This window comes from Pygocentrus nattereri, chromosome 28 (assembly GCF_015220715.1).
Source record: "Pygocentrus nattereri isolate fPygNat1 chromosome 28, fPygNat1.pri, whole genome shotgun sequence".
NCBI classification, from domain to species: domain Eukaryota; kingdom Metazoa; phylum Chordata; class Actinopteri; order Characiformes; family Serrasalmidae; genus Pygocentrus; species Pygocentrus nattereri.
In genome coordinates this window covers 8,074,518-8,141,051 of record NC_051238.1, presented here as the reverse complement: position 1 = coordinate 8,141,051, position 66,534 = coordinate 8,074,518, and the positions used below count along the sequence as shown (strand labels likewise).

Sequence of the window (66,534 nt, the reverse complement as noted above, 5' to 3'; positions counted from 1 at the left end):
GAACTAAAGCTGACACTTTTGACACTTTTGGTGTAAAATAACATGTTGAAGCCTTTGCATGGCCACGCCTCCCATGCTCCCACAGCAGTGCAGCCAATGGCGCGACACCACAATACTAAAACTCCAAAGTGAGAGGAATGAGCGGCAGCAAAGCAGTGCAGAAGCAAATGAACCAACAAAACAGAGTGAAGGCAAACGCAAAAAAAGGGAGAATTACACTGTATTTCCAAAGTATTCACTCACCCATCCAAATCATTGAATTCAGGTGTTCCAATCACTTCCATGGCCACAGGTGTATAAAGCCGAGCCCCTAGGCCTGCAGACTGCTTCTACAAACATTAGTGAAAGAATGGGTCGCTCTCAGAAGCTCAGTGAATTCCAGCATGGTACCGTGATCGGACGCCACCTGTGGACCAAGTCAAGTCGTGAAATTTCCTCACTACTAAATATTCCACAGTCAACTGTCAGTGGAATTGGGAACGACAGCAACTCAGCCACAAAGTGGTCATCCAAGTAAAATGACAGAGCGGGGTCAGCGGATGCTGAGGAGCATAGTGCGGTCACCAACTTTCTGCAGAGTCAATTATTACAGACCTCCAAACTTCATGTGGCCTTCAGATCAGCTCAAGAACAGCACAGGGAGCTTCATGGAATAGGTTTCCATGGCTGAGCAGCTGCACCCAAGCCTTACATCACCAACCACAATGCAAAGCACTGAATGCAGTGGTGTAGAGTAGCACACCTTTGGGATGAGTAAGAGCGGGGACTGCGAGCCAGGCCTTCTAGTCCAACATTTGTGTCTGACCTCACAAATGTGCTTCTGGAAGAACGGTCAAAACTTCCCATAAACACACTTCTAAACCTTATGGAAAGCCTTCCCAGAAGAGTTGAAGCTGTTATAGCTGCAAAGGGTGGGCCAACAACATATTAAACCCTATGGATTAAGAATGGGATGTCACTCAAGTTCATATGTGTGTGAAGACAGACAAGCAATGCTGGAGCCTATCACAGCAGTCATCGGGTGGAAGGCAGGATACACCAGTCCATGACAGGGCACAATTGTAATACAAATGCATCAAGTTCCCATATCCTACATTTGTCTTGTATTAAGGTCCACTTATATCATTGAATGGATTCATATACGGAAAATAGTCCTAATTCAATTTATTTCACAGTTTTCAAAGCTTTCTTTATCTAATAGAATTAAAGAGGTTGTTTTTGTTACTGATATTTGAAAATGAGCTTGTTTTGATCAGCTGCTCTGTTCTGATTGGCTGCCCTCTATTGTGCCTCATTGAAACTGCAGCCTGGGCTGAAACACTCTTTATAACTTTGGTGTAAATGGGCAGGGATAAACCTCTAAAGGCTGAATAGATGACTATATCATCATCATCATTGTTAACCACTAATCCAGATAGGGTCACGGTAGCAGTTGAGACAGCAGAGAATCCCAGACAACCCTGTCCCCCACAACTTCCTCCAGCTCATTCGGGGGGACCCCAAGCTGCTCCCAGGCCAACTTGGAGATATAATCCCTCCAGCGGGTTCTAGGACGACCCCGGGGTCTTGTCCCGGTAGACCATGCCTGGTACACCCCCAACGGGAGGCGTCCAGGGGGCATCCAGATCAGATGCCCGAATCACCTCAGTTGGCTCCTCTCAATGCGGAGCCGTGTCGTGGCGGCAGGTCTTGTGTGGTCTAGGGATCTTCAGAGCTAAGTCGTCAGGAGCAATATGCTCCTGGTAGGGTTTCCCAGGGTGAACAGGTCTGGAGTGAAGACCCAGACTAACGCGATCTAAAACCCCACCATGCACAACAGACACAGAATATTGTGTACCCTGCCAGGGAGAGGGTCACCAGGACCTACGCCTGGAGCCAGGCCTGGGGGTAGCTTTCCTCGCGAGCGCCTGGTGGCCAGGCAGCCCACGTAACCTGGCTGGGCTCAGCCCAAAGAGGCAACGTGGGGAGACCATGTGGGCCCAACACCCGCAAGGTCCAGCATGGTGGAGCGGTGCAGTGCCATATAGGCAGTGGGGATTGCAGGGAGGCCCTTGGTGGCCTAGGCCCCTGTGGTAGAAACTGGCTAGGTGAATATATGTGAATTCAAAATGGGCTGTTTCTGCAGTTTATAGTCTGGTTGCTCTGGGGACTGAAAGTACGTTTTAAAACTCCAACCATGTTTAAAAACTACATAAAGTCTTTCATATAAAAAAGTGAGAGAAATTCAGTCACCCATGAAACAGGCCCCTTAAGAACATGTAACCAAGTGAATGTTTTAAGTTACGTTAGTGCTACAAGGCCAACATGTACAACCTGTATCTGCAGTAACTGGAGGACATTCTAACAGTTTGTTTTTCCTGTGATTTTATTTGGTCTCATTACTCTGATATGAAAACCCTGAAATGCATTGCCAATAGAAAGGGAGGCTCTGGAGCAGCCCCACATGAGCCCGTGTCCAGTGACAAGCGTCATTTAGAGGGGAGTCAAGCCCCCCAGCAATGTGGAGCAGTGAAACTGTGTTCTCTGGAGTGATGGCGCTCCTCCCATTACCCTTTGGGATGAGCTGGAGAGATTCAGAACTAACCATCCAACAGTAGTACCTGACCTCACTAATACTCAATCAAATCCTCACAGCAATGCTCCAACAGCCTACCCAGAGGCTGTTACTGCAGCAAAGAGAGACAAAATCGCTATTAATATGCCTGATTTCAGAAGAAACGCTTGAAGAGTGGGGGTGTACAAACCTTTGGGAACATATAGAAGTTCAGTCATCTCTCCATTTGTGCCAGACATGATTAATAGTTCCTTTCCAAAATCCTCCGGTCTAAAATATAGAATAATAATATCTCTACCATGAGGAAAATAAGACTACAACTACGGCGTCTGCTCAGTGCTGAAGTCTGGATTCCCATTTCCAAGAGTATCTCCGACAAAGCTACTAATGAATTCATACAATAAAGGTAATCCATAGGACACTTCCCTGGATTAATGATGATTAATGATTAATGAAATTTGGGATTTATGGAAAATTCGATGCCATTTTTGTACTAAACACTTCATAATGTGACTTGGATGATTATAACATCTGTTCGGCAACTAATGTAACTAAAAAAAAACAGAAGACTTTTAACAGCACCAATTATCACTGAACTTAATCAATGAACATCTCAATAAAGTCTTCTATAAAATCCAAATGCTGAATTTCAGTGACATAAAATCTGAGACCACAGAATTATAGGATCATTCATAATGAATGGACTGTGCACATCATCTTACGACTCCAACTCCACCTGTTACAGCTGCTCTTTAGCCACCTTATTCATGACTCTGTGAAAGATGCCCCCTCGCAGTCCAAGGCCTCCTGTAAAGGCCCTTCTCAACCCAGATTCCCCCACAACAACCACAGAGAGGGCAACCACAGCAGGGCTTTCAGAGTGAGAAACTCTTCTCATCCAGCTGCACAGGCAGTGTTTCAGAGAGATTCTCAGTGGGTGCTGGGGGTAAGCGTCTCTGTGGAAATATTTACTTGTATAGACACAGTACTGTGCAAAATTCAGAGCACCCTTCATTTATTTAACTTCCAAGTATGAGTTAATTCTTTTTTAGACTCAGGAAATGAGAAGACAGTAACTTTGGTAGAAAACTACACAGAACCATCAACACAGAACAACTATCCATCCCTCCATCTTCTAGGCAGCTTATCCTTCCAGGTCACGGAGGGTGCTGGAGCCTATCCCAGAGTTCACAGGGCACAAGGCAGGAAACACCTTTCCTTTATTACACCTTTCATTCTTTTCAGGAGACTCAGTTTCACTTCCTCAACGTTTCTCCAAAGCTCATTTTAGAAGCTGCATTTTTGTAAATAATCCCCACTATAATTTTAGTCTCATCAGTCCATAAAACTTCAGTCCACATCTCAGATGTCCAGGTTCAGTGTTCTGGTGCAAGGTTTTTTCTTTTTTGTCTACTTCCTTTTCTCAGTGAGGTTCTTCTTGACAGCTACACATCCTTTCAGACCCACGGCGCTGAGTGGTCTTCTCACAGTGGAAGGATGGACAGAAACACCTGTGGATGTTTTCAGATCTGAAGCAGCTTGATCTTCTCCTCTCAGAGATGAAAGCTTTAAGTTTTTATCTAGCCTACCCCATTTTCTTTCATAAACGCTTCAGTTTATCCGTTTCCTTTTATGTCGTGTATGTATCATTCTTAGTTGTCCTCACTTTAATAAACAAAGAAGAAGAAGAAAAAAAAGACAAAGGTTGTCAAGTGCATTATCAAGGTGTTCACAGCGAGTTGGTTGAAGCAGAAACGGTGTCTACATGATTAAAGTGTTTTTCTCATCAACACGAGGAAATATGAAACCCAGAAAAAAAAACCCAGTCAAACCAAACCAGACAATCGAGACAAAAACCAAACCAGAGATAAAAACAAAAGGAAGTTTGAGCTGCTCAGAGCCAATAAAAAATGCAAAACACAGCTTTCTATGTAACACAAGTGGGGCAGTTGAGATGAGTGGTGAAATGCAAATAGTAAGAAAGGCAGCAATCATGGGGCGAGATAGAGGTCGGTCGCATCCACGCAGAACACACAGAACACTGGCTGTGTGGAGGTCATTTGTTAATCAAAGCGTACCGTTCCACTTTCCTTTGTTCATTCAGTTTTCAGGGAAATGAGAGAAAGGAGGAATAGCCGAAGCAGAACTGTCCCAGCAGCAGCCTCTGTTAGCCAGCCAGCCCGAAATAGCTACACCTGAGGGGCCGAACGCAGCAACTTCAACATCAGCTGCTCGCTGCCTTTCCTGAATGAAGAATAATACACAGAGCTGACATGCATAGACACTGATCTACCCATGTACTTGTATTAACATCTCATTACAATGAACACTTACACTGTACACTCACAAAATAGTGAACCACACACACACACTGAAAAAAGTGGCAAGATTTCTTTGATTCTAATGAGACCCAAATCATAAAATAGATTTCATCAACACTATTATTGCAAAACCCGCGACCCTGACGAAGAAGCGGCTTAGAAATGGATGGATGGATATTATGGCAAAAGTACATGACCTGAAAGACAAGATTATGCAGATGTAATACATTTTATTCATGTGGACATGAATAAGTCGTATGCGCATGTTTGAACAGCACTGGTCAAATTAAAGTTTAAATAAGTTAACAAATCATCTATAGGAAACAAACTTAAGCATGGCATTGTTCTACTAATTTGAGCGCAGTGTCTACTTATTTGCTTTTACTCATTTACATATTGAAAAACCACAAAGCATGAATGTATTCATGAATAAATATTACTTACTGCTAGCATAGACCACACTGTGCTCTACGATAAATTCCTCAAATCAACTGTAGCTGTGATTCGTGCAGTGTTCTCTTTACAGGATGTGACCTTCATACAGAAAATCAACACCCACGTCATTTGACGAGGGGGTCTAAACTTCTGAATACGACTGGACACACGATTATATGCTATAAACGGCTCAAAAAGGACAGACGGGACTACTAGGAGTTGCAAGGCAGTCGCAGGTGAAATCAAAACAACGATAAAACAAAGACAAAGATTATGACACCCTAAACATAGTAACTGGAGCAACCAAATTGGTCACATTTTGCATGTGTGCAGATAACAGGGGGCTGTTTCCTCCAAGGCTTTTGAACAATGTAACGTTTGGGAAGAGAATTTTTTTTCCAGTGTTCATGACGAAACCTCAACGAGATCAGTTCATGGTCCAGGCTTGTCATACTGGGCTGCAGGGAGGTTGCTCGAGTGTCCTTGTTAGATTGGTTATAGTACAGGCCAATACACAATGAACGTTTCGGTAGTAAATATTACACTAACAAGCCTACAATTTGGTGAGTCTTTAGGTGCTTCAAGTACATTGCATGTGAAGGACATAATGGCCCTGTCTAGGACGTCTGCTGTACTTTGTGTACAGTTAAAATGCGCACTGCAATGCAGCAGCCCATGTTTGCATTTAGCGTGTAAGGAAATATGAACCCCAAACTCGAATCTGTTTCTATCCTTAATATCCTAATTGAATATAAAATACAAAAACAGAATTACACTACACGGACAAAAGTATTTTAAAGGGACACCTACACATTACATCCACAGGACATCCCACTCTAAATCCATAGACATTAATATGGACTTGGTTCCCCTTTGCAACTGTAACAGCTTCCACTCTTCTTTCTACAAGATTCTGTAGACTGACTGTGAGAACTTTTGTCCATCCATCCAGAAAAACATTTGTGAGGTCAGACCCTGATGTTGGACGCGAGGCCCTGACTCACAATCTCTGTTCTAGTTCATCCCAAAGGTGTTTGATGGGGTTGAGGTCAGGGCTCTGTGTGGGCCAGTCAGGTTCACCCTGCCTTTATGGACGTTGCGTTGTACACTGGGGCTCAGTCATGCTGGAACAGGAAAGGTTCTTCCTGAAACTATTCCCACAAAGTTAGAAGCATTAAATTGTCCAAAATGTCTTGGTATGATGAAGCATTAAGATTTCCCTTCACTGGAACTAAGGGGTCTAGGCCAACCCCTGAAAAACAACAGCATAGCATCCTCCCTCCTTCATCAAACTTTACAGCTGGCACAGTGCAGTCAGGCAGGTAACAATGTCCTGGCATTCACCAAATCCAGACTCGTCCATCAGACTGACAGATAGAGAAGTGAGATTCGTCACTCCACAGAATACATTTTCACTGCTCCAGAGTCTGGTGCTGGCGCTTTACACAACTCCACCTGATGCTTGACATTGTGCTTGGTGATGTAAGGCTTGGATGCAGCTGGGCAAACCCACGCCATGAAGCTCCTGGTGTAGTTTTTGTGCTGATGTTGATGCCAGAGGAGGTTTGGAACTCTGCAGTTAATGAGTCAGCACAGCGTTGGTGACTTTTATGCACTGTGTGCCTCAGCATTCTGCAACCCTGTAATTTTACGTGGTCTGTTGCTTTGCTTTGGTTCCTAAAAGCTTCCACTTTTCAGTAATATGACTTGTGGAATATCTAGGAGGGGAGAAATTTTGCAAACTGACATTGCAATGGTGGCATCCTACCAACCAATCCGGGTTCAAACCAGCCCACTCTACTGAAACTGCACTCATCGCAGTTTCAGAGAAACTCCATGCAGCAAGGTCAGCTGGACTGTCATCAGTTCTGATTCTTCTCGACCTCTCTACAGCCTTTGACACTGTTAATCACAAGATTCTTCTGTCTATCCTTTCTGGCCTTGGCATTTCAGGAACAGCATGGAAGTGGTTTGAGTCCTACCTAGAGGGGCGCAACATCCACTCCATGCAACCTCTCCACTGGTGTTCCTCAAGGTTCAGTTCTGGGTCCTCTCCTATTTTCTCTCTATACCCGCTCACTCGGACATGTTATTTCTTCTCATGGCTTTTCATATCACTGCTATGCTGATGACACACAACTCATCCTTTCTTTTCCTCCTAATGACACACAGGTCTCGACTCGGATCGCAGCATGTTTGGCAGACGTTGCATCGTGGATGACAACCCACCACCTCAAGCTGAACCCAAGCAAGATGGAGATGCTTTACATCCCGGGATCTTCTGGTATTCGGTGTGATCTCTCAATTCCCTTTGAGAACACCCTGATTACTCCATCTACAGAAGCTCGTAGTCTTGGGGTAGTTGTAGATGACCAGCTCTCTTTCACGGCTCATGTTGCTAACCTGACTCGGTCATGCAGATTTCTCCTTTACAACATCCGGAGAATCCGTCCTTTTCTCTCTAGAGAGGCCACACAGGTACTCGTTCAGTCTTTAGTCATCTCTAGACTAGATTACTGTAACTCCCTTCTGGCTGGTCTTCCAATGCGTACCATCAGGCCCCTGCAACTGATCCAGAATGCCGCAGCTCGACTTGTCTTCAACCTTCCTAAATTCAGCCATGTCACTCCACTGCTGCGTTCCCTTCATTGGCTTCCTGTAGCAGCTCGCATCAGATATAAAACCCTGATGTTGGCCTACAAAGCCAAAAATGGTCCAGCTCCTTCCTACTTGAGATCAATGGTGAAAGCTAGATCCGTACCCAGAGACCTTCGTGCTTCAAGTACGGCTCGACTTGACCCACCATCTTGCAGATCACAAGGAAAACATGCCTCCAGACTGTTCTCTGTCCTGGCACCAAGGTGGTGGAATGAACTTCCCCTAAGTGTCCGAACAGCAGAATCACTTGCTGTCTTTAAACGACGTCTGAAGACCCATCTCTTTTCACTACACTTATCTAATCACTAACGCTGTCTATTAAAGATCTTCACCTCTTTTTGTTCACTGTATTTTATTACAAACTTTTTTTCAGCAGGTTTAGTGTTGTGTAGACTCTGTGTTGAGTTGTAGGTCTTTTTCTACTTGTTGTATTTGTTTTAGGTCTCAATGCATAGATAACTTCAGGTAGCAATTTAGAGCAAAGCTCTTTAAAATTATGTCGACCTTTATTAACATGAGTTATTCTGAAGTAATGACAAGCAGTTTTGTAAGTCGCTCTGGATAAGAGCGTCTGCTAAATGCCATAAATGTAAATGTACCATGCCTGAATTCAGGGAGCTCTTTAGGACAACCCATGGCTAGGTGCTTGATTTTATACACTTGTGGCAATGGGACTGAACGAAACAACTGAAGTCAGTGATTAAGAGGTGTGTCCCAAAGCTTTTGCTCATATAGTGTATTTAAAAGAAGCTGATTTTATACAAGACATTGTATATAGAAGATCACAGCATTAAAACAGAGTTCCACTGATTTTTCCAAATTTATGCACAATTCAATGGTTGAGATGTCGTTCAGAGACTTTTTTTTTTTTTTAACTTGGTGACGATATATTTATGTTGAAATGAAAAATTTATTTCATTCACTATACGAAATGATCAGTAAGCCTTTCTGTCTTGTGGGTTTTCACATGTAATGTTGATAATGGTGAAGTCTGGCAAAAAAAAAGCACTTTCTCTGCGGAGAAATCTGTCTTGCCTTACAACACGTACCTCTCTTCCATGAACAGATGTGAAAGGCCAAAAGTAACTTCTACAAAACAATATCTCAAAATGCCCATTTTAAGTTATATTTATCTGTGAGGAAGCTTTTTATAAGCTTCAGACATCTGGTCTGCCATCAACATCATGCTGAACAATTCTGACTAAGTTCCTCTAGAATGCAGCATTTCACATCAAACCACTCTGAATGACTCACAATGGCTCACATCTTAACCATTTAATTATTCAGACATTTTAAATGCAAAGACTTTGAGGAAATCAAAACATTCGAGCACTCCCAAAGCATTTAAAAACCGTGTTCTAGCAATGTGTGCCAGAAACTTTTGATTAAATCCAGGATAAAAGCATAAACCAGCTTTTTGATAAAAAGCTCAGAAGCATTTGCTGAAATTGTTCAGCATTTTGTTGTTTAAACCAAACCACACAGCATAGTCTTTGCCCAGCAGCTGGGAAACTCAGAAATGGACAGTTCTTAGGTACAGCCCCAAGCTTGACCACTTAAAAGTTTCATTCATAAACATACATCGTGGTTGGAGAAAACAAAACGCTGTATTTCAACACTTCATTTTAACTGTGAAGCATGGTGGTGGAAGTGTAACACTGTGATGGCTTGCAACCTGATGAAACAACACACTCCAAGTTTTACAAGAATATTCGGTCAAGGTCAGTAAAGGAGGTACTGGCAGTTCATAAACATTTTCCATCAAATACTTCAACTTCGAACAATTTCATAAGGATGCAGCAATTTGTTTATGATTTAGGCAAGGATCAGATTGCATTTAACAAGCCAGTTTTGCAGAAACCCATAACTGCTGTTGGCATCACTCCAGTTCTGTTCTTGGTCTTCGCCCAAGCATCAAAAAGAAAATAACTGTTAAAGCCCACAAGTCACAGCTTCATGTGAGTCCTGCCCACGCACAAGTGAATTTCACTTCCAGTGAAACTAATGAACTGATCCCATGTTTTACCATCAACAAGTTAAGCATATCAAACCCAATTCAAATGAGCATTTCTGAAACACCATGCCCTATTAAAAGTTGTTTAAAAATACGAGTGTCAAGTTTAAAGCCAAGATTCAGGACGGGCCTGGACTAAATAACTCTGTATATGCTGAACCTTGATTGAAAAAAGAAAGCGGATATCCCCACTCCAGAATATTAGATCTGGCAGAAATAGGAGAAATACCTTTAGATATCACTCAACTGCAGTTACATTCATATTAAAATTTTAAACAGCGAATTCGAAAGGCTGTGACATAAAATGAGTGTCAGAAAACATAGTTCCAGTTCTAATACCTGCAAATCTAAAAATGAGCCTATATAGTTCGACAGTTACAGACTCTAGTCCATCCGTTTCTCTCCACACTATGTTAGCCCCCACACATCAGTGTGACTGCAGTGCTGAGAGTGACCCACCACCTGAATAATACCTGCTCTAGGGTGGTCCTGTAGGGGCCCTGACCACTGAAGAACAGGGTGAAAGGGGCTATGAAAGTCTGCAGAGAAACAGATGGACCACAATCTGTAATCATAGAACTACAAAGTGCACCTATATAGTAAATGTAGCTGATATAATGGATAAGTACAGAAACAAGGAGGTGTACTGGATTAAGTGGCCAGTCAGTGTTACATCAAACACATCAAATTCAATATTGATACACCAAGTTACTAAAATTTATTTCACTGTTCATAGAAGAATTTTTGACTGTAATGCTGCTTAGCAACCACAGTCTTCTGTCAAGAAACTACACTGCTTAGTGCAAAAACTGTTTAGAATAATTATTATGCTAAAATCTGCTCCGCATAGAATCTGTAATATTTATGGATGCATGATGGAACTGGCCAAGATCGAAATCGGCATGCTTGTCTTTACTTTTTTGCAATTTTATGGCATAAGGAGTAACACGAGGCAGTTAAGTTCACTGTATTTGAATGCTGCGGCTACACCTGCACCAGCTGTTGTATAATTCATTGTGCTAAATAGTCTGAGGCGCCATGGGTAGCGCTGGGCCTGGGTTCAATTCCCCTTCCAGGCGACCAGGGTCCTCTCTGTGTGGAGTCTTCATTTTCTACCCATGTCTGCGTGGGTTTCCTCCGGGTCCTCCGGTTTCCTCCCACGGTCCAAAGACATGCAGTCAGGCCAATTGGACATGCTAAATTGCCCCTAAGTGTGAGTGAATGTGTCTGTCTGTCTGCCTGCCCTGTGATGGACTGGCGACCTGTCCAGGGTGTATCCTGCCTTCCGCCCAATGAACGCTGGGATAGGCTCCAGCACCCCCCTGCAACCTAGAGGGTAGCAGCTTAGAAAATGTGTATGTGTAAATAGCCTGGTCGCGCTTACTTTCTATGTAGCACTTTGAGTTCATATTTAAATGGACAAAAAATCTGAAATGTTTATACACTGCTCAAAAAAATAAAGGGAACACTCAAATAACAGATCTGGATCTGAATTAATGAAATGTTCTCATTGAATACTTTGTTTTGTACAAAGTAGAATGTGCTGACAACAAAATCACACAAAAATCATCAATGGAAATCAAATTTATTAACCAGTGGAGGCCTGGATTTGGAGTCACACACAAAATTAAAGTGGAAACACACACGACAGGCTGATCCAACTTACTGATGTAATGTCCTTAAAACAAGTCAAAATGAGGCTCAGTATTTGTGGCCTCCACGTGCCTGTGTGACCTCCCTACAACGCCTGGGCATGATCATGATGAGGTGGCGGATGGTCTCCTGAGGGATCTCCTCCCAGACCTGGACTAAAGCATCCGCCAACTCCTGGACAGTCTGTGGTGCAACGTGGCGTTGATGGATGGAGCGAGACATGATGTCCCAGATCTGCTCAATTGGATTCAGGTCTGGGGAACGCGCGGGCCAGTCCATACCCTCATACCATCCTCATGGAGTTGGTTTCTAACCGTTTGTGCAGACACATGCACATTTGTGGCCTGCTGGAGGTCATTTTGCAGGGCTCTGGCAGTGCTCCTCCTGTTCCTCCTTGCACAAAGGCGGAGGTAGCGGTCCTGCTGCTGGGTTGTTGCCCTCCTACGGCCTCCTCCACATCTCCTGGTGTACTGGCCTGTCTCCTGGTAGCGCCTCCAGCCTCTGGACACTACGCTGACAGACCCAGCAAACCTTCTTGCCACAGCTCGCATTGATGTGCCATCCTGGATGAGCTGCACTACCTGAGCCACTTGTGTGGGTTGTAGAGTCCGTCTCCTGCTACCACGAGTGTGAAAGCACCACCAACATTCAGAAGTGACCAAAACATCAGCCAGAAAGCAGAAAGGTACTGAGAAGTGGTCTGTGGTCCCACCTGCAGAACCACTCCTTTATTGAGTGTGTCTTGCTAATTGCCAGTAATTTCCACCTGTTGTCTATTCCATTTGCACAACAGCTGTGAAATTAATTGTCAATCAGTGTTGCTTCCTAAGTGGACAGTTTGATTTCACACAAGTTTGATATACTTGGAGTTATATTGTGTTGTTTAAGTGTTCCCTTTATTTTTTTGAGCAGTGTATATTGTAACTTTGACTTATATAACACACTGGATATGTGCTGAAAATGTGATCTTCATGTTTTAAAAAGAAGCCAATTCAAAATCAATTTGACTATAAAAGAAATTGGAATTAGTCATTAAGTTAATCATTGGTGTATCTGTAGAATTATTATTTATAAAATGTTCATTTTTTGAGCACTGGTGTATTTAATCATTTTGTAAATCAGTAAGCCACCCTGGGCCTTTTTCATTACATCAACTGTGAAATCTAACAGTTTCTTATGGTCCATTGATTTCTGAAGCTCCTTCTGCCACCTGCCACTGCGCAAGAAAGCCACTTCCTAAGTGCTGTTCAATGAACCAACCAGCCTTACAAACACCCCCATGCATGCCTTTGGATCAGGCTTGGGTCCACCAGGCTCTCATGTAAAGGTCGATCCACTGAAAACTCAAAGGGGGGCTGCAATCGCTGGCGGGAATGTTTCCCCCCACGCTGAGGGATGGGCAGCTCTGAGTGATGGGCTGGGAGAGGGTCTGTAAAGAAGTATGGATGGAGTAAAGCCTGAAGAAAGAGAGAGAAAGAAAAACAGAAATTAAAAAAAAAGAAAAAGAAGTTGGTGTACTACAGTTGCAATGAGGGTCATAATACAGGATAATGCTGGCTAATCTCTGTGGTTAAGACACAAATGTTTTTACACACACTGAAGTGAGCCACGTGGTTAAGATTTGCCTGAGCAGACCTGTCTGGCACTAAGCCTCTGCTTGGAGGGATACACGAGAAATTTCTTCAGCAAGTCAACGGCCTGAGGTGACGTGTCAGGCACAATCTCCTCCAGAGGAATGGGTGGGTTTTCTTTAAAGGTGATCTTATTGTAATCTGGCAATTCTGTGATCTCCTGTAGGGGACAGACTGGTTAGATGGTCCACAATCAAGCGAAATTCATTTTTTGCATTTATAAAAATGTAATTCTTGTGGTGAACCTTGAGTGGTAACAGAGATAGGTGTAATTACTACTTATGCTGCTCCAGCATTTTCAACAAAAGAAAAGTCATTATAAATGATCTTTTTAAATAAAATGTAACAAGAATCGAGTTGAATATTGACCAAAAACCCAATTCTTTCATATTTTTTTAATATATGCTTATTTTTAATTGAAGTGATGCTAGTGACATGTTTCAAACCGTTTCGGATGGGGCAACAAAAAACAGGCAAATACTGCAACAATTTAAGAAAAATTGTTCTCCACTTTGGGATTTTATTATCTATGATACCAAATATTGTTAAAAGATTCAGAGAATCCAGAGAATTCACTGTATGCAGGGGACAAGGTTGAAAACAAATATTAGCTGGCCGTGACCCTCAGGTGACACTGCAAAAACAGACACGATTCTGTAGTGGAAATCACTGCATGAGCTCAGTAACACTTCATAAAACCACAGTCTTTGAACACAGTTGATCACTGCATCCACAATCCAGAAACGCCACTGCCTTCTCTGGGCCCAAGCTGATTTAAAATGGACTGAGGTGAAGTGGAAAAGTGTCCTGTGGTCCGATGAATAAAAATTTGAAATTCTTTTTGGAAATCATGGACACTATGTCTTCCGGGCTAAAGAGGAGAGGGACCATCTGGCTTGTTATTAGCACACAGTTCAAAAGCCTGTGGTTGGTATAGTATAGAGGGTAACATCTCTACCTTCTACACTGTAGACTGGGGTTCAATCACCCTACACTATACCAATAAGAGTCCTTGGGCAAGACCCCCAACACTACCTTCGCCTACCTGTGTAGACATGATGAAATTGTAAGTCGCTCTAGATAAGAGCATCTGCCAAATATAAAAGCCAGCATCCGTTATGGTATGCAGGTACATTAGCGCACATTAATTAGGTGATATGCACATCTACAATAACACCATTAATGCTGAATGATATATACAGGTTTTGGAGCAACCAAGCTGCCATCCAGATGACATCTTTTTCAGGGAAGGCCTTCAATTAACAACAAGACAATACCAAACTTCATTCTGCACATTTGAAGCATGGCTTCACAATAAAAGAGCCCAGGTGCTAATATCCAGACCCACTGAAAACATTTGGCGCATTATGAAATGAAAAATACAGCAAAGGAGACCCTGAACTGTTGAGCAGCTGAAGTCCTATAACAAGCAAGCATGGGAAAACATTTCACTTTCAAATCTACAGCAACTGGTCTCCTCAATTCTCAAACGCTTACAGAATGTTGTTAAAAGAAGAGGTGATGAAACACAGTGGTAAATGTGCTCCTGTCCCAATTTTTGTGCAACAAAATGTGTTGCTGGTATCAAATTCAAAATGTGCATATATTTTTAAAATGTCTTAGTTTCAGTACATGTGGTCATTTAACCATGATTTGCATGTTATTGCATTTTTTTATTTTTACATTTTGTACAGCATCCCAATGTTTTTGGAAATGGGGCTATATTTATAAGGCCTCTGTTCATCTCGCATTAACCTACATCCTAGGTGATCTGTTCAAAAGTGGCACTAGGTACAGGTGTGAAATGGGGTCCAAAGAGTCTCAGAGACACACTGTGATCTGATTACTCAAACCACCTTTGGATGTCTTTTTGAAATGTGAAAGCTAAAGATTCTTGACCGTGTCTGATGTGATCAGTGGACAATGAAATCCAATCACTAACACTAACAATATTTTATTGTTTATGTGAAACAACAAGTAAATATTATTGTAGTACTTTTACATTTGGCACAGCCCATTTGCAACATATCTGTCTGCTCCAACTAAATATTGCGGTGCATATTGTGAAAAAAATTTTATGATTTTTTTTTGCCATATTGTCCGCTCCTACTGATCACAAGTGCAAAAAATGCCAGGTGTATACAACTGTGTGTCTCGCTGTCCATTTCTGATCCGATCATTCAAGACAGATGTTAATCGAAGTGTGAATAGGGCCTAAACGTTTTACTCTGTAGGTAACAATACTAAACAAAGTTAAACCAAGTTAATACTCAGGTTAAAAACAAACATCATTTCATGAGTGGTTGTATCTGATGTAACAAAAGGTTGAACCCACACCTGCTCTTTGTGGACAAAATCACAGTGTACTGCAAATCTATAAATGGTTCCCAGTTCGGTATTAGGGTCCTACGAGAGTGGGACCAAGACTGGATTTTAGTAGTGACTGCATAGCTCACCGGCCACACTTTCTGGTTGGGAGTTCCCAGGACCCGGAGCACACAGCACAGCTGCTCGATGTCATTCTCTCCAGGAAACAGAGGAGAGTTATTCAACAGCTCTCCGAAAATACAGCCCACTGCCCTGCAATAACCAACCACCAAATGTTAGATACGCAGTTAACGACAAACAGGACCTCATCACTAACCCGCTAACATCAACCGCATTCAACTAACAGATTGCTCAACAGCTAAAACTGCTGCCATCTAGTGTGGACTTTTGAGAAGACAGGATGACAAAATCAACCAAATACAGAGCATCTGTCAGGTTCCACACTTCACCTGTAATCTGCTAAAACTGGACTTCTGTAATAAATCTACATAATTTTAAACTATCTGCTTATCTGGTGGACAGAATAATGAAATGTGAAGTTCTTATGTAGCATACCAGAGATCCACGCCTTCATCATATTTCCGAGCACCATACAGAAGCTCTGGAGCTCTATACCATCTGAAAAACAGGATTGGGGCTTGAATTTCTTTCTAGTGACATTTAAACATTAGATAAGCATTGACATTTACCAACATAGTAGCGTTTAATCACTTAAATGGCAAGGACCTGATGGTGGGGCCGGTTATTACTAGTATTATGTATTACTTCTATAACTTAAGAATAACTCCACAATTTGCACTGTAGTTGATGTAGTGATGGAAAAGGAATAAGCCTGCTCAAAAAGGAATAAGCCTGAAATTAAAAGGGGTTAAAATGTTCAGTGTCAATATTGCTCATCAATTTGTTTGTTTTTATCTTCTTACTGATTTTTAAGTTAACATCTTAAACTTTAACACCCATTATGATGTATTTTAATATGGTTTTACTAATGCTCAGACTGTGAGATAGCTCTACAAACATGACAATTTGTTTGGAAAAGGAAAACACATGAATTCCTGTGTGACTCCAGACCATTTGAAATCAACAGAAAGTATTCGGTTTAGGGTTAAAAACCTTGTCACCTTGTTGCTACCTGGTGACTGTAAAGCCTCTCTCCTTCATTGGAAAAAAGCCTGGCCAGGCCAAAGTCGGCAATCTTCAAGTGACCTGTAGAGCTGATTAGAAGGTTTGCAGGCTTGAGATCCTTTGAAAGAAAATCAGAATGATAAACGGACAAACCGTGAAAAAAATACAGTGATAAATCCAAAAATGTTTTTTCTAGGTAATATTTGCACTACAACGATCTACACGTACCTTTCTGTCCTGAATGCATATTTAAAGATACATTCTAGGCCAAAAGCTGATCTTAAACTGATCATAAAACACGGGGCTTCATGCACCAACCGTTGCTGAGAGGAAACTTCTTCTTAAGACACACAGTTTTCACAAAGATTCTGATATTCACCAATGTTTTCTTATATGTGATTTGTTCTTAGGTAAGAATAGAATCTACGTATTGTTTGTTTATTATATTTAGATTTTATTCTTGATTATCTTTTCTTCCTTTGTTGTTTTTACTTTGTACTGTGAAGCACTTTGAGCTGCATTTTTAATGTATGAAAGGTGGTATATAAATAAACATTGTTGTTTTAAAAATTATCTTTTTTTTTTTTAATTAGGAAGATATCAGTGAACAAGGCCCAAGGTCTCAGGCATCAGGCAGCATCACAATTATTCCATATAATAACTGTATGTGCCAGCTTTAACAGGCTTTGATTGAAGGCTTCAATCAGCAACTTACTCAGCAGGTTTCTCCACAATACCTCATTTTATATGAAACTACTCTGAAAAGCATTGTTTACATCTTAACAACTGAATAATGTCAGGTTTTTCAATCTGTGGAATTTACGTATACTTCAAAACCCTCTCTTCCATTCTGACTGGGGGTACATTCACATTGAAATCTGCACAGCCTCCAGTAACGCGTTAAAAATGAGAACCGAATCCTATTAAATCCTATTAACAGCCACCTACCCTGTGCATGATGGAGTTCTCGTGACAGAACGCCACCCCTTTGAGCAGCATCATCATGTATCCTTTGACCTGAGACTCAGTCAGGGGCCTCTGTGAGTTCCTAATGACCTCTGATAGATCTGACAGCATATATTCAAAGACCAGCACAAAGCCTGTGCCATGGGGGAAAACGTCCTTCAGCTTTACTACCTGAGGGAGGAAACACATCACAAATTTGGCAAGGAAATTTAGAAAAGGACAAGGACCAAATAAAGCCATTGATTACGCCATGAAGCAAACTTACATACTGATTGTCTTCAATCTCCTGAAGAGCTTTAATTTCTCTCAGAGCTTGGTTAGGAATCCCATCTTCCAGCTTTCGAAGGGCAACTTTCTTCAAAGCCACCGTCTCTCCAGTCTAGAGAGCAGAAAGGAATAAAAATGAAGTGTGAGAAGACAAAGACTTTGAAAGAGCCCTGGTCCCCTTTGCCACTGTCCTTTCAGAGAGACCTGCTTGGCTCCCCTTTTTTCCTGGAGGACCTGGGTTCATCTAGAGACAGGGAGAAGAAATGCAGGATGCAGGACAGTTCATACACCTACACGCAGGTAGCGATGGATGATTTCGCTTCCCACACTAAATAACCCACAATAATAATGATCAGAATAAAAACCATTCCAGCTGATCAATACACGTTGATGCGAATTTAGGAAAGTTTCCAAAATCACGACGCTTTATCGACATCTTAGCATTGCTTCAATAAAAGAATACTCCTGATTATGCCTTTACATGTCTGATAACACACCAGCAAACCTGGGATTAGTAATAGAGGCCTCTCGGAAAACCAAGGAAGTCTTACCCTGCCGCTAAATGGACAACGACGAGGCTGAAGTTAGCTTCCTATTAGAACTGTCCAGTTCCACCTTAAATGGTGCAGCGGTTAAGCTAGGTGAACCTCTGGAACAGAAAATATCGAAGAACGCTAAGCTAAACCACCCAGTGCAGTTTCTTCAGCTATATCAGGACAGCTATTCCGGTCTTTACCTCAATGTGTTTGGCTTTAAAAACAATTCCATGGGCTCCTTCGCCGATTCTACCAAGAATGCTGTACTGATCCATGACCCGAACCAGCGAGCGTTACCGTTACACGGTTAGCCAGGTTAACGCCAACGTATAGCGTTACAGATTAAAGCTAGCTAGCTAGTAAACGTTTTTCGCCAGCTGTCGGTAACGTTAAATGATTAATCAACGTTAAATAATTAATATCCACATAAAAACCTTAAAAGGAATAAATAAGTAATATAACGGATAAACTCTAACGTTAAGTGTTGACAGCAGCGCTAAAAACGCCGCTCAGCTTTAAGCTAACTAGTCGCCTCATCCCTGTTTCCATGGATACCCAAGCAAGGACCTACGGGAAGCCCGACGGCTCATGTGGGTTCGCCTTTCGAAAAATCTCCGCTGCATTAACGAGTTTTCATGTAGTCCCTGGGGCGAAGGCGCGGAGCTCCAGTCCTGATGCACCAGGTTCCTGGGGCGCTACTGCTTCAACTCACCAGGATGAGCTGGCCTGCAGGGAACTCACCAAACTGTGCTGGACTGCCGCCCTCAGATGTGTCAGGTGATTTTATTTTACCAAGGAGCGGCTACAATCTACTATACTGAGGTCCCGAGTACTGAGAAACCAAACTCGTGCCCTCACCATAATTTAAAGCCACACCATTAACAATAACGCACCACCTCACCTTGGGGGGGGGGGCTTAAATATTCAAAAGTCATCTTTAACATTATTCATTATGCTTATTGTTCATAAACAGCGTTAAAATCCCATTTATTTTATTTTCCTGCTCTTTTTATATTTCTTAGTACAAAACGCAACATGACACACAAATGAACACACAGACAGATTTCCATTACTTTTATATGTCAAGACACAAAAGCAATCAATAGATGACAACATGTAAAAACATTTGTTACAGATATTTATATAAAAAAGGCAGAGTTGTTTTTTTTTTTGTTTGTTTGTTTTACTTCTTGCTACGTGAAAGAACTAATTTACAACCGAGTTCAAACGCTGGCTGTGCCAAGAATCCATCATTCTCAATTTCCAACTTCCAGAAATGCAAACCAAAATGTTCCTTTTATCCTTTCGGAGACTTTTCATTCCACATTGCTCTTTAAAAAAAAAATCTAGAAACTGTGGGGTCATATGCATAACATGTCGCAGAGCAAAAGTCCTGACCTAAGACTTTCAAATCCACTATGATCATCCAGCCCTGGATCAGGACTCCCCCTCAGATTTACACATCTGTACCCTGCATCCCAAAAACATCGGCCAAGTCGAGAATGATCCCAAGAAAAATGGAAATGCCTCCAACATTTCCTCCACCATGAGGAGCATCCCAGCTTCGCTTTTACCTCTACCATCTCACAAACAAGCATAGAAAAAAAATAAATTCACAAAGAAATTTTTTACATAAACTATGGACTAGGAAGGTTAACAGGAAGAGAAAAATGAACCAAAACGGGAACATAAGCGTTACTCCTGCAACAGCCTCGTTTAAATGTCCAACAATGTACACGTAGAGAGGAAACGGAAAAACACAAAACGCGAAAAAGCCATTTAATTCGGTATTCTCAAGCCTGTTGTCGAGGGGGGACGCCCGTCTCCAGAATGAGTACAAAAAGTCCACTTTGAAGTTCAATCTCTGAACCACCGTTTGAAATACTTAACATGGGACGTAAAAAATACTGTGGCACTCGGGACAAGTGGCCACACAATCCCACAAGCACACGCAGACGACAGGAATGAGCTGGAAGCAAGTTTTAAAACTGCGCAGATGCACACACACACACACACACACACACACAATAAGGGGAAAAAATTGTTTAAAAAAAAAAAAAAAAAAAAAAAAGGAAGGAAGGGAAAAAAAAAAAAAAAAAAAATAAACCACATACAGAGCTTTTGTATCACTGCTTACTATTTTTGGGATTTTTTTTTTCTTTTCCTCTTTCTTTATACAAGATGTACTTCGATGCGACGCCAAAAAGTCATATGCCTCTCCTTCTACAAGAATCGGAGTCCTTACATCTTCAGTACAAAATGGTACAGTTCTTTAATCCGTCCCTCTCGGCAATGTATGAAGACACAGTGATGTAATACGGGCTACTGAACTCAGACTGGATGTATAATTACAGCTCTGTCTTTAAAATGAAGTCTTTTCCTCAGAAGCGTCACCAAGTGCTGTGTTGTGTTTTTTTCCCCATCTTTCAAAAGGTCTTCCAGGTGAAACTTCATTGTCTGCGGTCCCTCCGTTCAGTCTCCTTCCATCTTCTGTCTGTGCCCAACAGAAATATACAAACTTGCCAAAAACAGAAGGGGGGGAAACGACTCACTCAAGAGCTAAGTTATTGTTTTTTTTCTTCTTTATCTATTGCTTGTTTTGAAATAAGCTAAAATAAAAACAGGAAGGAAGGAAAGTATCTGAACTACGGAAACAATCAATACAGTTAACTTGACTAAATGCTGCCATTGGAAATTTGTCACACAAAATTGCCAGGAAAAGCAAAAGTATGTGCTTTTAACTGTTTGTCTGAAGACACATTTACAACACAAAAAAATGGAAAGATAAGGCGTCCATGGCACCAGAATGTTCAGTGAGGACTCGGGTAGGGCACAGCTAGATTATCTTGATTTCTTTTTCCTTTTTTTTTTTGCTGCCATCTCATGTAGTAGAGAGTGGTAGGGGTGAGGCCTAGGAAGAGGGCATTCAGCAGGAAGAGGAGGAGTTCAGTCATGGGTCTTCATCTCAGGGGGAAGAAGGGCATGGCAAGCTTTTTTCACTGGTCAGCTCGGGCCTTTTTTACACCAATACCTTTCCTGCAACAGAGAAGCAAAACAATCAGGACTTTTCTCGAGCATTTCATGCAGCAGGTTACTGTAATGCAGTTGCTATTTTCGAGTCATCTACACTCCAGCAGCTACTCGCACATGCAAATGAACTAAAGCACCGCAGTGCAGAAGAACATACGCACAACTGAATAACACTCAGTGGGTCAAAGTATTACGAAGAAATTATGAGACAGTTTATCGGGCACGTTTGTTAATGGGGACACCATTAGTGTATCCATGGTGGCACAATAGCAAGGAAATAAGTATACAGTTCACCGTTTTCACAGATGCTACAAAAGCTGACGCCCTTACGGGACCAGTTTGCTCAAGAAGACCTTGTGGTTTGATGCAAAGTATGTTATTCAAGTTCCGCAATACAAAATGAATCCTATAAAGCCGTAACAAAAGGCTAAAAGTTATATTTTCAATTTAAGCCACTTTCTTATGATGTCCTAGATGGGATATATGAGATTCACAAGCGTAAGCGTATATCAGCAGCCTCTAACCAGAAGTTAGCATTGTAATATCTGTAATACATTTGGCTTTTTTCCACATTCTCACCCTAGTCATGAATAACTGCCAAACTGTCCAGAGATTAAGCCATGTGCTGCGAGTTTGTTCCAAGTTTTTTGTTTATTTGTTGAAGACTGAGAAGAATTTCAAGTCTGAACACTTTCATCAGGCACCAAAAGCAGGCTGGGCTTGCACGTTAGCAGACAGACCATTCAAATGATACCACCACAGTGCATCTTGGGAGCACAGTTCTCTCTGTTTGATTACAGTCCAGTGACATCACTTGTCCCACCCCATGTTCTCCAAAATAGGTTTGATGAAAGTATTTGTACATTAGGAAGATCATGGAAATACTCACACATCAGGAGATGAGACCGGTCTCTTTACTGCAGGTTTGGCAGCAGATCCATCCTTACTGGTTTCTGTAATACAACAATCACATTACTGGCTTCCCAAATGCAAATCATGGGACACATTTAAGCAGAGCTCTAAAACTCAAACTCTTAATTTCTGGTTTTATTGTGCAAGATGTGTTTGCATTTCCATTATTTGGCAAAAGCAGATGCTATCACTGGTTTTACTTAAATTAAAACAAGCCTGGACCAAATGTTTGCTCTTTGCCACATTCCCCATTTTTCCCCACTTGCTCACCTTGTAGCCACCTGACTTGCGTGGCAGGGCCATAGCCCTTCTCGTTGCGAGCTGCGATGCGGAAGATAATTGCAGGTTTGGTGGTGTAGTCAATGTGGGCATTGGACAGGCTGGAAGTCTGAACCAGACAAGAGGGGTTGGGCCCACAGTACACACGCATGAAAGCCAGCTGGGCAGGCGCAGACGCTTTGGCCTCGGTTGTCTGTGAGCTCTGGATGGCCAGGTAGACCGAATATTCAATAATCTTTCCTGACGTTACTGATGGAGGCTCCCATGTGAGGTGAGCACCATCTGGGCTCTGAGGGACAGAGCAGAACAAAAAAGTAAGTGTGAAAGAGGGAGGGGGGGGGTATATATTACAAAGGAGTAAGAGAATGAGATATAAAACAAAAAAACATAAGGAGAGATTAACTACAAAGTTAAAATACACAAAAAACAGCTCAAAATGCTAATATTGCCATTTCAGTTAGGTAGAAGCTACTTTCAGTGCAACTATTCCTCCAACTTGCTTTCATTGATAACTAGTGTTTTAGCACTTTTGGGTAGTATTATGAAAATAGATAATAGGACAATGGTTCTCACCTTGCTGATTTTAATGGCACATGGTGCTCCAGGGAACCCAGGTAGGCAGGTTTTGAAGGCTGACACTTCGGAGAAGGTTCCACGGCCGCAAGCATTAACGCCAGCCACACGGAACTTGTACGCTGTGCCAGGAGAAAGCTCTACTTTCTTCATTTGGCTGTAATCTGGCATGGTCCCAGAATCATCCTGCAGCACAGCACATAGCAGAGCCATGTGAACACCCCACTTACCACCACTGCTGATGTATACATGTGAACAACATATATTGGTCTAGTCTATTCCGATTGAGGAGTATATGCAGACATATTCTAATCTGATTGAGCTATTACTCAGATTATTAACTGATTATCAGGCTGCATGTAAAATGTGGCTATAAATAAATGTGAGGAGGCTTGGAATTAAAAAAAAAAATGGAAACAAGGTTTTGTTCTGCTACTAATTACATTTTTAGAATTTACAAGGCACCGCTTAACATTAAGTATGACCAAAGAGATCTTACTCACATCAGTAACCTCCGAATCATCTGCTGGCATGTAGTAATGTGTGACAACCATGTTGGTCACCTTGACAATTCCAACATCAAACCACTGATTTTCTTTCTTTACTGGTGGTTTCACAACTGCAGGGGGCGCTCCTTGCTTCTATTAACAATCAAAGAAATGGGAGCAAAAGAGAGAAAAGAAAGTTCAGACATCTTTAGCATATACTAGAACACCTCACCTACATAATTTCAGAAAGTTCTGCAGTGAGCTCACCCCAGCTGCAGATTCTATGCCATTGGCCACCTCGGTAAGAGCAGTAGCTGCTTGCATCTTAGCAGGACTAGCCACTGCCATTGGCTGGGATGGGGCAAATGTACTCGATGGAGCCAAAGCTGCAAGAACAAGCACATAATATAGGTCAGGCAAGACAGTTTAGACTACTGAGAAGAGTGACAAGTCACTTTACTATACCTAGTCATTAACTAGGATCTGTATAATCAATTCTAATCAGTGAACCTGACCATTCTTTTCTCATCCAGCAACAAATATGTGCCACTGTGGTCACAAGGCAACTAATAAAGTTACAACTGACAGTGACATCAATATTTTATGGAACCTTATCAGTGACCTTAATGCTATTTGTCTGAGAGCTTCAGGATACATAACCAGCTGCAGCATGTCAGAAAGAGGACTACATACTAGCACTAATGTGTAATTACTGGTGATTATTTGCTCACTCTCTGCAGTTGTGCTGGGAAGAAGTCGAGCCACAGCACCAGTGACTACAGCAGCAGCAGTCATCTCATGGCCATTGCTTTCGGACGTGGGGTCATTTAGACTGTCTGCGGGGGCGAGGCCCTCGGTGGGCAGAGCTGTAGAACCTGAATCAGCCGCCAGCTGCTGGGCAGCGGCTGCTGCAGCAGCCTGAGCCTCCTGCAGCTGTTGCTGCTGCTCAACAAGAGCAGCCAGCTCCTGCTGTGTCAGCACAATAGGGATGGTGGTTGACTGCTGACCATCCTGTCCAGCATCCCCTTCATCTAAGGAAGATATCAGAGAGCATGTAGGACAGTTAGAAAGGGTAAGTATAAAAAAGGGGAAAGATCAGTAATTCACTTGGAAAGATTTTTGCTACTAAAGCTAAAATGTCAGATTACTCCTGTAACTTGGTATAGGTTTTATCTTAGTCTGCATTCACTCACTCAGCACAGCCTGTTGGGCTGCCTGCAGTACAGCCTGTATGGCAAGGGCTTGGGCCTCCTCCGTGGCTGCAGCCTGAGCAGCAGCTTCTGCTGCTGCAGTGACAGCCAGTTCCTCTGGGGTCAATCCTGTCACCATCAGTGTTGTGGGCTGTCCCTCAGCAGACATCAGCTCTTGGGGCAGTGCTAAAGCCTCAGAGTCCTGCCCGGCCAGACCCACAGCCTCCTCACCCTCTCCACCTTGCTCCATCTGCACACGCACGAAACGAACAAACATGTAGACCACTGTACTAAGGTAACTGACAGCCTACTTTAAAGTTTATTAGACACCTAACAGTTCGAAACAGCTTTCATTCATTCACATAACGGGTCCATTATCCACTAATTCACAATGGTGTGGACATCATGTAATTTGTACCATCTGTGTTTATTATGTGTGGTCATCTGAAGAGTTTGCAATAAATGTGAAGTTCATATATAAATGTAAATGTATATAAACACATTTTAAGAAGGGAAAATAAAAGGCAAAATATTAGTTGTTTTAGTTAAAATAAATAAGTAAATAACCAATGAATGAAATATCAAAAAAAACCCTGCCCCACCCTGCAACGTACCTCGGCCTGTTCACCTTGACCAGGCTGTGCTTCCATGGCGACATGCACCTGCAGCATGGTTCCTGCCTCGCCAGAACCACCCTGTTCAATAGCAACAACTCTGACAGTGCCCTCTTCACCCAGCTCGCCTTCAGTCTGCATGGGCTCCTCACCCGTTGCCACTGCCTCTGAGTCACCCTGTTCCATAGCCTCAGCATCACCTTCACCCGAGGCCTCCACTATGGCAGCAGAGCCTGCCATGGATGAGATCTCCTGTAGAGGGTAGTAAAAGAGCCAACAGCATGAGGGTAGTATGATGCATCAGTGTGGCAGGGTAAGAAGAACACTCCACTTCAAGAATTATTTCCAAGAGTAAACATCTAGTTTCCTAATCCTAGTCCAGGGATACCTTTCCACTGTATATTTCAGTGTTCTCACTTACCTCATAAGTTCATAAGGTAGCTACCTTGGTGTTCTGCAGCATAGGTCATACAAAACAAGCACAGCAGGTGCCTAAAATTCAACTCTTACACTGCAGAATTTGAATCCCTTCTGCCCAAACCATCTGATTCAAATCAGCAGCTAATGATCAAGTATTTCATGAGCAAAACATGAGAATGCTGCAGCATACAAAAAAGCCAACAGTTTAAAGATGTCTGGAAACAATAACTGAAAACGGATCAAGCCTTACTGGGACAGAGGGCCCTGGGGTGGGTGTGGCCTGAGTCACCATGGTGACAGCTCTGCTCTGGATTGTGGGATTGGCAGGCTCTGTGGATGAAGTTGCCTCAACACTGGTGCCACTGTCTTCTTGTCCTTCAGCACTTTGTTGAGCTGCAAGAATATAAGACTCACTGAGCTGAACATACTCCACAAACCTCAGACACTCTTAAGCTCCAATAACACCAAAGCTAAGCCTATACAATATGAACATTCCCGTGCTGCTAGATTTTTACCTTTTAGGTTATACTATTTAGTTAACTAATCTTGGCTAAGAATTATCCCATCTCTTGCTTTATGTGGCATTTTATATGCAAATTACACATGCCTGTGCCTTCGGCTGACTCCAGGCTGCTGGTAGCAGTAGTGGCTGTGTTGGTGGTTCCGGTCTCATGAGTTTCACAGGGTGGATTGGAACACACTCTTTGCACTGTGCCATTTTGAACGGCTCCAATGGAGGATGAAGCCTGGGTGGGTGTGTTGGTGGTGCCAGTCTCGTGGGTCTCACAGGGCGGGTTGGAACATACTCTCTGCACAGTGTTGGCTTGCCCGCTGCCCATACTTGAGGACGCCTGTGTGGGTGTGTTGGTAGTGCCCGTTTCATGGGTCTCACAGGGCGGGTTAGAACATACTTTCTGAACGGTGTTGGTCTGCCCGCTGCCCATATTTGAGGACGCCTGTGTGGGTGTGTTGGTAGTGCCCGTTTCATGTGTCTCACAGGGCGGGTTGGAACATACTTTCTGAACGGTGTTGGTCTGCCCGCTGCCCATACTTGAAGACGCCTGCGTGGGTGTGTTGGTAGTGCCCGTTTCATGTGTCTCACAGGGCAGGTTGGAACATACTTTCTGAACGGTGTTGGTCTGCCCGCTGCCCATACTTGAAGACGCCTGCGTGGGTGTGTTGGTAGTGCCCGTTTCATGTGTCTCACAGGGCAGGTTGGAACATACTTTCTGAACGGTGTTGGTCTGCCCGCTGCCCATACTTGAGGACGCCTGCGTGGGTGTGTTGGTAGTGCCCGTTTCATGTGTCTCACAGGGAGGGTTAGAACATACTCTCTGTACGGTGTTGGTCTGCTTGCTTCCCATGCTCGAGGACACCTGTGTGGGTGTGTTGGTGGTGCCTGTTTCATTAGAATTAGGATTAGAGCAAACCGGAGACAGTGTACTTCCAGGTGAGGTCACAATGGGCTGTTGGGACACCGTACTGCTATTAACGGTCCCCGTTTCAAGGGAGCCCATGCTGCAGCTGGCAGTAGTGGTCGTGTTCGTGGTGCCTGTGTCATGGGTCTCTGACGGAGGGTTGGTGCACACCTGCTGAACACGTCCCATGTTGGCTGAAGCCGTAGTTGTCGTGTTGGTGGTTCCAGTCACATGCGTCTCACAAGGTGGGTTAGAACATATCTTGGCAGCAGCAACAGTGGCGGTGTTGGTGGTGCCCGTTTCATGAGTCTCGCAGGGTGGGTTGGAGCAGACCAGAGTCACTTCACTTGTGGTATCGCTGGCTTCTGCCCCCGTGGAGGAGGGCTGCTCAGAGGTGGGAGATGCCAGGATGGAGACAGGTAGATCCTGAACAGGTTGCGCCTCCACACCACTAGGGGTGCTAATTAGAGTAACCTGAGTTGGTTGCGCCTACAGGAGGAAAATTATTCATAATAGAACAGAAAAGAGAAATAATTAGGTGTACACTCCCTTGGTGAATATGCATTTTAATTCTTGTTTTAAAACAGACAATATACATTAAATAATAATGTCATTAACTTTTGGGAAAATAGGACCATATCTTCCTGTTGACATTGCATAGGACAAGCAAAACCTTAGATAAGCAATCACAATACTAAGAAATAAACAGGCCCATGCGCAAGACAACAGAAGGTGTGCATTACCTGCAGGGCCACAGAGGACGCAGTAGTCAGGTTAGCTTGAGCTGCGGACACTGTGATGGCTGTGGGGGTGATGACCTGACTGGAAAGTGTCGCAATGGTACCCAGGGTGGTTATAGGAGTAGCCAGGCTAGCATTGGAAGTAACAACATTGGCCCCTGCCAGGCTGGTGGAGACCGTGCCACTCACTGTGCCAAGAGTTGTTACTCCTACACCAAGAGAGGAAAACAAAAACAGAAATATTCATAATTAATTCCAATTACAAATCTTAATATGTTCCAATGGGTCAGGGTTAACTGCAGACAGAAAAAAAAAGCTTTCCAATGCATGAGAGCACAATTCATTTGAATTTAATACATCTACATGCAAACCTTTTGATTCTCTTACCTGTGGTGCCTTTGACTACTAGTGTGGTAACTGTGGGTTTGACAGCAGAAACAGTACCAGGAGAAACGAGACGCACACCACCCATGGGCACAGTGCGTAGAATCGTGCCAGGTTGTCCAGGTGCCCCTTTCAAGACCACCTGGGATGGTAGAGAACACACACTCACAAACACATTTCAAGAGATCACAGAACATTTGACCTAATAAAAGTCCTGTTTGTCATCTGACAGTAGACAACAATCACCTTACCTGTGTCACCCCCTGCTGTCCAGTTCCTGTGGTCAGTTTCGGTACAGCTGTAATGATTTTGCCCGGTGTGCCGGTGCCAGGTGTCACCATCTTGGTAGTTATGATGGTAATGGGAGATTTTAAGCCAGGGCCACCAGCACCACCTGCTTAGTGCAAGACAAAATGAGGGAGGTGGAAAGAAAAAAACTGTATTAAAAAATCTGGACTGGCTCAAATTTACCAAAAGGCTTTTATAAAGATTTAGAAGCCAACAGCAACAAAAGACTCCCACCATCCCAATGAGATCTGACGGGCAGAAATTTGTTTAAAACAAACCTGCAGCTCCCTGCTGGATGGCAGACATGGGAATGGTTTTGATGATGGTGGTGCCAGGTTTGGTGGCTGTGCTTGGGGAGACTCCACTGATGCCCAAGATGGTGGGTTTGGTACCAGTGCCACCTGCCTGTGTGGTTGTGATGATAGTGGTGGGTTTGCCATCTGCAGAGGTGACCAGCTTCAGGATGGTGCCTGCAGGTAGAGGTCCCTTCGTCTGGGAGACCAATGTTAAAAAAAAAGAAGCACATGAGCACATCAAATCAATAATTCATTAACAAACAAACAAATAAATAAATATATGTCCATACGCTCCACCTGCTGTAAAAACAACAACTCTAGGGTCTGCTGTGCTTACCTGTATGATCTGAGTGACAGGACTACTACCGGCTTGACCAGTTACTGCAGACGTCTGTACTGGTTTGGTCTGGACCACGGACATCACCTTCCCCAGACTAGAGATCTAAGCACAGAAAGGGGTGAAAAAACAATTAATGAATTAATTTTAACGGAAAATCAAAGACCGTCACTCTCATAACAATAAATGAAACAGAAAAACATGCTCGCTGCTTGTTTTAATCATCCTTACCAGAGTTCCACCGCTGCCAACAGTGAGAGGGCTCTTCACGAGGGTAATTGTTTTGGTGACACCACCAACCACTGTGGTGACCACCTGGGCCTGCTGGGCTACCGTCACAGTACCAGATTTGTGAACAGTAATGACAGGACGGGTTGGGGTATTGGGAGTAGAGATGGTGGATGTCCCAACCTGGGCAGCAGCTGTCTTCAGCATGCGGGTGGCTGGGTTACTCACCTGGCAAAAGAGATATTACTCAACATTACACACAGAGAATAGTCGCATTTCCCCACTGAAGATCAGACATAATGAGGCTTTTTCAGAAGTTGCACAATAGAGCCACTTACCCTTTGCTAGCACATAACAACCTTTTTAAACACAAATCAGTGCTTTAAGACATCGTTTAACGTAAGGGTAGTGAATGGCACTTACCATCACTGGTGAAGCCACTTTCACAGTAGCTGGTAGAGTTGTAGAGCCTGGCGTCACAGCGACAGTCTTGACTATGGTGGCTCCTGCTGGAACATTCAGCACAGTGGCCGCAGAGGAGGGCGGTATCTTTTGTGTAGCGGCAGCAGCTGCAGCCAGGGCAGCCATGCCACTCATCTGTGGGCTGCTGCCAATTGGCTGGAGAGGACGAGTGATAAAACATAACTGAACAACAAATATGACTAATAAGCAAGATGATGTAAGAAAACTAGTATAGTGGTATATTCAAGGTGTCATTTAACAAGGATGAAGATATTGAATAAACCCGACAGTATACTTCAAACGAACTAAAGTAAATCAAACTACTGCTGAAGACATAGTAGTAGGTATACTTGGTGTACATGTTTGACACTACCACTAGATGCTCACTCCATACAGTGACAGATGGACAGACGGCAGTCAGAAGGAGGTCTCAGTACAACTAATGCAATGATAAGAGTTCTGTTAGCAGCCAACGCACACTGCACAAACTCAAACCACCATCTAGTTGTCACAAAAAGTTTGCCGAACTGTAACTTTTTTCCCCCACTTAAGCAGCATTTTGAACATTCGTAATAAAGCCAATTTTAAGACTGGTGCCTAATCAGAAATGACTTCAGTGACCACATACTGTTCCCTGAGTGCTCTGCGCAGGGACAACCATACGGACTCCTGCAGGAAGTGATGTAACAGTGACTGGAGACTTCCCCACTTGATTGGCCTGACGAACAGTGACAATGGAGGTCCCAGCGGTCGACTGAGGCGCAGCCACCTTCAGAATGGCTGCAAAAGAATGGAGAGATTAAAATCAACCTTTACTGGACTAATTTGTTTGTTTATATATATATATATATAAAAACAAATTAGTCCAGGGACTTCAAACAATTAAACAAAATTTGTATTAACATATTCCCTACACAAAAAAAAAAAAAAAAAAAAAAAAAAAAAAAAGATACAAATGAACATCTTTACAAACTTTTTTTTTTGACCACCAAGGCCACAGACACTACATTGTGCAGCCACTGATATACATGTGGGTCAATGACAAGATTTTCAAAATGGCAACTTTTAAACTTTAATCAACGTATATGGCTGGATGGCTGCACCACCTGACATTTTACGACTTGAGGCAAAAGGGAAACTACAATGAATTTTATAAAGGAAGCACTGAAAACTCTTTGACATAACAGAGGTCTTGTTTAATTATCTGACATAGCACATTTATTAAGATATTTTTTGGGCAATTTATGGACTTGGACAGAAAAAAATGCAAGTCATGTTAATGAATCATGTACAAATAAATAAATAAATAAATAATAATAATAAAAAAACCACACACACACACACACACACACACACACACAAAACACTGTGCTATATAAACAATTAGTTTGTCTATGCAGGATGTACCCTTACCTGGACCTCGGGGTGAGGCTGCAGCAAGTGGGCTGCCAGGCATGGAGGTGGTAGGCGATGGAGTCTGTGGAACAAGTGTGACGCCAGTGAGAGGCATACTCTGTGAGGCAGGGGCAGCAGCAGCCGGGGCTGGACTCTTAGGTGAGTTGGCTGGTAGAGAGGAAGTGGGAGTGACATTTGGAGAAGTGGCCGCTGTTGCGGCAGGGATGTCATATTTCTGCAGCTGAAGCAGGTAGGTGTCGGCGGTGGGCACTGCACCCCAGCTCACCTCCAGGGAGCTGGTGTTGGCACGGACCAGCTGCACTCGTGATGGTGCATGGGGACGGTCTGCAGGATGTTAGATTATTGACAGTTACACAACAAGAAGCACAGTATTATTCATATCACAATGCAGTCTTCATTATGTCTCATTATTAACATGCAATATTCTTTTATAAACAATTACGGTAGGGACACAATAAGTTCTTACTAGTGGGAAACTGTCTATGTGCATTAAATTACACATGTTGAAAAACAACAGGCTTACAGAGTATGACAAACGGTGAAAACGTATTCATACAGGTTCACAAATAAGACAGCTTGGCTAGATGAACTCACCTGTCTCCAGGTACCAGAGGTCTTTGCAGCACACCTGGTTGTTCCAGGCCTTGCGGTAGCCATCCCTGCCACTCCAGATATACAGTCTGGAATTAATTGCTACAGAGCAGTGGCCTGCTCTGGCCCTCGGGATGTTGTCTTCCAGAGTGTCCATTAAAATGGATTCCCATGTCATTGTGTCTGAGAGACAAGAAACAAAAGAATAAACAAGCAAATGAAGTAATAATAAAATAGCCAGTTTAAGGAGGCTTCACGCTTGTTCATGTTAATACAATCAGCTGTTTCCTGCTGTTGGTAAAGCACAGTTGAGACCCACCAAGGTTTAGGCAAGCCAGTGTGTTTGTGCACTTCCATTCCTTCTCGTGTGTAGCCACTTTCACATCATCCATCACCAAGGGCACCCACCCGCCAAACACATACATCCTAAAGACAGATGGCAATGAGGATAGTTACTATAAAACTAGTAGCACTTCAGCAATGAAAACCACATCATACAGAGAGCACCACGACAAGACTTACCCACATTTGTAACACACCTGTAGAGTACAGTGTTATAAACATGTTCTCTAGACTAAAGAAAAAAAACACTCACTTGTTTGTTATAGTTGTTGCAGAGTGAAGGCTGCGTGGGAGAGGAGCTGTGCCGCTGATGCTAGGCTTGTTCCAGGTCAAAGTATCTGCAAAGCAAAGGGTTTATTTAAAAAAGTTTCGAAACTACTGACCATCTATGCTGATGAATGAAGAAAATATTCATTCAACATAACTGACCACCAAAGGTCTGGTTCACCAAGACAAGTTATCCTCCCTAAAGGTGTAAAGGTCTAAAACTTCCACATACACCGAAAAGTAAATAAATCATTTATTAAATCTTCATATTCCCCTTTACATGCCAAGTCAAAGCTTGAGGAATATTTTGATATTCTGCTCATGATCTACACCTAAATATAATATTTTTATATTATATTATAGAGACAGAGAGAGAGAATAGCTAGCACAATAGACTAAATTAAACCAGGCTGGGAGATGGAGTAGATAACAGAATTTTGTAAGATTTGATGGTAATAGGCTATAGCTTGCATTAATTCATCCTCCTTATGTGCCTGCTTAGGACTGCTGAAGTTTAAAATAATAGAATGAATTCTTTAATGCAAATTCAAGTTCACGATTCCCCCCAGAGATTACTGAAAAATGTGGTAGATTCACACAGTTCAAAGCTAACCTAATGTTCTGATCCAATCCAAAACTTAATGGCAGATAATTATGGAAGATAGCTACTTCACGAGGTTTCATTTATTGGACAGACAAATTAAATTGGAATAAATATTTATTACTATTTTCCTTTTTTAATTAAATAGCTTGTATACAGTGACTATTACCAAAATGACTAAGTCACTCTCCAAAGTCTGAAATTCTTAAAAGTTCTCAAATTGCTCCTCAACAAAATACACAGCATTAGCTTTTAAATACCTTCATACGTTATTGGTATAACGTATAATAGTATGCAAGTGTTCAACGTCCAAAACTACTGCTTTTAACCTACATGCCAATCACACACAGATAGATGTGTTTTTCACATAACTAATCAATACAGATTCATTTACATCACCACAGCCTCTCACCTATGTCTAACGTCCAGAGGTCTCCGAGCCGGCAGCCACTCATGCCTCCGTAGATGACGAGCCGGGACTTCTTAGAGGTTTTCTCTGTGTAAACCACAGCAGTGTGGCTCTCGCGAGGAGGAGGCAGCACACCGTATGTGATGGGGATGTCCCAGCCTGTTACATTAGAGCCGGGACGCAGCTCGAGTGTGTATAGGTCATTTAGGTATCTGTACGCAGGGAAGGGAAAATGCTGGTTTTACTGCCCTGTTATTTTCAAGAGTCTGATAACGGCTGAGATTTTCATAAAACATCAGAAGTTACATGGAGTGTTATCTCTGTTAATCCGAATGTATTACAAATGTTCAAATAGTGAAATGTATAGATTATATAATTACTTTTAACGTGCTTTAAATTGATTTCCTACCTTGGAATATTGTTTTTGGGATCCTCACTGTCATTGGCAAGGCCTCCAAACAGGTAGCATTTGTTTCCCACCAGGGAGAAGCTGTGGCCCAGACGGGGACAGGGCGGCGGGCCATTCTTTGGAGCCTTAGGCTTCAGCCGTTTCCACTCCCATCTACTGGCCTGTCAAAACCATCACATGGGTTAATTACAGCAGATCCTTTTAATTACAACAAAAACGAGAGACGTGCATCAACCAATTAGTTGAATTACAGATGTGATGCTCAATTAGTTAAATGTGTACCTCTACACATAGAAGTGCCCCTAGCTGGGCCTACAGAACTGCAATATGAAATGGGGCAATTTGCCAACAGCAAAATTGTATTTTGATTTGTATAAATAAAATATAAATAATAAAATAGATACTTTACTGCATTATTCAACATAGTACTAAGTGAAGAAATTTAACCTAACAATGCAAAACATGTGAACTAGTAGTCTGGAAAACTGGCATATTCAGAGTATAATCTTGAGCCTGAAAAAAAAAGTATGCGCTGGCCTTCTTAAGGAAAAAGCACCCCTGGGAATTTATAGAAAATACATGCATATGCAATTAGATGTTTTCTCCAAATAGTCCAGCTCTGGTGACACTAAAGAAAGTGTCTTTATTTTTTTTTTTAATAAAGTACAAAAGTGTAAACAGCCCTTCGTCAAACTGCATGTTTTGAATTCTTTTTCTATGTGAAAATAAGTCAACATATTCTATAGAAATAAACTTGTGACATGTTCCTACTAATTTTAGGGCCCAATTTCTATTTATTTACTGAGTTTAACATGCTTGAAAAAAAAACTGCCATAACTTTTGTACAGAAAACATTATATCCAATGTTATACTCCATTAATACACAGTAATTGCGCATTAAAATGTCTGTGTGTCTCCTCTAAAGAGGAGGTGTTCATTTTAAATAAGTCAGCAAAACATTTAATTTGATCAGAGGTGCCAAACTTTTGCACAGACCCGTAGAAACACATACAGTTCCTGAATAAAGGCTACAAATGACTCAAGTCAGAACTTTTGACACTTACCTGTAGTTCATATAAATCGTTGCTGTACTTTCCATATTCCACCATTCCCCCGAACACCAACAGCCGTGTGCCATCACACACAAACCCGTAAGCAGCACAGCCGGGTGGAACATCACCCCGGACAGCCGGAATAAACCACTGATTGGTTGCTGTGGCGGAACAGACCAGACGTTTAGTTCATTTGCCTTTATAAGATGCTCTTATCCAGAGTGACTTACGAAACGTAGAAACAATTAAATTCCGATAAAATGCAGTGTTTTTACATAATGCAATAAGCATCTCACAGCAATAAAATGTTCCGCAAAAAGCAGCTTTCCCCCTCATTTTTTATGCTTTTTAGTGTAAATTGTAACATGGGATGGGGGCAATGCTAAGAATAAGTGGTGTAGAGGTCACATCAAATAAAAGTATGCCAATCCTTTTTCCTACATTTCTTCATACTTCAACCGTTAAGATGTAAATGGTCAATCACAGTGGTTTGATGTGAGATGCTCCAGTCTACAAAGAATCAGAAACATTCACAGCAGTGATGATCCGAACCAGATGTCTGAAGCATTTACTACAGGGGTTCCCAGTCGCAGTCCTGGCACCTTCACTACGCATGTTCTCTTGATTTGTCTCTTTTAGCACATCTGTTTTAACTCATTAACTAATGATCAAGCTCATGTCCTGGACCACGTGTGCAGAGTGATGAGGACAACAGGGGTCACCAGGGCGGCACTGAAAACTGCATTCTACCACACTAAATACTATACTAAAACACTTCATCACCATCAGTAGTGCACTATGCACAAGACGGTAGTATGTATTTTTGGACACAGCCCAGCACCATCACTGTGAACCCCAAGTTTATTGCCTGCAAGCACTACCTGAAAGAAACCCATTACATGAAATGGTTCCCATTAAGCTGCACAAGATATTGCTTTTCTAGTTTTGAGAAAAGATTTTAGGCTATAACTACAGCTTTTCCATCCATGCATGGCAGAAAGGAACACTGATTGACCAGACTGACCATTATCAACATTACAAAACGCTCACTGGTGGTTTTGGATAGTAAATAAAATGGCTGCATTTGCAATGTAGGTATCAGAACACCTGGTTCCCATCAACACCATTGTAAAGAAATCGGAGTCTGTATGTTTCTCTACAATTACCAATTTCACATCAGCCCACTCTGAACGACTGTGTGTACGACTGAGTTATGTAGGAAAAAAAATTTAATTAAAAAATGAGGAATTTCTCTTTAAACAACAAAGCACATTTACATTAATTTCACTTTTTTCTGCACCTCAGTACTAAAATGCATCCCGAAAAGTCCATCACTAAAAACTAAGTTGGGGAAAAATACCCCGACATGTCAGGATAACTGTAAATATTTACACAGCAATGCGGGATGCGATCAGAGGTGGAGTTTGTTGACGTGGTGACGTCGTGCATGTTGTATTAACCCGCCATTTCTCTTTGCAGTTTTCCCTCCATTCTCTGCTCGGCTCAAACTGCTCCTCTGCCCGGCTAGCCGGCTTTCTAGCATTAGCTCTGTAGCCGATGCTTGAGGGGGGGAAGCTAACAGTGCGATAGCTCCAGCTACCCGTCACCAAAACTGCAAAGGCTTTGTGCACATCAAAACAGAAAGCTTGGCTCTAGATATCGGGCATCACACAACGTCAGCAGCAGAGATAAAACCTACATGTAACAGTGAACGACTGCGTGTTTTAGCTGCTTATGAACGCATTCGACTTCGCGTCCCTGCAGCAGTCGGAGCGAAAAAGCTATTTTCCAGGTTAACATCGGCTAACCAGATCTCTCTAGTTAGCCAGCTGCTTGACAAACTGATGCTAATGCCCCGCATTTTTTGCGTAGTGAATCAATAAACTGATTATCGACTGTAATTAAAGACACATATTTGTCACAGTGCAGACTTATTAGACTATACGGCGCCCCAGAGAAAGTCGCAGCCAACACAAACTGCATGAGACCAAAAACAAAGACATCGGACGAGTTTACCCAGTAAATTTAACGCCAGATCTGGTTAGCTACAAAACTAGCGCGCTAGCTAAAAGTTAGCGAGCTACCTCAGAGGAATCTCGAAATTTCGCTACACATTTAAACGCGTACAGAGCCCAAACAGCTGCTTCGCATATACTGTATATAAATGAGTACTTTACCTGTGTTGTACACGTGAAGCTCATCGACGATTCCTTCATTGCCGCCGCCGAAAACCACCATGAGCTCCTTGATAGCAACAGCCCGATGTCCGTGCCGAGGACGAGGAACCGGGCCGGACCAGCCCAGCACCCTCTTCCACCGGGGCTGCAGCACCGTGCCCGAAGCGCCAGACGTCGCAGTACCAGTACCAGGAGAAGCCATTTCTTCCTCTTTAACGAAAAACAAATCTCACTCAGAACGCTCCGCTTTTAAATCAACCCACCGACAAGTTCTGCTGCAAAAAGCTACACAATACAATGCAAGCTAGCTCAGTCAGCTAAGCTAATGTAGCCAGGCGCTTGCGAGTCACGCCGGCTTTCTTTTTAAAATCGGAACAAATCAGACCCTATTTTGTTCCAATAAAATTAACCAGTGGATGCTCTAGTTGCATTACTAACACACACTCAAAGCAGTTTATTTAACTAACGTTACATCCTGTCGAATCAAACTAGTGCTAGTTCTTTCACGGACGGCTAACAAGATTAGCCCGCTAGACAACGCACAGTTAGCGCGCTGCTACAATAGACTGTAACCTAATTAGGCAGATAGACATGCGAATGAGTACCTAATCGGTTCGTGCTCGGTTAAAATCCTCTGCATACAGAAAGCCACTAGTCCATTTTGCATCAGCGCTATACTTTAGCACTTTAAGTATCGTAAATAATGATATTTGTCTCGTTTCAGCGTCAAAAATTTTAGCCGGCTAGCTAACCTAGCTTCGAGAATCCGCCATTTTAGCGGGTACAGAAATAACAACACCGGTAAGGAAAAAAACAATACGGCGATCAGATCAGGGTTTTGGGTTAAATATGCATCACGAGCAGGTCGATCCTTCACGGTGTAAGTGGATGTCCCTTCCCCTGCATTCCTCGGAGAGTAAGTGCCAGAGGAAGAGTCCCGTGTGTATATTATAAAAGCTTCAAGGGAGAGAACAGCGGCGCGAGTCGCTGCCGAGTGCCGCCATCTCGTAACGTTAGCTTCGGCTAAACTCGTATAACTTAGCTTAGCTGGCTAAGAGGCTAATGCTAGTGAGCCCGGCTAACGTCAGAGTGAAGATGGGCGGCGGGCGAAGCCGAAAAAACTCGATTTCCATTTTCTGCTGCCGACATCTTGTAGCTCTTGCTAACAACTGAACAAACCAGCAGCCCGTGGCTAATGGGGAAGCATAATAATGTAGCCTTGGTTAGCGGGCTAAATGGCTAAGCTAGTGTGAAGTGAGCTCGGCTAAAGTCAGAATAAAAACGGGCGGCGTAGCTTCACAACAGAAAAGTCCATTTCCATTTTTTTTGTTTGGTTGAAGTGGATAAATTCATTGAATACATATGATTACACGTCAGAAACGCAGGATAAATAACGTTAACGCTTCAACGCTGCTCTCCGTGATACGCATTTTATTTATGTTTGTATATTTATTTGTTCTTGTTTTTATTGAGCAGTTTCCAGAGTTGGCAGCCTGTTCGAATTTCATGCCTTCGCTGTCTGGGAGCCGCCATCTCGACCGAGAAAAAAAGAAACGAGCTGCGAAAACTGAAGGCGGCTTCTCGTTCGAATTCGCCCGTTCCACCTTAAATGGCGCAGCAGTTACTACCTGACAGGCGCCAGAATGCAACGGCAGGACCATTTAAGGTGGAACGGCAAAATTCGAATAGGAAGCCAACTTGATCTTCGACAAAACCGCGCTAGCCAGAAGGATGCTAACCGATTCTTCAAGAACCTGTATTTCCACACTGCGCACGAAAGCCCGCACTAAACGGGTCGAGTCGACCGAGTTGTCCTAAGCGGTGTCTGTGGCTCAAGTCGCGGCGCCGAGGAAGTAAATAAACTCGATTTTTGAAAAGAAAAGCGCCGCAAAACGTTAGCCTCGGGCTAGCTAGCCAGGCTAGTTAGCCGCAATAACCAACTAGCTTAGCGAAGATGGCTAAAGCAGCTAGCGGGGCTGAATAAAACTGAGCAGAAACAAGCAGCACGACAGAGGAATGCTACGCGGTTTAATTTTGAGTGGGTTTTATTTGCTCTTATCATGGATCATGGCAGTACTGGGATTTCCAAATCGCCGTTTTTCGCCCCCCGACTCCTCGCTAGTTAGCTTCCCTCAGTAAAAATGGCGGATGCACCGTTAGCCGTCATCAGAAACGCTGCAAACTAACTCAGACTTTCTCATCTCGCAGCGCCGAATACTTACTCGTCCCGAGCCGTTATTTTAATAAGAACAAAAACCGAGGGAGAGACTCAGTGAACGAATTCAACCCCGAGTATGTCTTTTTTCCTGCAGATATTGCTAACTCTACATCCTTTCATGCCGCCCAGGAAGCCGCCATCTTCTTAACAGCCCCTCGGTAATTAACTGCCCCTGATTCTGTTGCCCTCAGCCGCCCCTAATACAGGCGGCCACAGAATACTGCTGTGCTCCGTACGACTGTAAACCTCTAACACGCCAGACAGCCGAGCTCTATACAGCCGTATATTCACCAGTTACTGTACTGTCTGGCTTTGTCCCCACTGGCGGACACAATGACGAAGGAACTGGAGGGAAAACGAGCCGAGATTCCTGAAGTGCCGTGTGATCTCCTACAGTCGTCTGTTTTCACCCCAGATAATATTCCTGTCTTACTGTGATCTGCACTTGTGCGCTGTACCACAGCATTTGTTCTAATGCGCCACGAGTGTTACAGAAATTCTGCGTTCACACCTGCGATATTACTATAATTCAGAGTCCCCAACCACAAATAGGCCGCAAAGCAGCCCTTCAGACTGATGGAGACTACACTATGGTTCTACACAGAACCTGTTTGAAAATGCTCCTATGTAGACCCAATAAGGGTTCTTCTATAGTTATTTATTGTTATGTAATTTGACATCACAGCAATAGAATAACCATGGTTATTTGGTGCCATATAGAACCGCCTAAAAACCACTTCAGCATGAACGTTCTTAAAAATCGGGGTTCTTCAAGGGTTCGTTAGTAAATGAAAGGAACAGTCAGAAAACCCTTTGCGTGATTAAATCGGTTGAATGAAATGAACTGCATGAAATGGTTCTACAAACCAAAAAATAATGTAGTATAGATGGTTCTGTATAGAACCCTTATGAAAAGGGTTCTTCTATTGTTATGATGTCAAGCTTGTATCAGTAGAAGAATGCTTTTTTTGGTGCTATATAGAACCATCCACAGCACATTCTCTATCAGTGTGAAGAACACTTTCACAATGCAAAGAACCCCTTTAATCATGCAAAATGAATGTTATAAATAGAACCGTTTACTAAAGAACACTTGAAGTGTGCATAGAACTAAACAGAACCATTACCTTTACTAAAGAACCTTTGCTTAAATGTTCAGTATTTTCACCTTCCCATAGTATTACTGTAGGACTGTCTTACAGTCATCTGTGCCTGTGTAGTGTAATACAGCACAATAAGAGTCTCATAGGAGAAATCCTGTTTACATCCCTGCAGCATCACTGTAGCTCAAGGTTTGTCATCCACAGGGTCACCGGTCACAAGTGGACCGCAAAGCACCCTTAAGTGGTCTCTGGGCCAATGCTGGGGGGTGGCAGTGGTACATAATGGGCTGGTGATGGTACTTTTGAGTGAAAAATAAATATTTTATTTTTTTTCCAAACTGTAAATAATGTTAATCCAATTCCTACAAAAAAAAGCCACCAAGACAGCTTTGTCACTTTTTTGCTTATTGCTTCTAGAAATAACGTACACTCTCCTGGACGTTCCACTTTCTGGTAATTGGTCATTTTTCCACCATTCCACTTTCTGGTAAAGTTAACGTTAGCCTAACATTGACAGTTTATGTTCCCTGTTACAGGTTGCGTACTGCACTGTAGGCACCCAAACGTGGTTGTTTTGAAAATTTCCTGAGCTTTGTTTTCCTGTGGACCTTCTTGGTTTTTAGTGATAAATAGCCAGGCCTTGAGGTGGACGAGGTAGACAGCCCCTCTTATAGTTCTTTCTCAAAGGTTCAATTAATAATGAATAACAAATACTGTAGATCAGCTTCTTATAACCGCTTAATACTTGGGCAAGTTCAACATTTGGCAAACAAACTCAAATCCTCCGTCAAATAAACAAAATTCATCATAATGCAAAAGTAGTTCATTTAAAATATCTAAACCGCAAGATTTCTAACCACTGACTTAGTCAGTGCAAGTATATACACTCAACTCCCACACGTGTACATCAACATTTTCTCATTGAATCAGTCACTCAACTCAAACAAGTATATAAAACTTCATTAAAGTCGTAGCATAAAGACGACAACTACACCATTCCATCTTTTCATAATTACATACTTTGACCAAGCTCAAACTTTGACAAACAGTAAATAAACATTAGGTTAAATAAGCAAAATAAAAGACTCAAAATATATATAATAAGACAGTGGTTTACATAGTGATTACATTCTTCTTTAAAAATAATAATAATAAAAATTCACTATAATACCAGTGGTTGAATAGCAGTGCAGCATGACTGAAATATACTAAATTAAGCATATACTGTAAAAATGACTGCAGTACCTAAATTCAGGTGCAGGTTTCCCCACAACAACACCAGCAAAGTTCAGCTCCTAGAGCAAACATCCCAGTAGATAGTAAACCATTTATTACACATGAAGTACCTCATGGAGTAGATACTGCAGAAGTCATTTGTAATAATGTAGCCCTTCCATTGTTTACCTAGTGAGTTTGTAGGAAGATCAAAGCTGTTGTTTTAAATATTAAGAAAAGTTTAAGATAGTTAGATAGTTCTTTAAAAATTTCTGTACAATTAAATCACAGAGATGTAAACAAAGGCATTCAAAGTGGTTTGGTGCGCAACGTTTCACTGTAAAGAAACTCAAGACGTCTTCACAGGTGGTGACAGGAACCAAGGTCTCAATGTAAAGCAATTTGGCCATTTTATTTACTACCCAAAATCACCAGTGAACCTGCACATCTTCTGAGAAACGTTGAAGATGGTAAAATAAAAACAGTTGAATATCGCGAGAGAAGAAAGTTTTCTTTGGGGAATTTATTCTCCACCACAGTTGGATTTAAAAAAAAAAAAAAGTTTTAGGCCAAAACTTTCTTGAAACTATCACAAAACAATGTCTGACTCACTAGGGCAACACACGGCACTAGAGCACTAGGGCAACACACGGCACTAGAGCACTAGGGCAACACACTGGCACTAGAGCACTAGGGCAGCACACTGGCAATCATTTCATGTAATAACTTTCTGTGAAGGAGCTTTTAGAGGTGTATCGGACATCTGGTTCCCATCACCACCACTGTGAACACTTCTGACCAAGTTTCTCTAGAATAGAGCACTTCACACCAACCTGTCACTCACTGAACGACTCCGTTTAGACCTAAACGATTTACCTATGCAGAACTTTGGAAATGTCACTGGAATTCCCCATTAAGGGAAAAGAAAATACACGCATGTGCTCCTATTACTCTGCAAAGGCCATGTTCATACGAGAAATGCTCTTTTCCTCACAGCACATTCACAGAAGCAACAGTGAAATGTCTATGTTTCCTCAGCAGGAGGGGGATGCATTTTAAATTAGATTAAACATTCATCTTACTTTAACAATCTGAAACATCTGGCAACATTTCTAACTTCATGTTAGCTCCCACACATACAAACAAACAAACACTCGCACATTAAATTAGCGATTCTCACATTAAATTAGCCACTCAAGTACATACATTAAACTTCATTAAACACAGATGAAGTCTGACAGCAGCCAGGCTTAGGATCCTTTCTGCAAATCACAGCAGCACAAGCACACACTTGGAATTGTAGTCCATCTTGTACCAGCGAGCATTCACTTCCAGATGGAAGGTAAGGTTTCAGTACAGGAGGAAGAAGAAGGAGGAGACATCTCTAAGTTATTTCCAGCCCTGCGTAAAAGTGGCTTGCATGCGTAATCTCAACTGCCTAAGAGAATTTGGCAGTAAACTTCGCTTAACACGTTGCCAAAACTATATTACAGATGCCAAAATTCACACACACGACACTTTCCAGTGGCTATGCAACATACTTGTATTGGTCAAGTAAGTCAGAATTCATGGTTCAGCAATAAACAACAGTATCCAAAGAAAACACTTTCTGTAGGTCACCATTTGGTGTTGAGAACTCTGATGTTGGGAAATCCCGACCAGCTCCTGAACTCCTCCGTGTCCGATTTCCTCTTAAGTGTTGGCCTCATACTTCAGCATACGTCAGTTCACATCAGCTCCAGCAACCTAACCAAAATTGCTGGCGCTCTCGTCACTCTCCTCTGGTTCCCGTCTTTGAGAATTTGTTAGTCTGCCTGCAAAGTGAATAAGAGAAACACTGGAGATGATGCCCTGAACAATTTCAGGCACTATAAGAAACAGAAAATAATCACATTTAATTTGCAATATTGGTCAAAACATCACAATTAGATCATTTCCCCAAAACTGATTAAGCCCAATCATCCAAACATTATGCCTGACAACACGAACGGAGTAAGATATTATTACACAGGATCATTTATAGAAACTAGTCGTTGGCAGAATACCAGTTCATCTCGTATGTTCCTTAAATTTCCTCCTCAGATATATTTGGGCCCAATCCCATTTCACCCCTCGCCCCTACCTCTTAGCCCTCCATTTTACATGCTCACGCCTAGGGATAGGGTGTCCTGACTTTTGTTGAGATGAAGGGGTAGGGCGAGGAGAAGGGGAAGGGGTGTTGGGGCTACATGGCCCTCCAAACGGAGGTTTTTCCAGAGGCACAATTCAAATGGAGTGTTATGAGAAAAAAGACAAACTGGCAAAATGACCGCACCAGCGACCAAAGAAACATACAAATGTGAGAAATTCCTCCATCAAAAATGATAATAACCACTGTAATATCTTAGTTTGTCATTTCAATGTATTATGGACATTTTCTTCATAACAAGCATGAAAGAATTGCTAATAGTATGCTAATGTTTCAGTAGCTAGCTAACTTTCCCGCTCCACCTTAAATAGTGCATTAGTTCTGACACCTGAAGCACCAGAATGTACCTTCTGCTCCATTTAAGGTGGAACAGGAAAATTCTAACAAGAAGCTGGTGAATAGCTGACTTCAGCTTCATATCACCACAGAATTAGGGGTGGGTGATAATAAACAATTGTCATATCGCCCCTTTTTGAAGGCGTATGACGCCCTAAATGTAACTAAAGCCCAGCAGTGAGGCGCTGAGCTTTACCCTCCTCTGCTGTCACTGCAGACGGGCAGCGTCGCCTACAGAGCAGCGCTAGTAGCTGTTAATGAAGAAGTGATGCTCTTTTAATTGAAGGGTTCCATTTCAGAGGAGAAGATCTCAACTACTATGCCTTGTTACTCAGTTCCAAGGAGCAAGATGACACTCAAAAACGAGGGGTAGGGCTGAAAATAAGAAATGGGGCTGGGCCTTAGTCACAACCGCTATTCCAGTTGGCCAAAAAAAAGCTGGTTTAGAAGTGTGGAAAAACGATTTGTTGCAAATTCCTGCAGCGTCTTGCAGTCGGAGGCACGTCCGGCCCGCAAATGCTTTTGAATTTTCTATTAATATCCTGTTTCACAATGCTCTGAACTACAGTCCCCAGCATGCACTGCAACAGAAAAAAGTTCACTTAACATCAGCTTAGTAGTTCAAAAACTAGTATTAATGAACTGGCAGCACAGAAAAGATGCCAGGGTGTCTAGTTCAGACAGGTTTAAAAGACTGAGCTCCTGGGGACGTTTAAGTTTTGAATATTTCAAGTATTCCGGTCATATTTCAAGGTCTACTACAAGTGCCTACTGTTTAGGGTTTTGCATATTTTGAATAAACAGTGGTCAGTTCGATTTATAGCAAAATGTAAATAGAAAACAAATAAAACAGGAGTTCTCTGTCCCACAGTTTTGTTGAGATTTTTTAACATGGCCCTTCCAGTAGTGAGTTTCACACCCCTGTTCCACCACTTACAGAAACGATAAGCAAAATGGATTTAATATAATGGATTTAAAGCTGTCTGATGAACATGCAATTAAACCTCATGTATTCTTTGTGGTCAATTAACCCCAATTCAATGTTTAGTGTCTCTAAATAATTCACTGACATCATTTTTTGCTTCATATTTAATGACTTTTCCTAATTTAATGAGGACAACTGAGTAAACATAAAATTAACGTAATATGTTATTAAATTGCTGTACACATTTTATCCGTGTCAGGGTTCTTTGGGGTCAGTTTCAGCCGTATAAATATAGAAAATGTCAATATTTTACACACATTCATTTTGGTTGTTTTGGATGATACTGAGGTCACTATAACATGCAATTTTATAATCTTAAAAACAACAACTTTTCTCTGCTTTAGGGCCCCAACCTAACCAACATAACCACCCCTGTAGTAGTGCAAGAACCAGATTAAGTGACTTTTATTAAACGAGGAAATTTCACCTTGGCATTTAACCCATCCGTGAAGTGAAACACCACATACACACTAGTGAGCACACACACACTAGGGGGCAGTGGGCATACTTGCCCGGAGTGGTGGGCAGCCCTATCCGCAGCACCCGGGGAGCAGTTGGGGGTTAGGTGCCTTGCTCAAGGGCACATTAGTCACGTACTGTCGGCGACCTTCCGGTCACAGGGCCGGTTCCCTCACCTCCAGCCCATGACTGCCCCCACAACCACTGCTAGTTTACATGACATGAGCGAGGGGAAAACATAATTCCCAGCAGAACTTTGATATTTCCTGGAGGTTTAAATTGCTGGGGACAAACTGACCCCAAGAATAAAAGATGTTAGTAAACTTGAGGATAACAGGAGGTTAAAATGGTCACATCTGAAATAATCAACACAGTAACATCCTGAAAAACACTGCCTACATGTGGTAAACTGGACAACGTGCTGTGTTTTCTCTGTGAAGCTATGATGTCTCACTCCCTTTGAGATCAGGCCGGTCTTCACTGATCTGAAAAGTGTGAGCTAAATTTGGCTCTCGCTGGTGAGATCAAAATCACTTGGCTATTGATTTACATGAACAAATAAGATTAAATCTTCAAAGTGCAGCGTCACATTTTGGAACTGTAGGTAATGAATCCAAAAGGGGTTCATTTCCATTTTTCTTTTTAGCACACACATTCTTTAATCCAATAAAATCTGCCATCTGGGAGCATTCTGAGGACTTACATGATGGAGCGGCAGATGAGAGGAGGTCTGAGGTTGGGATTCTGCCTTCTTCATAAAGTGCCATTTTCTCAACCAAGCGCTGCCTGACTGGGTTAATTATCACTCTCTCATCTGCAAAGACAAGGGGAAAAAAGTATCACAGGACAGTCGAGTTCAAAAGCTGCTGAATTTGCTGAACTGTTTTTGGTAAAAAGTGATGAAATACAAAACTCCAAGTATTCCTGAAACATCTAGGCATGTAATCAGACAGGATTTGTTCTTAACTGATCAACAATTACCTGATTTATTTTTACTTTAGTCGATCTGATAAAGATTTTATTGTTCAAATAACATTGGACCCCACCATCCCGTGATTCATATCAGTGTGCTCATTTAGCCCAGTGGTCACCAGCCCCGGTCCTGGACCTCTACCTCCCTGCAGAGCCTAGTTTCAACCGCAACCTGCTCCAGAGAGCGTCCCGATTGGCCGGACCAGATGCATTAGTGTTAGATAAAGCAGGACAGCATGTTAGATGCAGGCTGGCATTAAACTCTGCAGGGAAGTAGATCTCCAGGAGTAAGGTTGGTGACCACCAGGGCTGCCTTGAGGGGTGGGTGGGGCCTGTACCGAGTCATTTTATGCGGGACCCTTCTGACGTGATCCTATTAGAGATTCATTGTTCTTAATCCAGACAAGAAACCAGCAGAAATATTCCTCTGTGTCTTCAATATACTGCATAACAACCAGCAACAACATCCACGCAGCGTAATCCATAAGCGCAGGAAGGTTTAGTTACCCCCACATTACGATAGCTATTTAAATCTGATTTTCTCAGATGGCTAAAACTTTTCCACAGTACTCCATGTTGCCAAGTATACATATAGGGTGCTGACAAAACAAAAGCTTATGTCTCCATTTTTTAAACATAATTTGATAACACCAGCTGTCATTTCAACCGTGCCAAAATTTCATGATGAATGGAGAAATATAAATGCTACCCAATGACACAAATCTCGTCACTAACTTGCATCAAAAGCAAGGAATGATTCTTTTTTTCTCCTGTAAAGTTACTTTTTGGGAGATAATTATTAAATAGGAGTGCCTATTTGATGCAGGTGTGCAATTTTAGTCCCAATTTTCCCTTTTTAAATGATTTTTTTCAGATTTTTGAATGTTAGAAACAACGACAAGCAGTAAGAACCACAATAAACACCAGCCAAAGAGGGCGTGAGGGAAAACTCTTTGGGGAGAATGGTGTATAGGTCATGGCAAAGTGGTTATTTGAAAAAGGAGCCGTGAATATCGACTGCAGCTGCTCACTCACTCATTGGCAAGGCTAAGAGCAGAATTCTTCAACGTGCTGGCTAACCCAGGAAACGGAAGAGACGCTAGTAGAGCGAGCCTGAAATCTGTACCAGGGCTGACATTCAGTTTTCTTGTCTTTCAGTTACAGCCAGCTAATCAGGCAATTGGTAGACAGTTTTATGGGATTTGGGGATCTTGCTTTGCTGCAGTTTCTGATCCCGAAGGCTAAGCCTTCCTTGTCTGCACTCAACCATTGTGTGCATCCCTTAAATCAGGAATGCAAGTCTTATCCGCGAAGGGCCCGCGTGGGTGCAGGTGTTTGTTCCAAACAAGAAGAGCACACCTGATTACACTTGTTCAATCCGTCAGACGCCGTCTTTAAACAGGCAATCATGTGTGCTCCTGCTTTGTTTCAACAAAAACCTGCAGCCACACTGGCCCTTTATATAAGATATGACACCCCTGCCTTAAATGAATTTCTCCTCTCACTGCATTGCCCTGTAAAGTGTGGCCCTGCCCAAGAGACGAGCCTGGGGTCCCCCTAAACTAGCCTGCAAAGTGGGAGCATAAAGATAAAATAAAAAGGTTACTGTCTTTGTTGCTTATTGCTTTCAAAACAGAAAGAATAAAAAAACGTGGCTAAGAAAACACAATAAAAATAAATAAATAAATAAATCAGCCATCAACACCCAGTTAGTGAGCCTGAGAAAAATAAATCAATGATTCAATGAACTTTGGTATCTTGGTTGATTTTTCCAAAACAGGGAAAAACAAATACTGTAACCTGCATAAAGAAAGAGGTGACTTAAAAACTATTTTACTGTTACAGCATTTTATTACAGTGTTTTCAAAACTGGCATTGAGAAATATTGATTTTGAGAGTTAAGCTGTGTTTCCAGTCAACACTCCCAGGCACAGGTAAAAAACAAAACAAAACAAAAACACTATAATGCTCAGCTGAGCTTTTACCTGAACTGCAGCTGGATGGAGCCACAACAGAGAAGTTGCTTGTATGTGTGCTCTTAACATCACTGTGTCCTCCACACCACAGCTGACACTGATTTGTCTGTGGTGCAAAACACTGCGAGAAGCCCTGACTCTCATCCGATTCGCAGGGTGCACGAACTGAGGAGTACCGAGTATCCCATAATCCCTCACTCCTTTGTGACTCTGGGGCTTCTGAGTGAGTCACTGCAGAAGGGAGAGGGAGGGAGCTGTGTTTGTGTGGGCAGCAGTAAGTGTCCTCTTGGGGAACAAGCTTAGAGAACTGATGAGTGAGAAAGTCCAGACAGCGGCTTTCGGAGCACAGCGGCATCGGGGTGGACAGATGCGGAGGAGCCAGAGACGTTTTGACTATGCCAGACCTGCCAAAGGCCTTCAGTCCCAAATGCACGTCTTGAAGAGTTTTGAAGACCTGATGGGAGAGATTACACAATTTAAGACCAAAACAAAACCTCTGAACTGAAATGCATCAGGAGGGTGAGGCTACGTTTAACGAAGCTGAAAATTCATTTATGGGACCTCAAACCGATTTCACTAAAGCCAGCTGAAGTAAAACTAAATTCATGTCACTTCCATCAGAAAAAGGCGTATTCATACCAAGTACAGCTGTTTCAGACTTAAAAAAACAAACAAACACATGCAGGCAATTTTTAACACAGCGAAAACTTCACATCAAGTCCAATGTGTGTGTCTTTTTTTAAAGAAAACAGAAAAGGAATGAAAAATCAACTTTATTTAGTGGCATCACTGAGAACAAACATTTCACAAAAACAATGAGCAGTAACAGAACAGGGTTCACCCAAATACATTAAAAAACAGCTATGAACTATTTCTTTGCTGTTCAAAGGCATTTGGCATCATTCCTCGGCCTTTCAGCTTCCGGAGTGTATTTTTCGTAACCTCTGCACTTTTACAGTGAATGTGCTGCTTGTCGTTTAATCTTTCATGCCACACCACAAGCAAGACAAGCTGTTCTGCTGTCATCACGATGCACTGTGGATTGAACTCTGATAACAGAGCTGTGATCGGTCAGCCTGATTTAACACATCCGTACAACACAGAAAATCAGTAAACTCCAATTAAACTTTTACACAGCGCTGCAGTCCGTCCGTTTTGGACTACAATGCATGTGCATGTGCACATTTTAAAAACTTGACAGTCTTTTAAAAAAATAATAATAATAATTTAAGGTGGAAAATGTACAATTATCCGGTCCCAATTCATTTCTGTACTAGATTACGGTGGTATATATTATATGGCACTGAAACTGAAACGACTATTATATGTAACTGAAACTTCATTTGCATTTGCTGCTACTGAATTTGGGAAGAACATGTTCTATATCAAAGTACATTTGATGTGGAAGTTTGGATGATTTCAGAAATTTGCAAAGCAGCTTATAAGTATTAATGCAGTAGAAACAGTGTCTTGTTTTAAAAATAAAATTTGATTGTTTGGAATTCCTTGGATAACTGAACATGAACTAAGATTAAATGAAAATAAACAGATACATAAATAACAATACAGCTGGTACAGTGGAATGGGCTGCTTTTATCCTACCTCGGTCATTGGAGGCCTTTTCTTTCTCCGGCGGTCTAAGCAGCGGCATGCCAGCTGAGAGAGTTCCCTGGAACCATGAGGGTCAGAAATGCCTTCCGTCATCAGTCGAGGATCCAGATGCTTCTTCCAGATGTTGTCAGCTGCCTGGGAAAAGGCCAGCTCCCGAGAATTCCTCCCTTTGCTGAAGCTCTTCCCATCATCCTCAACTTCTGACACCAGGTCTTTCTGTGTAAAGAAGAGATCGTCTTTAGCCTTTGTTGTTAAATGCTAATAAAACATGCAGATCATTATAAACGAAAAGCTTCTCACCAGGTAGACAGTCTTCGACTTGCTGTCAGTGTCTAAAGCTCTTCTGCCAGTAAGGACCTCCAACAACACCTGTGGGACCAGGAGAATCAGTGAATGAAACTGCTTTGTGCAGAAAGAGTTGAATACTGAACCTGTTACCTGCATATTCCCAGGCATCTGAGACACATTTAAGAATTACAATAATGAACATGAGACTTCATAATAATCTAAAGTAGGTTTTATTGATCAATCCAATTACAATCAAAAGGAGTAGATTTTCTTTGAGTAAAGAAAGTTTTTAATTTTATAGTCAGCCAAAGTCATGTGCTGTCCCATCTAGAACTGGAACGTAGTCCTGTGTGACTATATCAGCCAATTAAGACCTATCAATGCCTCTAAACTAAATAAATGACAGTTCGTACCACTCCGAAGCTGTAGATGTCGATCTCCACGCCCAGCTGGCCATCTTTCAGATATTCATCAGGCAGGTACGCTAGTGTTCCCCGTACTGTCGCTGTCTGAGCCACACTGCTCGTCTTCCCTGGAGTTCTGTTGGGGTTTTGACACAAACGCGCGAGGCCAAAGTCCCCCAGCTTGGGTTCAAGGTGTTCATCAAGAAGGATGTTAGAGCTGTTGGGGGAGGATTTCATTAAACTCAGAAAGTGCACAAAGCGGCAATATCTGTCAATTACTATAGACTATAGACTATGGCCTGGATATCAGAAAGATATTTGGGAAAGAAAAAAAAAAGTTAGAAACTTTAATATATGCTTATTACTACATTATTAAGCACTAACTAGGATGAATTAAACATTTTTCAGAGCACTTTTAATAATTTTTGAAGAAAAAAAAATAATTTTCCAAAAATAGTACTTTCGCTTGAAGCTTTTCCATCATCTCTTTATCCCTGGGAATTAACCCGGCTGTTTTTGCTACAATATATGCAAATGAGCACTGTTCTGATTGGCTGCCCTGTACTGCGCCTCACTGGAAAGGGAGTTTGAGCTGAAACATTCCTTTCACATTCAGTGTGAGTGGGCAGGACTAGACTGCTGTTGGCTGAATAGGCAGATAAAACATTGCATTCAAAAACAAACTGTTTTTGCAGCTTTATTGCCATATATGGTCTTAGTGTACTGTGGCGTGAACAGTATGATTTGAAACTCTTACAATGTTTACATACTTCATCAAAGTCTTATTTCAAAAAAGCAAGGAAAATTGATTTTTTTCCATGATATGGCCCTTTAACAAGTTAATTAAGTAATTAACTGGCTGCTCATCACTACATTATTAAGCAGTAACTAATGAAACAACCTTTCCAGAGCATTTTTATCAATTTAGCTGTGTTACTGCTTCTGGTTTCTGGTTTAAACTGTGTTTCACTTTAGACGCACGTGTTCTCTTTGAGAAAAGAAAAATGTATAAATAAACATGTTCTGGAAATGCTTACCTCACCATAGTTAATGCTAAACAATGTAGTGTTAGGCAGCTTGTTGATATACTGGTTTGTTGAGGCTTCATAAGTGCCTTAGTAGGACATTTACATATGCCTATTTCTCCACATTAAGCAGTTCTAATTTGTATGCTTTGGAAAAGTTTCTTATTTTGAAGTAAATATGATTCATTTATTAGTAAAGAAAAGAGGCTATTCAATCGATTTGGGCCCACCTTTTGACATCTCCATGAATTAGTGCAGGGAAACAAGAATGGAGATACTGAATAGCTTTTGCTGAGCCCAACAAGACATTCACACGCTGTGACCAGGAGAGGGCAGTACTATTCTGTAAGACAAAACAACCAAAAAATGATCTGTTACAAGGATTTGCTAATTAACTTAAGTTACAAGCCCAGTTTCAAAAAAGGTTGGTACAGTAGATCAAATGCAAATAAAAACAGCTAGCAGTGATTTATAAATATACTTTGACCTGGATATGAACAAATACAGTACAAGGACAAAGTGTTTAATGTTTTACCTCATCATTTTGAATTTTGCAAACATACGCTCATTCTGAAATCGGTGGCTGCAAAGCATTTCAAAAAAGCTGTGCGAAAATGTTGAAAAAACATCTTAAACAGGTGATAAAAAAGGAGCATCCAGGAATAACCTAGTCCTTCATGAGCAAGGAGGCCCACCTCTTTCCAAAAAACGCATCAGTAAAAATCCAACAGGACATTAGGTAGTTCACCATCTATGGGCGACCGCAAGGACATTAGGTAGTTCACCGTCTGTGGGCGACCGCAAGGACATTAGGTAGTTCACCGTCTATAGGAGATTGCATGCTCCCGTCCCAACTTTGTGGGAATGTGTTGCAGGCATCAAAATAGGAATGAGCGTGTGTTTACAAAGAAACTGTGGGACTCACTCACCAACTGTTCTTGGTGAAATTTCTTCTTAAAACTCATGCAGTTTTCAAGAAGACTGATATTCACCAATGTTTTTTGTGATTTGTTCTTTGGTCAGAACAGAATCTATGCACACTCAAGAGAACAAAGGGGTGAAAAGTTCTGCGGTTTGAGAACATGTCATGAACCTGACACAGACTTTTTCTTGGAACCTCTCAAGACCAAATTTAAGAAAAAACTCCCAACTTTTTTGGGATTGGGTTTGTAAATCAAGTAAAAGCAGATAAACGTTAAACAGTATAGTGTTTTCCAATACTGAGAGAAGAATACTGATCCCAGAACATCCTGAGATGTTCTTTACACTTCTAAGCTTAAGCACACTGCATATACAAGCCTGAGTTCTCCATTTCCAAATCTTATTTTACTACAATAAAAGGCTGCTCTGAGTGACGTCTTACTTCACAGTGCAGCTGATCCTCCAAAGAGCCACTGGGCATGAAGACATATATGAGGCAGTATGTTCCACCTCCAACACTATAGCCAACCAGGTCCATTATGTTCGGATGCCTGTATCTGTCAGGGAGGGAGAAAATAAGTCGTGTTGAATAAGGACTGAATAAGGACAAAAGTAAGATCACAGAATCGCTGAAAGCACAAAGCAAGAAAGAGCGTGCTTAGATAAAAGCTGCATGACCCCGTTAAGAATCAAACCAAAGGCAACTAACCACAACAAAGGGAGGAGGAGAAGCAGAAGACTTTCGTTTTTTCTAGGCTGAGCTGGCATGTGGCTGGCACAGAAGGCAATGAAAAGTGCAGGTGGGGGAAGTTCCACTATGGGATTTTGTTCATATGAAAAAAAAAAGAAGAAAGAAACAAGTCATTTCTAATACAGTGAGCAGTGCCACCGCAACATGTATGAAAGGAGGAGGAAAAAAGTGAAAGCAAGACGAAGGAAGGCGACGCTCAAGCTGCGAAAGCAAGCATAGAAAGTAAAGCCTTCTTACTGTGAGAGTTGTTCCACCTCGGTTTTAAAGCTTTCCTTCACCACACTCCAGCCCATATGGGAATTCTGCATAAGACATTGAGAAATTCCTATTATCACACAGTCAAAAGACACCTGGCATGGACATCAAATGCACTGTTGAAAAACAAATCCCAAATTTAAATCACTTCCTGCTGAGGCAAAATACAGCTAACAGAAAACGGCTGATGGACCTTCATGATTCTCACACTTTCACATGCATCTTCTCATTCATTCACTCACCTCTTTCAGCCTCTTGACTGCAAAGTCAGTGTTCCTCATGGAGGCGCGGTACACATGCCCAAAGCCTCCCTCTCCGATCTTCCGAGATGCAGAGAAATTGTCTGTGCCCTGCTGCACTTCTACAAACGGCCAGCACAGGACGCTAGCGAACAGAGACGGGCGAGCTGCAAGGCACTCGCAGGAATGCTGCCAACAAACATTATCGCATATGTAAATGAAACCTAAATGACAGCATTTATAACACTGATTTTATAAAAAAAAAAAACAAAAAAAAAAAAAACATTTGTTAGGTGCAGATCTTTCTCATCATCTCTCAATCAGACAGTACCTCGTCTTTCGCAGACTGTGTTGACTGCGGAGACAAGCGCGTCGACTCCAGATCCGGGGGTGGGGGTCCGGGTTTGGGCAGCAGCCTGTTCTCTACAGACACAAACACAATAATCTGAACACTCCCATGAGCCTTGACGATGCCTGAGCTCCAATCAGTTGGCTTGGAGGTACTGGTGCAAATCACACATGTCTAAAAAATGCTGGCACATGGTACAAGACCATTTTCACAAACTGAATAAAATTCCTGCTGACTAGTTTTCTCCACAGCCCAAAGACATGCACAGTACATGCATTAGCATATCCAGTCTGTATATAACAGGCAGAATAAATGATTAAGTAATTAAAAGTAATTATGGTTTGAGGCTTTGATATTTTGAAACGGAATTTCAGAAATCCATAGACTAGGACTGCATGATATGGACAAAGTAACTGTACTGCATTAACACTGCATAATACTCTGCAACTGCTCTATAACTTCTAATATATTTAAAAACTAACTGATGAACACGTGACATAGTTACAACCAGATAATGTCAGGATTATACTGGTATTGGCAGATATTTACTTCTTTATGGTAGAAGAGTTTTGGTGATGCTGGGCTTCAACATCCGTATTTTGTTCATTTTACTGCATTTGCAACCCCACAAAAGACATTTCATAATTATTTTTAATGCTAATCTAACTGGATTTAGTCCCAATTTCTACATTATATAAATGTGTATGCATCAGCATCAAATACACATTGAAAAAAACAATATCAGCATCGGCCCAGTGCATCTGTAGTTACAACTGGTCTGCATTATTTTGAACAACATTATTTGCTTTTTTTTGAATGATGTGGTGGCCCTAAATTCATACAAAAATGCCAACATTGTGCAACACACATGTTTTGTGTTTGGACAGACGTCTCATTTGCATATTGCAGCTTTTGTGTTATCATGCAGCCCTACAATACCAATGGCACAAAAATTTTGTAAGACGTTACCATGGCTGGGAAGCATCAGGGTAACCTCTTTGGATGGGGTAAATAGTGATGAGGGGGGAGTGCTGTAGCGGGTGAGGTTGGAAGGTGGCAGGAAGCTGGGAGGGAGTGAGACAGAGCTAGGCTGTGGAATACGCCTCCCTGCAGGAAAACACACAGAGCTGCGTGAAGAAATGGCTGGAAACGCTGGAAAAATGTGTTTAGATTACAAAGTCATTAAATGTAAACTCTGTAACTGGATGCTTTCATCTAGTCTTAGATGCCTAGAATTTAAAGTTTTCAGCCACAGCGCGCCAAAAAGAGCAGCAGTAATCTTAAAGCTTGAACTTTGTCGACATCCATGAACAACAGCATGTCATACATTATTAGAAGTCACATTAAAGGGATAGGCAGCATGGCAGTCATTGCGATGAATGTCATAATATGTTTTTCTGAGCATAAGGAGGACCATCTGACCAACACTAACCAACTGCATGTTTCATCAGAAAGAGAACATAAATAGATCTGGATTTTGTGCAGAACAATATGTGAAACATAAAACAAAAATAATTGCACTCAGTTTTAAAATGTGACTCAACTGGTGCCTGTGCATCAAAATACTGTGATAAATATAAATTATAATCAATATTAACAATATTTTCAACCTTCTAATTCACACATTATGACAGCAATTAATAAAAAACCTACAATTCACTGTTTTTACATAAAATTGTCCTTGATTTAATTTTCTGGACCTGTTTATTAAATTAAAAAACATAGTCATAATGTGTGCAGGGGTCCTTTTGGAGTGTGTTGCCTTAAAGTAACATTGTGTGGAAGAAAAGGTATAGAGTCGTGTTCGCTGAAGTAGTGAGACCTGACGTGAGACTGGCTAAATCCATTCCACTGTCATACAATGTTGCTTTTAGGCAACAAACATATTTCTGCAAATTCTCAAAAAAACTAATACTGTATGTTTAAATGTGTCCATAAAGAGACAGTATGAATAAGTACATGCTTTTTATTGACCTACTCAAACTCTTCTCTTCATTGTTACCCCATCATTGTCTTTAAATACGTATAACGTTACTGTAAAGTGGGTAAAATCTGTTTGTTGCCCTGAAGCAACATCACACAATAGGGGGTTAACTATTCTAATGCTGAACCACATTAGTAAGTCTAGGTGAGATTATTTCAAAAGTCAATGTGGTTTGAGGCAAATGTGTGATTTCAAGTTTTCAATAAACACATTTTCTGTTTTCTTTCATTTCGATGAGCTGGCCTCAACCCAACTGATGAAAATGCACCCAATTCAATTCTGTTTGTTGCCACTGTGAACACTAAAAATTGGGGAAAATGACTGCAATCAGCTTAAATAATTGCAGCAATTATGTAAAAAAAAATTTTTTAAATCATGGCACGGTGATAAAAAATAAAGTCCCCCCTGATGCCCCTGGAAACAGATTCTCTTACAGGGTAAAATCACCAGTTTCAACGTCTGCTCTCTGCTACAGATAAACGCTGATGACTATGGCAGTGTAGGCAGTTGAAAGGATTAGTGAATTACCACTAGAACAGCAACAAAGGCTAAAAGGAAGATGATGAAGTCCAGATCAAAATGACAGATTTGATCACAAACCATTTTCAAAACAAAACAGCCCAAGCCTAACATACAATGAAGTATATCGGCGACACTTTATTTTCAGTGACCCTTTTCAGACGAAGAAAACACTCAACAGACTCCGAGTAAGACATATGAGGATTAGGTTTTAGGTTGAGGTTAAGGTTAGGGTTAGGATTAGGCCCAGGGTGAGGGTTAGGTTTTGGGTGAGGTTGGAGAAGGGTAGGTTTTGCGTAATAGAAGTAACACATCAACAACACGTCTACTTAAAGTAAGTAATGTATCAACAGAACATCTAGGATATTTACTTCAATGTATTCAGATGCTGCACTGCTGCTACTTCACTGATATGTAGTTGATGTGTTACTGATAATCTGTAAGGAGTTTCTTAATCATCTACAAAAGGACCACTTCAAATAAAGTGTACCAGTCTTTCTTCAGTCCAAGACTAGACCTGACCAGCATCTGCAGGCCTAGTCCACTTACACTTGAGCTTGCAAAATTACTGGCTGTACCTACAGTGTTTTTGCTCTGCACCAACCGAGTTATGAGTTTAAGCAAAACTAATCACACCCAATATTTCTGAAGCGGTAGAGCTGAAAACAGTGGCTAAGCAGTTCATCACAATCGCACGGCTTTCAGAATAAAAGGTAAGGAAGCACTTCATTCACTCACATTTAAGGATGATATCTCTTGGCCTTAACAGCTCCAGGTCTTGGAGGAGGTCCACAAGCTCCCCAACTGTGCCGTTTCTACAGCCCCACTTGTGCATTAGTGTTTCTGTCCGTCGGCTGTTTTGCTCCACCAGCCGTAGTTCAGTCTGATCCGATATTACTTGAGATGCTGGATTGGGAATAAGAACAATTTCAGTCTATCTTCATTAGATAACTTTGAAAAAAGTATGTCAGGAAACTCTGCTAAACATACCCGGAGTGCATTAAGCTACCGATTTAGCACATTCAATGAGCGCAGGCAGACTTTTCTCATGGCCTTTTTTTTTTACCCTTGGTCCACCCACCAACTGACTAAGCAGGCAACCCACGAGGCCTGGATTCCATGTAACGTTAGATATTTTGGCTTCTTGACACAGGAATGAATAAGAGATTCATAAGAGAAGCACTACCAGATCAGTTAAGGGATTGTGTGGGTATTAAACAACAAAGCTATTTCTTTCTCAGCACTGCAGTAACACTGATGTGGTGGTGGTGTGTTAGTGTGTGTTGCGCTAGTCTGAGTGGATCAGACACAGCAGTGCTTCTGGAGTTTTTAAACACTGTGTCCACTCACTGTCCACTCTATTAGACACTCCTACCTTGTGAGTCCACCTTGTAGATGTAAAGTCAGAGGTGACAGCTCATCTGCTGCTGCAGTTTGTGTTGGTCATCCTCTAGACCTTCATCAGTGGTCACAGGATGATGTTGGCTGGATATTTTGGTTGGTGGACTATTCTCAGTCCAGCAGTGACACTGAGGTGTTTAAAAACTCCAGCAGCACTGCTGTGTCTGATCCACTCATACCAGCACAACACACATTAACACACTACCACCACATCAGTGTTACTGCAGTGCTGAGAATGATCCACCACCCAAATAGTACCTGCTCTGTGAGGGTCCATGGGGGTCCTGACCACTGAAGAACAGGGTAAAAGGGGGGCTAACAGAGTGTCAGAGAAACAGATGGACTACAGTCTGTAACTGTAGAACTACAAAGAGTAAGTGGAGCTGATAAAATGGACAGTGAGTGTAGAAACAAGTCATAATGTTATGCCTGATCGGTGTACATTAAAGACGAATTCCACCTATTTTTTCCAAGATTAAATTGAGATGGAAACAAAGTCATTCAGAGTGGCTCATGTAAAATGCACTGGTACACTGGTTTCACTGGTTTCACAAGAAGCAAACCAGAATGTTTCACAGTGGTGGTGTTAGGACCCAGATGCCTTTAAAAGATACCTGGAGGAAGTTGCGCTCTCTGACGCCTGAGACTTCGCTCTAGGACAGTTCTGAGGCAAAGTTTCAGCCTAAAGCATTTTTAAAATTCCTTCATGATGGAGGGGTACATGCAGGGCATTGTGGGGCAAAACAGTCCTCAAATAAAACCTATTTTTCCACGTTGAACACTATTCTACCATTAACAAGCCACATACAACCTCAGGAAGACATGCAAGTCACTACCATTTTGGTAGTCAATAAAATGGTTACATTTGCATGACCCCTGGTTCCCCTCACCACCATAGTGAAGAAATCTCACATCAAACCACTTTGAATGACTTATTTTTTACTTTTTTAACCTCTTATTGCCCAGTTGTGAATTTACGTGACCAAATCGTAAGGCAAATTATTCAGTAACTGCATGAAATAAATGCATTTTTATTTTATTTGCTTTGAAGCTCCCCAAACTAACAGAACATGTGTTTTTGTGTTATGACGCTCTTTGTGTTATTTTCTAAAAGTGATGTTTCCAGAGCAGATCACTGAAGAGTTTGTTCATAGTTTAGAGCCTGTTTATAGTTTAGAGCCCAGATTTGGGGAAAAACGGGTCGACTTTCAGTAGAAAAACAAAGTTCAGCTTCTTTTATTATAAGGGTTTAAAATGACATCGCCGTCTATTAGACTGGAGAGAAGAGTTATGAAATATGAAAGTCATGACGAGGTGTGTTTTGGAACCACCGGTGGTCTCAAGGAGCTGAAGAGGTTAAATACTGTGAAATTCTGAAAAATCTGAGGATTTCCCTTTTTAAACCTAAATGTGAGTTTTAGGTTGATATCACTAAATAAAAGACCTAAGCTTAAAAAATAGTGCCTGTAAACTGGAGCCCCTGTAGCGGAGCCTCATGTCCACCTCTCCATGTTTCCCACCCAGAGGGCGCTATTTGGGGTCCTTTGTGGGACAAGGGTTTAGTTCTCATGTTCATCCTTAGAGAGAAGCGGGACACAACACTCATTGTTTTTTGTAGCGATGAATCATTTCATTTCCCACACTAAATTATCTGGAAGGATCACAAGAATAAAAAAAGGAAAAAAAAGCTCTTTTCTGCATTTTCTGGCTGAAATCCTAACTGGCAGGGTGTCCAATAAACTGAAATACCAATCAAAAAACTGCATTACTGGTTATGAAAATAGCCGAGGGAACGAGTCTGGCTGGGCAATAACACACTATTTATTATTAAAACACAAAGCAATACCACGCTGCTCTGAACATACTGTGTGTCCCGTCAAGACTTGTGGAACAACACCGATGTAGACCAACTGCGTCTTTTATTAGAGAGCAAGATGTGTCCCACTTAACTGGATTTAGTGCAACACAGCAGGTCAAATACTGGATACAAATCACTGCGTCCCCAGTTTTTGTCAGTTCTGGTTATTTTTTTTCTGTTCCAACTGATCAGACACCCTACGGAGCCCCGCTGATGACATCCAGTACAAAAATAAATAAATAAAATCTTAACACGTGGGAACGAGATCCTAATGCGTGGCCTAATGCGACTTAGTAAGACGTGAGAACGAGATCGCGGCCACACATTAGGATCTCGTCCCCACGCTTTACTAAGTCGTGTCCCCCGACTTAATTATCTCGTCCCCACGCCTTACTAAGTCGGGGCCACGCATTGTTATTTATTTATACAGGATGTCACTCCGTAACGATATCTAAAAAAAACTTCCCAATGACATTGCACTGTTTCTTGAGGTATCGAAATACCCACCTTTCTGCCACATCGCACACCACTCGGAACGAGATGTTTATCGGGCGCCAGTGCGGTGATTCTGCGGCTTCGAGCGACCAAAAGCGGCGTCGTTACGCTAAGCTAACTGTCAACAGCTAACTCACCTGAACTAACTAACCACTCGACCAGCGGACATTTAGCTCGATTTCTAAAGAGAACAGCAAGTTCGCCGTTTAGCCAACAACGTCGTTTAATTAATGAAAATTAACACACAAAAATGAGTCGCAAATCAGCTTCACGGGAGCGCCGATGACCTTGATAATCGAGGTGATGTTGTTGGAGAAGTTTCCAGCAGAACTGGCGGAGTTAGCCGAAGCTAGTCGCCCACTAACGACGCTGAGCGCCCAACTTTCTCTCGGGCTGAGGAAGTCGGCTAAGCTAAGCGCTAGCAGCTTTCTCAACGCCGGCTTTTAACGTCTTTAACACAATAAGCCAACTGTCGGACAGGTCGTAGGAAGACATGTTCACCGTGCGAGACAGAAAAATGCACCCGATTAAATCATCTTACCAAATCTCAGCCAGTCGGAGTCAGAGAGCGAGTCCATAACTCTGGTGAACTCGTTCATCCCAGCCGCCGGGAAACTGTAGAGATATTCGCTGTTAAGCCTCAAGTCTGACATCTCTTCAGAGCTGGGAGTTCAACTCGGCGAGGAGAAAACCAGCCGTGTAACTGTTTCGGCGGCTAACGCACGTCTGTCCACATGAGGTCTGAGAGGACGGAGTGAAGCGAGCGAGCGGCTCCCGACAGCGGGCTGAAGGAGTGAGTAATTCCAGCCGCACCGCCTGACATGGATTCTCGTATTTCGCGTGACCGGTTGGATGAGAATTTAAGGTTAGAGAGCCTGGATGTCTCCAAATCCATGTCGTGTCATGTTTGACACTTTTTTCTTTTCCTTTTTCCTCTGTGAGTGTGTGTGTGTGTGTGTGTGTGTGTGTGTGTGTGTGGCAGCCAGCTCGATTTATCACACTTCCTCTTTCCCCACTTGAGAAACAGCAGGGGCGGCGCGAGGCAAGTGTGAGGGGGGCTTTAAATATCGTTTAGCTCCCCCAGAACAATGTACATCATTAGATTAAATCATCAGGGCATTTTCACTGATTCTACATTATTCAACTGTGCCAAAAAACTCTCTCTCTCTCACTCTCACTCTCACTCACTCTCTCTCTCTCTTGATATTTTTTCCAACTATATATATATATATATATATATATATATATATATATATATATATATATATATATGTGTGTGTGTGTGTGTGTGTGTATACACTGCTCAAAAAAATAAAGGGAACACTTAAACAACACAATATAACTCCAAGTTAATCAAACTGTCCACTTAGGAAGCAACACTGATTGACAATCAATTTCATAGGGGTCATTCCTGCAAAATGACCTCCAGCAGGCCACAAATGTGCATGTGTCTGCACAAACGGTTAGAAACCGACTCCATGAGGATGGTATGAGGGCCCGACGTCCACAGATGGGGGTTGTGCTCACAGCCCAACACCGTGCAGGACGCTTGGCATTTGCCAGAGAACACCAGGATTGGCAAATTCACCACTGGTGCCCTGTTCTCTTCACAGATGAAAGCAGGTTCACACTGAGCACATGTGACAGACGTGACAGAGTCTGGAGACGCCGTGGAGAGCGATCTGCTGCCTGCAACATCCTTCAGCATGACCGGTTTGGCAGTGGGTCAGTAATGGTGTGGGGTGGCATTTCTTTGGAGGGCCACACAGCCCTCCATGTGCTCGCCAGAGGTAGCCTGACTGCCATTAGGTACCGAGATGAGATCCTCAGACCCCTTGTGAGACCATGTGAGGCCACACAAAATACTGAGCCTCATTTTGACTTGTTTTAAGGACACTACATCAAAGTTGGATCAGCCTGTCGTGTGTTTTTCCACTTTAATTTTGCGTGTGACTCCAAATCCAGGCCTCCACTGGTTAATAAATTTGATTTCCTTTGATTTTTGTGTGATTTTGTTGTCAGCACATTCAACTTTGTACAGAACAAAGTATTCAATGAGAATATTTCATTAATTCAGATCTAGGATGTGTTATTTGAGAGTTCCATTTTTTTTATGTGTGTGTGTGTGTGTGTGTGTGTGTGTGTGTGTGTGTAACCTTGTATCACCAAAATGAGAACTTCACAGGAGAAGGAAAAAACATACTTTATGTTTAGTGTAATGTAGTGTTAATGCAACCAGACTTTTTTCCAAGTAATTTAGGGACATTTCTATTGGTTCATTCATCATGAAATTTACAAAAAATGTATAGCATAATGGGAATTTTCAAATTATGTCAAAAACAGAAAACGACAAAAATGGATACATGAGGTGTGTGTGTGTGTGTGTGTGTGTGTATATACACTTTTTAGTTACCTCACCTTCTCACCTGTGTACATGATTTGATTTGACTAAATGCTTAGGCCCCCCATCCATAGTTCTCTAGTGAGGCCCCTGAGTAACAGGCTGCAAACCTGCACTCCTGACACAGCGTTTCTTTTAAAGGAAGTAATTTAGATTTCGTACGCAAGTTGACTCATAATTTGCCTTCGTGAAGAAGTGTGCTGCAAGTGCTGAGCTCCATGTCACCAAGAAGTAAAAACATCTGGTTTTCCTTCAGTTTCGCATCTCCAGCAGAAGCTAGAAGGGGCTTTTTTTTGAAGACACCCGGCTCTGTGGTTTGTGGTTAAGACTTAGAGTAGCAGAGGTCCCACCTTAGAAGACTGCAGGGTAAAATAGTGTGTGCAGCTCATAATGTGTCAATGGTAATATACAGTAGCTAAAATAACTACTATGATCTTGTAATTACAGAGTAAAAACATCAGAATGTGTTAAAGTAAAAAGGTCAGTCAAATTATGAAGGTGTGTTAATTTGCAGTATTAAATCTTGCTGGAGTTCAAGACTCCAGTCATGCAGTATTTCACACATTGCCACATTTAAAGGGCAATTCCACCAGGTTGAATTTTTTTTTTCTATAATTAAACGGTCTAAATGTTAACACAGTCATCCAGAGTGTTTTGGTGTGAAATGCTCCGTTTTAGAGAAACGTACCGCGTGATAATTGTTCACAGTGGTGGCGATAGGAACCAGACATCCGAAGCGTGACCTCGCACAAAGTTATGACTTGTAATGGTTCCAAATACGCTGCCTGATGCCTAAGACATGATTTAAGATTCAGTTGGTTTATCATCAGCTATAATAAGGTTTTGTGTTAAACCTTTTTTGCATGCAGCGCATTCGAACGCAAAATGGTACCCATTTTTATGTACCATTATTTTACCACCATCAACATTACATATAACATTTCAGAAGATTCAGTGATTGAATTGAATAGAACAGCTTTTTTCCATATTGCCAATGTATAGTGTATCATTATAGTCTGTCCATTTGTGTTACACTGCATGTTTATGTGTATTGCACTACTACAGATTTGAACTACATCTTAATGCACTGGATACAATTACCACAGACACATCATGTGGCAATAAAAGATCAATCAATCGATGAATGAATTAATAAGTAAATAAAATGGCTGTATTTGTGTTGTAGACATGGCAAACTTTAGTGCCTACCACAAGCACTATATAAAGCTCAGTAAGTTTCTTTGCGATGATCCATTTCACACGAAACCATTAGAACCATTTTTTCCATCTCTGAAATTGACCTCACATCTGGACAAAATAAGCCCTTTAACATACATGCTTAAACTCTTCAGTTCATTCTTAGTGCCTTCATGTGGTCCTCCTTTCCAGGCATTCCTCTTTGACACCCTCTCAGGGTACTTTTTTTTATTATTATTTATTTACTACAAACACTTACAGCAAATAACATCATAATAACATCTGCATTTTAATGACGCCAGGTGGAGAGATTGCCCTCTGAAATCACCTTCGTCTGCACTTTTTTATTACTGAACGTATGAACGAGGTAACTCATAACCATATAACCACAGACCCATAATGACTGGGTAATTTACTCATTAATAGAACTTAAAAGACTTGGAGGTTACTGTTATTATAGCACACCGCAGAATAACCTGCTAATTTATTCTTGGCTGACTTTAGCTGAGATCTCAGACTGGCTTCAAAGAAAGGACTTGATTTGAAAGCCTTGGTTAATTAAAATGTTAAGCAATATCTCAAGTATCTGAGTCAAGGCATTCCACTGAAAAAAGGCAGGTAGTTTGTGAATATCATTTTTTTAAAAGAAGAAAGTTAAACTGTAGATAATCTGTACCCTGTGCCTGTTACCCTTTCCACTGTGCGTACGTTTTATGATGGATGAACCAAAAGAAACGGCCCAAAATTACATGGAAAAAACGTCTGGTTCCATTGACTCGCAGTAAAAGTGAAATTTTTTCCTTCTCCTGTAAAGTCACCACCTTGACAGCTTCTGACAGCAGCGATATATTTTTAGAATGTATTTTTGTGAGGTTTACCCTTGTAGCTTTTCACAAGTAATACTACACAGGAGTCTATTAACCTCCTTCATCAATATAACTGATTTTTACACTTGGAACCTGATGAGAAGACAAGGCACGTAGCTGCACATTAAATCGAGTGGTAAAAATGTATTTGGTGGGTCCCAAAAGATCTAAAACCTCATTAGGATTCAACTGGGTTGAATTTATATTAGTGATAAATTGGCTGCTGCACAAAAAAAGTGTGTTATTGCAGGAGGCCAGCGAGTACATTTCTCATAGTTTTTCATAAACTATTTGATCAAAAACGGTGCCTTTGTGGCTATTTCAAGTCCGAAGTATCTCAAGTTTCTCAGGAGTTTGAAATGTGCTCAAGATGTAGCCCCTTAAACTCCTTGGAGCTCCGTGGTTCCAAAACGCACTCTGTCATGTTCTTCATAGCTTTCATATTTCATAAGCTGCATTCATAAGCTGGGCGTTGTGTGAGGCTGTAGCTCTTCTCCAGTCTAATAGACGGTGATGTCATTTTAAACCCTTATAATAAAAGAAGCTGAACTGTTTTTTTTCCACTGAAATTCGAGCCATGTTTCCACAAATCTGGGCTATAAACTATAAACAGACTTCTCCAGTGATCTGCTCTGGAAACATTATTTTTATAAAATAACAAAGAGCGTTATAGATTTTACGCTTTCAGCGGTGAACTGTAAGCATATAGTGATAGATGTGATCATAAAACATGTTCTGTTCATTTGAGGGGAGATTTTACAAAATAAATAAAATAAAATAAAAATTTACATTTATTTCACGCAGTTACTGAATAATGTGCCTTACGATTTGGTCACGTAAACTCAGATGGACAAACCAAAATATACCCTGGAGAATAAGAGGTTAATATTCTCAAGTTTTAAACTGGAGCGATGCAGCCTGATGTACTCGACTGTACGGTTACATTACAAATTCAACTGGGTGAGTTCAGTTTATCCAGGGGTGCAAAGTAACGCTGAACACGATGAAAACCTGGAAAAGAAGACGCGGTCACGTTATGTAAGGGTGTTCATTTTGTCAGAAAGTCAGAATTTTATTCAAGGAAATAATTGAAAGTTAATTGTCTCC

At 41.9% G+C, this 66,534-nt stretch overlaps 3 protein-coding genes across 8 annotated transcripts; all 3 read right to left on the bottom strand.

The window, feature by feature from the left end:
- Positions 1-12,435: 12,435 nt before the first annotated feature.
- On the bottom strand, positions 12,436-19,264 carry cdk20 (cyclin-dependent kinase 20). Of its 4 annotated transcripts, none has more exons than XM_037535946.1 (8): positions 19,230-19,264; positions 17,951-18,064; positions 17,668-17,856; positions 16,716-16,837; positions 16,150-16,212; positions 15,723-15,846; positions 13,271-13,426; positions 12,436-13,092 (listed from the first exon to the last, which is right to left on the bottom strand). In XM_037535946.1, the coding sequence occupies exons 3-8, from the start codon at positions 17,794-17,796 to the stop codon at positions 12,901-12,903; spliced, it is 786 nt and encodes a 261-aa protein (XP_037391843.1). In that variant the 5' UTR covers positions 17,797-17,856; positions 17,951-18,064; positions 19,230-19,264; the 3' UTR covers positions 12,436-12,900. The 4 variants fall into 4 exon arrangements, with proteins under 4 accessions (XP_037391843.1, XP_017574922.1, XP_017574923.1 ...); XM_017719433.2 differs by lacking the exon at positions 19,230-19,264 and adding an exon at positions 18,689-18,999; XM_017719435.2 differs by lacking the exon at positions 19,230-19,264 and adding an exon at positions 18,689-19,002 and having other exon boundaries at positions 12,962-13,092; positions 13,231-13,426.
- A 283-nt stretch (positions 19,265-19,547) lies between these two features.
- Positions 19,548-39,993, bottom strand: hcfc1b (host cell factor C1b). 3 transcript variants are annotated; one of them, XM_037535945.1, is made up of 28 exons: positions 39,921-39,993; positions 37,412-37,621; positions 35,247-35,395; positions 34,183-34,343; positions 33,777-33,985; positions 32,750-32,834; positions 32,474-32,580; positions 32,158-32,337; positions 31,561-31,887; positions 30,776-30,927; positions 30,109-30,303; positions 29,689-29,913; positions 29,458-29,562; positions 29,103-29,316; positions 28,788-28,930; positions 28,540-28,678; positions 28,156-28,361; positions 26,602-27,901; positions 26,245-26,387; positions 25,575-25,826; positions 24,964-25,210; positions 24,502-24,801; positions 24,038-24,156; positions 23,786-23,923; positions 23,283-23,468; positions 22,701-22,998; positions 22,408-22,471; positions 19,548-21,524 (listed from the first exon to the last, which is right to left on the bottom strand). In XM_037535945.1, exons 2-28 carry the CDS (start codon positions 37,611-37,613, stop codon positions 21,485-21,487), a joined length of 5,886 nt encoding a protein of 1,961 aa, XP_037391842.1. In that variant the 5' UTR covers positions 37,614-37,621; positions 39,921-39,993; the 3' UTR covers positions 19,548-21,484. The 3 variants fall into 3 exon arrangements, with proteins under 3 accessions (XP_037391842.1, XP_017574918.2, XP_017574919.2); XM_017719429.2 differs by lacking the exon at positions 39,921-39,993 and adding an exon at positions 39,634-39,883; XM_017719430.2 differs by lacking the exon at positions 39,921-39,993 and adding an exon at positions 38,017-38,850.
- A 3,472-nt stretch (positions 39,994-43,465) lies between these two features.
- irak1 (interleukin-1 receptor-associated kinase 1) lies at positions 43,466-61,937 on the bottom strand. Its single transcript, XM_017719436.2, has 14 exons — positions 61,505-61,937; positions 57,948-58,115; positions 55,676-55,813; positions 54,689-54,780; positions 54,361-54,546; positions 54,101-54,165; positions 53,555-53,669; positions 52,422-52,534; positions 51,176-51,383; positions 50,775-50,843; positions 50,466-50,690; positions 48,873-49,317; positions 46,619-46,729; positions 43,466-43,761 (listed from the first exon to the last, which is right to left on the bottom strand). The coding sequence occupies exons 1-14, from the start codon at positions 61,614-61,616 to the stop codon at positions 43,694-43,696; spliced, it is 2,115 nt and encodes a 704-aa protein (XP_017574925.1). The 5' UTR covers positions 61,617-61,937; the 3' UTR covers positions 43,466-43,693.
- Between the last annotated feature and the right edge of the window lie 4,597 nt (positions 61,938-66,534).

Coding starts and splice junctions, on each gene's coding strand:
- cdk20 (XM_017719433.2), bottom strand. CDS start 18,763: ATGGATCAGTACAGCATTCTTGGTAGAATCGGCGAAGGAGCCCATGGA. Junction 18,065..18,688: donor TTAAAGCCAAACACATTGAG/GTAAAGACCGGA, acceptor TCTGCTCTCTAG/ACTGGAGAGACGGTGGCTTT. Junction 16,838..17,667: donor AGAACTCCATCATGCACAGG/GTAGGTGGCTGT, acceptor TTTCTTTCAAAG/GATCTCAAGCCTGCAAACCT.
- hcfc1b (XM_037535945.1), bottom strand. CDS start 37,613: ATGGCTTCTCCTGGTACTGGTACTGCGACGTCTGGCGCTTCGGGCACG. Junction 35,396..37,411: donor GCTTCACGTGTACAACACAG/GTAAAGTACTCA, acceptor GTTCCGCCACAG/CAACCAATCAGTGGTTTATT. Junction 29,914..30,108: donor AAGTGGCTTCACCAGTGATG/GTAAGTGCCATT, acceptor CTCTTTTGCCAG/GTGAGTAACCCAGCCACCCG.
- irak1 (XM_017719436.2), bottom strand. CDS start 61,616: ATGTCAGACTTGAGGCTTAACAGCGAATATCTCTACAGTTTCCCGGCG. Junction 54,166..54,360: donor CAGTCAAGAGGCTGAAAGAG/GTGAGTGAATGA, acceptor TGTCTTATGCAG/AATTCCCATATGGGCTGGAG. Junction 46,730..48,872: donor TCCATCCAGCTGCAGTTCAG/GTAAAAGCTCAG, acceptor TTGTCTTTGCAG/ATGAGAGAGTGATAATTAAC.